Source organism: Elaeis guineensis, chromosome 14 (genome assembly GCF_000442705.2).
Source record: "Elaeis guineensis isolate ETL-2024a chromosome 14, EG11, whole genome shotgun sequence".
Classification (NCBI taxonomy): domain Eukaryota; kingdom Viridiplantae; phylum Streptophyta; class Magnoliopsida; order Arecales; family Arecaceae; genus Elaeis; species Elaeis guineensis.
Window position 1 is genome coordinate 64,541,890 of NC_026006.2, and position 68,846 is coordinate 64,610,735.

The 68,846-nt window shown below is 43.6% G+C and overlaps 2 protein-coding genes and 2 pseudogenes across 2 annotated transcripts; 2 read left to right on the top strand and 2 right to left on the bottom strand.

The window, feature by feature from the left end:
- Window positions 1-4,852: 4,852 nt before the first annotated feature.
- Window positions 4,853-8,593, top strand: LOC105057127 (ethylene-responsive transcription factor ABI4-like; annotated as a pseudogene).
- A 4,442-nt stretch (window positions 8,594-13,035) lies between these two features.
- Window positions 13,036-15,786, top strand: LOC105057126 (zinc transporter 6). Its single transcript, XM_010939602.4, has 2 exons — window positions 13,036-13,888; window positions 15,407-15,786. Exons 1-2 carry the CDS (start codon window positions 13,151-13,153, stop codon window positions 15,719-15,721), a joined length of 1,053 nt encoding a protein of 350 aa, XP_010937904.1. The 5' UTR covers window positions 13,036-13,150; the 3' UTR covers window positions 15,722-15,786.
- A 14,800-nt stretch (window positions 15,787-30,586) lies between these two features.
- On the bottom strand, window positions 30,587-34,411 carry LOC105057125 (receptor-like protein 49). The gene has a single exon (XM_019854659.3). The coding sequence runs from the start codon at window positions 34,130-34,132 to the stop codon at window positions 30,710-30,712; it is 3,423 nt and encodes a 1,140-aa protein (XP_019710218.1). The 5' UTR covers window positions 34,133-34,411; the 3' UTR covers window positions 30,587-30,709.
- Window positions 34,412-49,494: 15,083 nt separating this feature from the next.
- Window positions 49,495-52,930, bottom strand: LOC105057123 (receptor-like protein 6; annotated as a pseudogene).
- Window positions 52,931-68,846: the final 15,916 nt, after the last annotated feature.

Sequence of the window (68,846 nt, forward strand, 5' to 3'; positions counted from 1 at the left end):
GTGCAATATATTGGCTCTAACTTTAGAGACATTCACCGAAATTAGGGAATAAACTTAAGTTGCATGTGGTGCATTGCCAGCCAGTGGTAATCTACATTATTCACAATCTGGATAGATTATTAATAATATTGATTACTACGTTTGGTACGCACAGATAATGTTACAGTAAAATTATTGAGAATCTTGATTGACATGTTTAGTATGACAATCAGATTACTGATAATGTAACATCAAATTTTTAAAATATCTTTAAATCAAATTTATTAAAAATCACATCTCATGTATAAAATTTTTAATTTTTAAAAATAAAAAAATAAAAAATTTTTATATATTATAATATATAATATATATTATATTATATATAATATATTAATATTAATAATAATATTATTTTTTTCTTCCTTCTCTATCCCCTGCACGCCCCCGGCCCCCCAGTCGTTTGCTTTCGGCCCTCCGGTAGTCGCGTCTCCGACACTGCCTTCGGCCCTCTGGCCATTTGCGCCATCTCCTGCATTGTCTTCTGGCCCCCGGTGAATCTGCATCTCATGCCCTCCGCAGCCGTCTCCATCGTCGTCTTCACCCACCTACGTCGCTGCCCTCACCCGCGCCGTCGATCCCTCGCACCCCACCCCCTGTGGCTATCCAGCACGACACCGGCGGCGGCGACTGACGTCGCTTGATCCTCATCGAGTCTGATCTTCCTCGTCCTCACATCAGACAAAAAAAAAAGGAGAGAAAGGGGCCGCCGGCTCCTCCATGTCGTGTCCTCCATGCAGTGACTGTAGGCCGCCGGTCGGAGAGGCGGCTGCGATTCCAATGGCAATATCTGGGCAGTCAGCGGTGTCGGATGCGGCTCGTCGATGGCTCGATTGACCAAACAAATAAAAAAAAGGGGGAGGAGGGGTCGTCGAATCCCTCCTTGACCAGTGTTTTCGCCTTGCTTCCCGATGGCTACTGATGGCTAGCTGTTGGGAGACGGCGATGGCCTGTCGATTCATCGATTTTGGGATTGCTGTCGGTAGAATTTTGTGGAGGAGGGCACTGACACTGATTTTGGCCTCCCCTCTTTTCCCTATCCATCGTGAGAAAGAAGATCTTCTTGATTTTTTAGGATATTTTATCCAAAAAAATTATTACAAGATTATCAAATATATAATAATCTGGATAGTCATTTTTTTCTTTGGTAATCCGGTAATCTGGATTATTAATTTAAAAAGCATATCAAATATGATAATTTGTTGGGGCTTTTTTAAATTGCTAGCAATCTGGATAGATTGCCGGCTTATAGTTAACATCCAATAATTTAGGGAATATAGATCACCATCAGCTGTAGCTGTCTTGACCTTCCAAAATAGCTCTATTCGGTGTAAATTAGGGTGATGCAATATGTTTCCGCTACTTTGAGTTGTCTCTGGACCACATCTTTTGGAAGTAACATTGTAGTTGAGCAAAGTCTGGATTTATTGCCCTGATTTAGGAGTACTAGAGTAAATTATAGTGTATCCGGGGTCGCAATTTGGGTATATTGGTTCAAGTTATGGGCTACTTGGACCCAACCAATAAATAGACAAGAAAATCATATCCACCTATAATTTGAAAGACTGTAAAAAAAAAAATTTGTTTAAATCAATTTTAAATCTCCCCACTGAAGTCTGGAAGACTTGATGTGAGCAATTTTGCATAAAACACCCTAACCTTGTGGATATTCTTTGTAATATGTTGCTCACGACTCGCGGTAAGACTTCCGCATTTGTTTGAACCTAATATTACCACGTAGGTGGTTTGCATGGTACAAGTCGGTTTGGTAATTCAAGATTTGTTACCAATCAAAAATCCAATTGGATTAGAAAATATGCTATAAAAATGAAAAATATAATATGATTTTATAGTTGGCAGGTGGAATCTAATATCATTGCAATATTTGGGTAAGAAAAATCAAAAGCCTTTCATCAATAAAGAAGACATACAGATAAAGGAATGAAGGTCATATGCTTAGAGTTTTATATAGGACTTGCATTTTTGAGAGATTTACAGTAGTCTCCCGCTAGCACGACTCATATTATGGAATCCCGTTCTCCACAGCCTACCAACACCAAAATATTGGAACATATTTCAAACTGACATATGATTTTGGATTGAGTTAGATCAAGACTAATTAGGTAGGGTAGGTTCATATCATATATAATTACAGTCTACCTACGTTGTAGTTTGGGTTGGACCTGGATTCCATTGAGTTGGGAGTTTCATTATAGGGTACACCTCCAAAGGAAACCCAGAGCCTTCTCTGGAAATTCAGCTTTGGTTAAGCTGGCTTGGGTTCCTTGACAAATCCACTTGAGCCGAATTAGATTTGAAATTGCATCCACATTGCTAACCTTTACCAGGCCCGAGTTAAAACCTAATCCAAACCATCTGGGTGGATTGGATTTAACCCGGGTCAAGTTATATTATTAGGTTATTGTTGTTGCTTGCATTAATAACAAGTTTAGTTGTTAGGCTCTTATTGCAATTATCTCTATCAATGCTAGGTATGCATGATGTGAGAAAGAAATAACATGAAGATATTGCTCTAGATTCATTATATCTCATCATTTAGATTCTCTATAAATAACTCTTAAATTTCTTACCGGCGCATTTATCTTCTTTAATTCTCATCTTTGAAGAAAAAGATGTCACGGTGAGGATGGAGGAGAGAGGGAGGACAACGGAGCGGGGAAGAGAGAGAGAGGGCAGGTGGCCGCGGTGCCCAATCCTTGCTAGAAATTTTTTCCCCTTTTTTTTTTTTTGAAAAAAAGGATTTCTCGAGGTTTTTTCTGATCGTATAGGATTGGGCCTGTGACCCTCGCGATCTCCATCTCCATGTCCGACTCCCTCTCATCGTTCCCTCGGCCCACTCTCTCTACTTATCGCCGTGATTTGGCCCAATTTTCGGCCTCGTAAGCCCTAAGTTGACCTAATCGCGCTAAGCCATGTGCTACGACCACTAGCGTAAGATTAACATGAATCTTTTTACACAGGACCCCCTAGCATTTTTATGTATTAAATAGTCTGCCATTTAAGTATGTGGCATTCAGTCTAAGTATTCAATGATGAATTTGAACGTGTGTAGCAAAACCACCTTGGACATAGTCCAGGCTAGCTTGATTTTTCTAACTCAGCTGGCATATAATATAATTCAAGCCTGCAAACCACTAGACAACATGTTTTAGTGAAATGTTCACTATTATCAAATATATGCCGACCATGCATGCAGGTCTTAGAGAGAAACAAGAATTATGTTAAAATGTTCTTAAATTGTTGAAATTTGAGAATAATAATAACTATAAACCTCATAATACTGGTGAGTTATCAGTTTGGCTGCATTTTGTTCTGCAATGACAAAAAGTAACATACCTATCTAGCAGCAGTAATGAAGAATGCTTTTTCGAGGCCGAATGCTTACTTTATTCCAAAGCTAAATGCAGCCTTAGAGTAGAGTTAGTTTATAAGGATAGCTTTGCCGGTTATTTGCCATGGATAAAATCCTTTGAAGGGCAGACAAGCTCTAGCCGGTTTATCTACCTGAAACTGTGCAGAGGTTTCATGAACAAAACATGAAAGCATGCTTGACTAAATGCATTTCTGTTAATCTAGGAGATGCTAATGGATGTCTTTTAATGCACGTAGTTAGTCCAAATGATTTATTTGGAAAATGTTGGTTGTTTTGATAGCAACTACAATCAATCCTTTTTGTCTAGAAATATAAAAATTTTATGGCTATATATATATATATATATATATATATATATATATATATATCTTGCTCTCTTCTCTACTTTTACCAAATTGTTATTGATCTCATCTAGCACATAGGTTGGCCTATATTTCATTTTAATTTCACAGATCATATTTTACTTGGCATGTTCTCGTTGCATATAGATACACCTTTCTTCGCATATGTGATGAAAATGAAACGAAAGCATCTATATATTCCACTATTTCACAAATTTATCCTTGAAAATAAAGAGAGATATCAAATGTTCATATCTGTTTTAACAACAAAGAAGTAATTAACTAGAGTCAAACATGTTCTATGCATATGAGAGATGGTTCATAAATCCCTATACCACAGGAACAGAAAACTGAAGGGTGTTCAAGAAAAAAGTTTCAGAAATATAAGAAATGGAAGCATTTTTATATAGATAGAGATATGCATGCGAAAGTGCTAATGCTAATAAATCTCAACCTATAACACATTAATCCCGTAATAGCATCAAGACCATTGGCAAGTACTTCCTCTTGAACCCAGACGTTTATAGTGCATGTCACGTTTACATGCATCCAAAAAATATCGTGCTAGAAAATGTTTGCTGTGTCAGCGTCCAAAAATATCTCTGCTAGGAAATGTTTTTGCTGTGTCTGCGTCCTAAAATATCGTGCTAGAAAACGTTTGCTTGCGTCTCCGCTGCACCATTCCCAGCTGCCAAACTTTATCCATTCATAACAGCATACGGCGAGCCGAGAGACGGTTTCCCGTTGGCGATGCAGGCGTCCAAAATTCTCAATTCTCGACAGAGATCAAGCTGAGATCCAAGAAGCCCATTCCCTGTCGGCAAAATCCACCACGCATCCTCTCATATTACGGCGGGCCGAGAATTTTTTTTTTTTTCCACACAGTCTATACCATGGATTTTAAAAGCAGTCGATCTCCTCATCATATCCCCTACCAGTTAACGCAGAGTCGGTGCGTGAGAGAAGGAAACGCCAATGCCCAGGCAAAGAGGAGACGGATGGGTATAGCACGTTTGAGCGTAGTCCCAAGGTAACTAATTATGGCCAAGAAAGCACCTAAATTCTGCTGTCGCTTTCAAAGAAGACAACCTCGCTTATTCCCGAGGCTCCTCTTCGCTCACCTCCCTAACATCACTCTCAGCCGAATCACTCTCTCATGCACGCGCCCTCTCGTCTTCTCCATTCTACCCAGATCCCCCCAGCCAACAATATGACTGCTACCGAAAAAAAAAGTACCACTGATACGGACTCTTGGCTTCTTTGATTACTTCTTTCTTCTCTCTTGCTGTCTTCCAGCCTCGCATGTTTTATTACTTTACTAGACTGCAATGAAAGCAGGTTAGAGTCCACATACCACTCTGGAAGAAGAGCGAGGGGAGACCCAAACAAATTTGTTTGTAGATGTGGGTGTACGTGTATATATATATACTTTCCAACCAAGCAATAGTGCAGGTTCGAAGAATCCAAAACTGGCGAGCCCCTACAAGCTACTAGTACCAATATATCTGTGGTGCTGCTATTCTTTAATATCTCTCTCTTTCTCTCTCACTCATCAGCCATGCCATAAAGACTGACCCCCAGAGGAGTACTTTTCCTGTGCGTCTTTCCATTAGTTTAATGCGGGATATATGACCACCGCCCTTCCGCCCCATAGAGAACAGGTAAAGAATCCCACCACCCTTCCGCCCCTCACCTCCCATCCCATCCTAACAAGACCTTTCCTCCTTCCCATCACCCGAGACTGCCGTCGCCCTGCGCCCAACCACCTCCCACCACTCTTCTTTTCTTTCGGGTATTTCCGGAAATGGATGGTGGGCAGCCTCCTCATCCCATAGAACAGTACTCTTCTTCCATTACCGGTAGCCCCAGCAGCACCACCACCAGTAGCTCCGCCGCGGCAGCCGAAGCCTCCGGCGGCGGCGGAGGGAGTTCGAACAGCAGCATCAGCGGCAGGAAGTGCAAGGGAAAGGGAGGACCGGACAACGGGAAGTTCCGATACCGGGGGGTTCGGCAGCGGAGCTGGGGGAAGTGGGTCGCGGAGATTCGGGAACCGAGGAAGCGGACGAGGAAGTGGCTCGGGACGTTCTCCACCGCCGAGGATGCAGCCAGGGCCTACGACCGTGCGGCGCTGGTTCTCTATGGTCCTCGCGCACAGCTCAATCTCCAGCCCTCCTCCGCCGCCGCGACCGGCAGTGGATCTTCCTCCTCCTCCTCGTCCTCGACCTCCTCGACGTCCACCCTTCGTCCTCTTCTCCCCCGTCCCTCGGGCTTCCCCTTCCCTCTCCTCCCTTCCTCCTCCTCTCCCTATGCTTTCCCTCCCGTAATGTACTCCAACCCAACGGAGAGTACCATCATCTCCCATGGGCCAATCACCAGCTGCGGCGGTGGCTATCACTGCATGCCAATCGAGCAGGAACCGGTGATACCGGCCCCTGCGCCTGGGCCGAGCCACGTCGTGGCGGCCGATAGTGGTGTATACGAGGACATCAGCTCCCTCGCCGGGTCGGTGAGATCGAGCCTGTCGCTCTCCAACCAGCCCGTGGCACCGGTGGAGACCGCGACATCAATGCCGCTCGTGTCATCGCCGGTGTGGAATTATGATGATTATGCTGAAGCAGCTTCTTCCTTGTGGGATGATGGCGATCCCTTCTTCTTTGATCTATGATGAACGAGAATAACAAAATATCTCTGCTAATAGGATTAATGCAGGGAGAATTAGGGTTTCTGCTATGCATGCATGCTTTGGAAGTATTCTTAAACTGTATCATCATCTCTGGTGGATTGTCTAATTTTTTTATTTATTAAATTTTTTGTACTTTGAGACTTGAAGTACTTTACTACTTGTTTTGTATTGCGAGAAAAAAAAAAATTGAGAGTTCCAACCTTCTAGTGAGTTTATGATGAAGAAAGCGAGCGAGCGAGCGAGCAACCAGCAACCCAAGTGATGAGGAGGAGACTGCACCAGATGACATAGGATTAAGAGGGCATGCAAGAGCTGCAGTTTGGATCGTAGTTATATATGTATGGACTATGAAGAGAACATAATATACTGCCTCTTATGGTTTCTACTGCCTGGTCTCAGAGATTTAGCTATATAGTGATGTTGGGACTGCCCCTTGGATTTGGTCATCTTGGGTCCAGATAAAAGGTACCACTGCTACTTCCATATATCTCAAATTTGATTTTTCTTGCAGCCCTTGTTATTCTTATCATTCTGGATGTTACTCTCCTTCCTAGGATTGCAGGCTTATTTGGATGTTATTTCGACGGTTTTGAAGTGATTGCATTTCTACTGTTTTCCTAATTAACTTCTATAATGAATCTTGATAAGCCAAAATAAAGACTTTGTGGAGGAATTTGCTGTCCACCATCATAAATACAACATGCTAATATTTCAAGTGATATCTCAGAGATTGTTGGGAATATGAAGATGCAACTGAACTATATATGCTGTGGTTCAGATTAACATTTTTGACAGTGAATTTGATGATGTTACATGCATGCTTTTCTCATTGCCCTATTAAAATTTGTAGGGAAGTTTGGAACTTGTCGCTAGTTTGCATGAATAGTTGCATTTGCCCTTTAATTTTTGAGAGGATGCCGCTTTCCTAAACTGATAAGATCGTCTATCAAGTAAAGTAGTTAGTGGGTAACAGCCATGACCTTTACCATCAAAGGTTGTTGGTTAACTGAAAGCGCTTTGTAAGAGAACAAAGCAGCCGACACTAGGTCAAGATCTTGGTTTGTTTTAAATGTAATTAATCAAATGTACAGTCTTGGACTCTGATATTTATAATATGCTCTAGAAGAGCTGGAAGGCTGCTCTTGGATGGTAAATATTCCAATGTAGACATGTCAAGAAATGAGGTGACTACATCTTTACTATATATCACAAGGCAATAATGACATGTTTCCAGACCTCGAGTTCAATAGTCTCTGTGATTTGATGAGTTCCACTCCAAGCTATTCGTGTGCTTGTTTATTTGATCAAAATGACAAGGAAATAATGTCTAAATGAAGTGGTTATTCACTTTGATAAAGGATAGTATTGAGGAGGGAAAGTTAAATATAGTTTATCCTCAAGAAAAATGATGTCCAGTTGTTTGGGATGGTTTAATACAAATTTGGAGGGCCTTCAAATATCTTCATGGGAGGGTTCCTTTGTTCTGGAAACTCAGTCAAGTACATCAATGTTGCCTGATACCTAAAATTATATGTCACGCACCTTAAAAGCTCCACGCAATCTTCATTGTGATGGTGGTAATATTTCTTCTTTTGACAAATTTACTGGTCACTATTTCACTGTTAGTGTCTTTATTACATTTGCCTCTATTTTTTTAATCTTTTTAATTTTATATTTAAATTGTATCCTGCATGGCTATTAATCCATATAAATGTTTGTGATCACCAGTAATGTTTTCTAAAACGTATTTTTTGTCACTTGTTTATGTCTGTTTTTCCATAATTTGAAAAGAAGTCTATTGATCCATAAAATGTTGTAATCTGCAGAAAATCTTAAGCATGTTTTATTACTTAATCAACTTATTGGACGAATCAGAGTTTTATTCATGAAAAGGTGAGCATAATTAACAAGGAGTTGCAGGTGCATGTATATCAAGTAGGATTTTCTTCAAAAGAGGGCATCGGCAGCAAGCCTGGAGCACAACAGTGGAGTCGGTATGGAACACAAAGAAAATTTGAAATGTATAAAACATGCTAGGCAACGAGAAGAACCACTTGAGGGAGTTTAGATTGTGAAGACTTTATCAAAAAAATGAGACATTTTGGTGATCATAATACATGTTAAGCTTTTTCGTGGGTTTCTTCTTTCTGCCATTCAACGGTTCACTGCAAGTAATTATTTCTAGTCTTATTATATGAAACTGAATTATTTGAAAATACAATGAATTGATCAAAAATTTCTTTAGATATGAATGATTCTTGTAGCATGGATGAATTCGTATGGTTTTTCCTTTAATATATATATGTTGGTTTTAATTCTTGGTCATGCTTCAGTAGCTAGTTCACTAGGCAACTAAAGGCTTTGTTTTCTTCCGTTTCCCCTTGATAAAACAATTGAATAATGTTGCCTTCGGTAGCATTAAGTTAGGAAATCTAATTTTTTCGGAGTTAAACATGTCTGTTTAAACAACTGTCTTGTGATAATTCATAACATGACTTTCTGATATTTCTTCAAATAACAGCTCTTGTAATTTACGATTCTTCCATTCTTCGCATTCATGGCATGCACAGCTCATGGTTCTGCTAGTTTCGTTAGTTCATACCAACTAATCTTTTCATCAACGTCACATACAGATGTATTATTGTATTATTATTTTTTGTGACATTTTAATTTTAAAGATCCATCGAAAACGTTTTAGTTCTAAAGTAGTCATTTCCTCAAAAAAGTTCCGTAGTAGTGTCAAGACAATAATGTCTCTAGTTTTTTTTTCGTTAATATTTTAGTGGTGTTTTTTTGTTTCATGACATTTATCTTTTATAAACTTTTATTTTATTTTTTTTTTGAGAAATTTTGTACACTTTTATGAGTATTTACTTATAATTCTTGCCGCATGAGAAAAAAGTTGCTTTGGTTTAATGCTTGTTATCATAGTACCTGTTTCTCACATGATACCTGAAGGCCTTTCTCTTGTTGTCCTTGGCTCGGATTGTTAATATCGGAATATGATAATGCGTTTTTAATATACCTTTTATCACTTATAATATGATTGCAGGGAACTTTAAAAAAGGGGAGTTTAGATATTATTTTTGGAACAAAAAAATGCTTCTAGTTTCTGTCTTTACCTCACCTGTTTTCCCTCTATATTTCTCCATGTTGTTGCTATTTGAGCTTTCATACTAAGCAGTGGATAGTTCTCTATGTTGCCCCTTGTGCTATGTCAGCTAATGCATTGATGCCTCTGGTTGTTGAGACTTCCAATCTTTCAATTTGCAATACTAATTGGCCTCAATTCTCTGATCATTTAGACTCCTGAGGTGTGTCGATCTGTTGCTTATGCACAGATTGTTGCTTGTTGTGTTCGATGTTTACTCTATTTTTCGAAACTTATCACAATCTTCCTTCTGGAGAGAGGGAGACAGGGTTTGCCATTAGATGGGCTCGGCCATCAAACCCCTTCTCTTTTGGTCGAATTGTATGAGGAAGAGAAGGTAAAAAGGTCTGGTTTTAGGTTGGGTCGAATCTACATTCTGACTAAAGCTTTGTGTTTGGGCTGTGGGCTGAACTTTTTTGGGCTCCCTGGTGGCTTCAACGGAAGTGAAATAGCACTGGGCCGGGCTTGTTGTTTGTTCGGAATTGCATCCATGACATCATATTGGGCTCAGAAAAGAATGGTCAACATTGGTAACCCATTTCAAATGAACAAATGGAAGTCTTATACCGAGGCTCGGACCTCTTTAGCTGCTTAGAAACTAATCTGTGCTTGTGCTTCGGATGGTGAACAAATTCACATCATTGAGGATACCCGGCTAGGAAGCACGCCTATAAATCAAACCACTGTTCCTCTCAGTGTTGATCGTTGTCATGACATTTTGAGCTGTGAAGGGGATGTTGACAAAATGAAATCTTCCCTGTTGATTACAGAGCATTGCCATTGCAAAGAACAGCTGGCCAGTCCCTCCGGTGTGGGACTATTTGCCTTCACAAGATCAGAGCTCTAGACACCTAGAAAGTTATGGAATTTTAAAAATATGCATCAACATTTGCTACAAACAAAGAAATTAAAAAATAAAAAATAAATAAAACTGCGCGAAAAGCAAATAATATTGCAAAATAAATGATAGGGAACTAAACAAAGGAAGATAAATTGCAAACCAAGATTGATAAATCTTATATATAATTTACTATGGTCATTTTCAAATTTTGTTTTTATTTTGGAAACATCATATTGTGGAATCGTGATAGATTGATGAATCAAAGGTAGTTAGTTCTAAATTAGCCTTGGAAATTAAATATGGGAATTTTTTTTTTAATAATCTAGTTTTCTTGGCTAGAGAGATCCACAAACAAGAATACATGGGAAAAAGGAGAGTCGAGGCGCGAGTCCTTGGGCTGGAAGCAAAAATTGTTGGGTTGGGGAGAGAGATGGGTGGTCCAAACTAGGGCTTTGGAATGGTTTGTGAAGTCATGAGCATAGCCACTGCATGAACGAGCTGGGCTTGGTGCGAGAAATTGCTTTGAGGAAGCGAGAAAGAGGGGAAAAAAGTAATTATATGGGACAGAAACATCTGGAAATGAGTAATTAGCTGATCAGATGGAAATTCTTGCCGGATTCCTTGCATTAGATTCTCCCAACCCAACGCTTGGCATAAGTAGACCCTAGAGCCTCTGTTGTATTCCATGATTGTGACAGCAAAAAGAATTAATTATGTATATCAGAAAAAGAAAAATTAATTGCGCACCAAATAAGTAAAGGAGTCCGAGTCGGTTGTCTTCCTCTCTCTCTCTCTCTCCCGTCAGGCAAGCAAGAATAAATAAGTTATTACTGCAAGTTTAGGCACTGATATTGATCGCCCATAGATATGAAGTTTAGATCCAAATGAAGTATATTTCCTTCTTCACAAACTTGCAACGGAAGTCTATTCTCACCGGAGGTAGCGGTGGGGATTTTACGATGTCTATGTTCGTCGAAATTTGAAAGCAGAACAGAAGAAGAGAAAAAAAGAGAGAATTGTGAGACAGTAAGCATTGTTCTCTGTGTTTGCTCGTTTACTTATCTAAAGATGCTCTTGTTGCTTTTATATTTTGACAGAGCTGTAAATTGTTATGTTTGAAGCCAATATGCTATTATGACTTAATTTGATAGGTCGTTAGATCTTAATCTATCAAGCCATTAAGATATGAAATTCGCCCATTAACCTACAAATCATAATTGTTAGTTGTAAGCATCAGTTGTGGATGATGTCTTTGTTCTATAAATTATCGAGAGATTTCAACAAGTTGATTTTACCATTGAGTTGGTTGGTAGCTTAAGATCATAAAGCACTGGAATGTTTCTCGATGTGAATCCAAGGATAATCGAATAAATATGAGTTCATAATCCTGTGGGCGGCATTATCCGATATCCAGATCAATTCTAGAAGAGCTAAGATTAGCTATTATGAAACCAAATTCTATCTAGTGAGAAGCTCAATCATCGTTTGGGATCGCAGACTTGCTACTATTTTTTTTTGAGCTAGAGCATCAATATGATTTATGTCACTTTGGTCCTAGACTGAGATACTCTGGTTAATAGAAGTGGCTTACTCAATGACTCACACCCAACAGAAATAAATCAAGTTTTCTCAAGATTTTTCTTTTCCAAGAGATTTAATTTTTTTTTTCCATCTTTCTTCTCCCACCTTTCTAAGAGCTCGGATTAAGGTTTTGTAGGTGGATTCTGCAAATAAATTTATTGTAATGGTAAAAACCCTTTTCAAAATTTTCAGTAATTAATTTATTAATAAAAAAATTTAATTAGTTTGTAGAAAAAATTATTTTATATTTAATTATAGATTTCAGATAAAAGATGAAACTTTTATTCAAGAAGGAGGGGGATGGAAAGTAATTTTTTTTTATAATACTAAGTTTTTCATATTTCATGAAACTGGAAAGTCATATGAAAAAAGAGAAATTTATCTTTTTATGGAATGAAAATTATGATAATTTTTAAAAAAAATATCCTTAAATCATCATAATCTTCTTAATTATTATTTTTAATAATTAATTTTAAATTATTAAAAATATATTATTAAAAATTACCATATTATAAAAAGTTGTAATGGTTTTATTATAAAAATATGTTAACAATTATCTAAAATTGTCATAGTATAACATGGGAGAACTTCCGAAAAGGTACCGGTCTGGATCATCAATTTTTTCTGCTTGAATCCGTGTCATCAATTTGCAATATACTGATTCACTGTTTCCCCGCAATCCATTTCTAATTGTCCTGCATATAAACCAATCATCCATCAATAACATATCTTCCCCTTTAGCCAAAACCATCTCATCACCACACAATCGTTTCATCAAACGGCTTCGAGGCATTAAAGTCAATGAACCCCAAGACTTCCACGTATATTACCAATTTCCCATAAATAATCCTCGCATAAACAAACATCTTTCCTTAATCCCACCTTATCGTTCCACTGTAGTCTATAGTGGCCACTCTCCCTCCCTCACAAAATCTTGTCCCTTCTTGCTATAATAAATGCATGAATCCTTTGGGCCCCGCCTCAACTAGAAAACAGACCTGCTGACCGACCCCTATTTCCTCCTCCACGGCTCCGCTCCCCCTCTTCCTTTTCTCTCTCTCCCACGGCCCGAATAACCAACCTATTCTAGGGATTAGATCGGAATAAGGGTCGGAATAGAGGGATGACGGGGTGCGGGTTCGGGGATCCGAATGGCCGGGAGCAGTGGTGCCGCGACGGCGTGGCCGCGGCCCACCTCAAGTGGGTCTCGATCGGGATAATTTTATTCACGAGCGCGGTGGGGATATCCTCGCCGGTGATGCTGGCCCGCCTCTTCGAGGGGAAGCCCGCCTACGCGAACTCGCTCCTTCTCATCAAGTGCTTCGCCGCCGGGGTCATCCTCTCGACCTCGCTCGTGCACGTCCTCCCCGACGCCTTCGACGCCCTCGCGGACTGCCAACTCGCCTCCCGTCACCCGTGGCGCGACTTCCCCTTCTCCGGCTTCGTCGCCCTCCTCGGCGCCCTCCTTGCCCTCCTCGTCGACATCTCCGCCACCTCCCACGCCTCCGCCGCCGCCGCCAAGCCGCAGTACACCCCGATCGATCTCGAGGAGTTGGGAGGAAAGGGCGGCGGAAAATTACGGCCGGAGGCGGCGGCGGCCGTGGTGGCGATGAGCGGATGCCACGGCCACCATGGGGACCGCCAAGATTTGGATGACCATGGGAACGAGGAGGAGAGACTGGCGAAGCTGAAGCAGAGGATGGTGTCACAGGTCTTGGAGATTGGGATTATATTCCACTCGGTGATTATTGGGATCACGATGGGGATGTCTCAGAACCAGTGCTCTATTCGGCCGCTTGTTGTTGCGCTCGCCTTCCACCAGATCTTCGAAGGGATGGGCCTCGGTGGATGCATCGCCCAGGTACAATAGCGAAACCCTAATTTTGGCACTGAAACTGGAAAACACTGTCACCATCACTAACTCTATCCATTATTATTTCTTGGATTTCTTGTCAACATTGGATTTTTCTCATAAAAATGTGTTCTTGTTGAGTTCAATCATGGGTGCGCCTGGTGTAGTGCTGGGCTTTTGAGGTATCTTACCATCAGCTGATGGGTTGGAATGATACTGCGGGAGTTTGGTAAGAATGGGTTTTTCGCAATTTAATCAAGTCCACGGATGATATTAGATGATTGTGATGCTGCTGCGTGTTGGTAGGATGTGGAAGAGGAACCATTCACAAATCATCGAGTTGAAATTTTTAATCCTTAATTCTGTTGTTAGTGATTATTTATTATATGGCATTGCAGCACTCAAAAAAAAAAAGAGCTTTTATAAATATTATATGCATCAATCTTTGTAATTTATGTTGAGGTGCATAATTTTAAACTAGGCTGTCTGGGGTCTACAAAAGTTCTCTCACTCGACGATGTGTAAAAATAATGGCTCAAAAACGCAAAATTTTATTTTACCTTGGAATCCAGTGCGAAAGCTTTTGCAATGACCAACCACACCTCTGCTATATGTATACTCCACTGTGGCAATGGAGGGAAGCTTTGTCTTAGGTGCCTTTAGATATCAGCTCATCCAAAAAATGTTTTTTTTTTTCTAGTAGATACATAAAGTAATTAACTGGGTGAATGTAGGGGGTTACTCTGATTGATTGGAACGACCAGCCTTCTCCATTGTATATATCCTTGTTTCTTAACCAGGATATGGATGATTACTTGGGAACATTTTGGTGCAGTGTCTAATTGGTATGACCAAGTAAATATTTTCCTTCTCGGTTCTGTGACTTCTGTTGGTGGAATCCTTCTACCCTTTTTTATTCTTAGGGGACATAAAATAGAGAGTGAAGACAGTCGTCTTCAGTCACGTCATTGCACACTAATCCTTTCCCCAGTTTCCCATGCCACCATGTTGCCAACTTCTTGCTTGCTTTACACATCACATTCTTTCTTTCTTTTCTTTTCTTTTCTTTTTTTCTACTTTCCTTCTTCCATCAAAGCCACAGATCCGCTATAATAAAATATAGAACTTGAATTGGAATCTACGTGTCTGCAACCACGTTAGAAAGTCGTGTTACAGTATCAGTAGACTTCTTTATTCACCTTTTTGTGATATAAGCTTTCATACCATTTATGCTTTATTGATACTGACCAGTTGACAGGGCTATATGATTCTTTTATGTGGTTAATCTTTCAAGTCCTAGTAGATTAATTTCTTTATGGACTTCTTATACTCCATACTCTTTTTTTTTTTTTTTTTTTTATGGAATTCTTATATTCCATACTCATTAGGGCATCTAGGTGCATATTGTTCTTAGTAGCATGCCTAAAGCCTAAAAAAATAGTGGGACAGAGTTTTTTTTTTATTGGTTTTCTTCATAAAATTTCATTTAGCTGAAAAACTGATTCAGATGGTTATTGATGATGGCAGGCTGGTTTTGGCTTCTGGACAGTCGGGTATATGTGCATAATGTTCTCAGTGACTACACCAATGGGGATAGTGCTAGGAATGATGGTGTTCTACATGACGGGATACGACGATAGCAGCCCCAATGCTCTCATCTTGGAAGGCTTGTTGGGATCTCTCTCTTCCGGAATTCTTGTATACATGGCTCTGGTGGATCTCATAGCTGTAGATTTCTTCCAGAACAAAACAATGTCCTCGAGTCCTCGATTGAAGGCGGCTTGTTACATTGCTTTAGTGCTAGGATCTGCTTCAATGTCTGTACTTGCACTTTGGGCATAGAGCTTGAGTTTGTAATTTCACCATATTATTAGAATTGGAAATGCAAAATATATAATTTTATATCAGATGGTGTGATTTTCAAAATTATTGACAAAGACCATCTATTGCACGGATCATGCTGCTAAGCGAGGACTAATGTTATCCAGTGGGATATTTTGAAGTTGTCAATATGGTTGCATTTTATGTTCATCTTTCCTTTCCTACTCTAATTTCCAATTGGAGATAATTATTTCTGGATGATTTGAAATGTTAGGAGCACTGAAAAATACCAAAGTGAAGGCTGAGCAGAGAAGCTTCTGTTGCTTTGTGGTCGAAGTGGTCATAATTAAAGTTAATCGCATGATCTGTAGAGTGGAGTAGGGTCTTCTGGTGGTGCTGTGGGCAGCTTTTTTAAAGAAACCTTCTTTTTTCTTTTTTTTTTAAATGATAAGGGAGGCTGAAAACAATTACAACCTGACTATTATTGGGAATTAAAGATATTTACAAATACATCGGTCTGAACGTTTGGAGAGAGACATGATAGGTGGCAAGGTTTTAAATTTTCTGAGCTGGGGCTATCATGGTTTCCAATCGAATGAAATGCGTTGCTGTCTATTATGTCCCAACACTTAGGAGATATTTCAAAACATATCAAATGAGGTGCTGATAATCTTGTCTTGACATATTAGATGTTATTTGTTACAACTAAGAGTTCATGACTTGATACGTAAGATATTGTCCGTTCTAGTATATGGGTCTCACGGTTTTGTCCCTCTACATTTTAATCCAAAAGATGTTGCGTATAGAAAAAGATAGTCTCTTTCCATATAAGCTGGAGTCATATTTGACTCATAACAAATGTGTAACTAATGATGTCCTCTTTCTTTATTATCACCACACCACCCTCTAATCAAGAAAGAGTTTGTATACGAGCAGAAGGCACATCATAGTTACAGGCTTGGGATCTACATGAACCATCAATGTTGTAGCCAAGGACTCATGGCGCAGCACGTAAGACATTGTCTACTCTGATCCATGGGCCTCACTATTTTTCATCTAAATTCTAATCCAGAAGACAGCTTCATGTGGTGAAGGGTGGTCTATTCTCATATAAGTTAGAATCCCTTTTGACTCACAATCAATGTGAGACTAATGATGCCTCCTTTCTTATTATTAACATAGTCCCGTCAATGAAGGAGGACTTTGGCTTATATGAGAAGGGACCACTCTTTCTTATATGAGGTATATCTTGGATTAGAATCTAAAAGATAAAAAAAGAAGATCCATAGGTCAAAACAGACAATATCTTATATGCCAGGCCATAAGCCCTTGGTCATAATATTGGTGGCTTATGCATATCCCGAGCCTGCGACTGTAATATGCCTCCCACCTGTACATATTCTCCCTTGATTGGGGGGGGAGGGGGAGGGGGGCTATAGTGATAATAAGGAAAGAGGGCATTATTAGTTCTATATTGGTTACGAGTTAAGGAAGAATATGACTTATATAGGAAAGGACCACCTTCCTTGTGTGAGATGCCTTTTGGATTAAAAGTCGGAGAGAAAAAATCACAAAGCCCATGGATCAGAGCAAACAATATCTCATATGCAAGTCATAAGTCTTTGGCCATAATATTGGTGACCCACAAAGACTCTCCCTTCAGCAGCATGGGCCGCCAATATTATGGCCAATGGCTCATGGCCTAACATGTGAGATATTATCCATATTGGCTCATGGATCTTACGATTTTATCCATCTGAATTCTATTTCAAAATGTGTCTCACATAGGAAAAGATGGTCCCTTTTCATATAAGTCAGAGTCTTTCTTGACTCATAACTAATATAGGACTAATGGTGCCCTCCTTTCTTATTATCTCTACAACACCCTAAATCAAAGGAGAGTCTATGTATGGATTGTAGGTGCATTACAATGGCAAGCTGGGGTCCTACATGGGCTACCAATGTTCCGGCCAAGGACTCATGGCCTGGCACATGAGATATTGTATGTTTTGGCCTAAGGGCCACTTAGATTTGTCTCTCTAAATTTTAATCCAAAAGGCATCCCAAGTGGGGAAGGATGGTCCCTTCCTGTATGAGCTAGAGTCCTCCTTGACCAGGAGAGACTGTGTTGATAATAATAGGGCATCATTAGTCCCATGTTGGTTGTGAATCAACAAAGACTCTGGCTTATATAGGAAGCAATCATCTTTCCTCCGTGAAGCTCTTTTAGGATTAGAATCCAAAAAGACAAAATCGTGAGGCCCATAGGCCAGAGTGGATAATACCTCACTTGCCAGGTCCTGAACTATTGGCCATAACATTGGTAGCTTATGTAGGTCTCGAGCTTGGAACTGTGATGCACATCCCACTCGCAAACATACTTTCTCTTAATTTGGAGGAGGAGAACATTGTAGTGATAATAAGGAAGGAGGACACTATTAGTCCCATATTAGTTGTGAGTCATGGAGGATTTTCGCTTATACAGGAAGAGACTACTCTTTCTCATGTGAGGTGTCTCTTGGATTAGAATCCAGAGAGGCAAAACTATGAGGCCTAGGAGCCAAAGCAGTCAATATCTCGTATGCTAGGTCATGAGCCCTTCGTTGCAATATTGGTGGCCTATGTAAGTCTGAAGCCTGCGATTGTAATGCACCTTCCACCTGTATACAGACTCTCTCTTGACTTGAGAGGATGTGCTGATAATAAGGAAAGAGGGTTGTGAGTCAAGAAGGACTGTGGCTTTTACGGTAAAAGAACACCCTTTCTACATAAGGCATCTTTTGGTTTAGAATCTAGAAGAACAAAAGTATGAGGCTCATAGATCAGAATGGACAATACCTCACATATTGGGTCATGGGTAGCAACAGTATCCTATCTTGATACCCCCTTTGATGTTCCATTAGAACTAGAATTCTTGATGGCAGGAACAAATGCCTCAAATAACTTGTGAAAAAGAAAAGCTCAAGAAAAAGAAGGCAAGATGAAGCTGGTGCATAAAGAAGACAACTTGTAAAGGATCTAACAAGACTAGAAGAAGGAAAGAAAAAGAAAAAATGATGTCTTTCTGTGGGTAATGAGTTATCTTGTGGGTAAAAAAGATCAGATCTCTTGATGGGTTGTGTTGGTGCAAAAATCTGCTTGCGCCGGAGAAGCTGGAGTCGGAGAAGCCGCGGTCGCCGCCGGGACCTGCAAGAGAAGTCTAAACCGGAGGTGGGGTTGCTCCGGCAAGACCCTCCGACGCTCAAGTCAGTTCTCTGCCTCAACAAGAATGGAGTGCTCGAACGGAGAATTTAGCAGAGTTTTAAGATAAGAAATGAGCTTAGAGAATAACGTATCTGGGTCCCCCTTTTATAGGTGGAGGAGGCAACAGATTGATGGCGACGTTTGTAACCGTCTGGTCGTGGGCCCCCTATGGTCAGGGGAATTTATTACGAAGGGTAATGGGGTAGACTCGTGGCTATTGTCATAGCCTGCCACGTATGGCCTGTTGCAGGTAGTGGAGCGGCGTCCGTTGCTGCTAGTTGTCAGCGAGTAGTGGAATCGTGCAGCACCTGCCGCAGGGAGCGGAGCAGAATCGTGGCCGTTGACACAGCCTGTCAGGGAGTAATGGGCCCGCCGTAGGGGGTGATGGAGCCGCGTGGGATCCGCTACAGGAAGTGGAACAGGATCATGGTTGTTATTGTGATCTGTCAGGGGGCGCGGATCTGTTGGTCGAGGCTCGGCAGTGGTCGGAGTCCGGCCTCTGTAGAAGTCTGGGAGGGGTCCTCCTTTCGGTTGGGGTCGTGGGTGGAGTCCGGCTCCCGTAGGAGTCCGGACGGAGCTTACCTGCAGTGGATACTGAAAGCGGAACCCGGCTCCCGTAGGAGTTCGGACGGAGCCCTCTGCAATCACAGTTAAAGATGAAGTCCGGCTCCCGTAGGAGTCCGGACGGAGCTTACCAGCAGCTGATACTGAAGGCGGAGCCCGGCTCCCGTAGGAGTCCGGGCAGAGCTGAGCTGCTGTCGAAGTCGAAGTCGAAGGCGGAGCCCGGCTCCCGTAGGAGCCCGGACGGAACCGTGCTGATGTCGGCGGCGGAGCCCGGCTCCCGTAGGAGCCCGAGCGGAGCCGAGCTGCTGCTGATGTCGAAGGCGGAGCCCGACTCCCGTAGGAGCCCGGGCGGAGCCGAGCTGCTGCTGATGTCGAAGGCGGAGCCCGGCTCCCGTAGGAGCTCGGGCGGAGCTGTGCTGAAGTTGGCGGCGGAGCTCGGCTCCCGTAGGAGTCCGGGTGGAGCTGAGCCGTTGTCGTTGCCGGTGGTGGAGCCCGGCTCCTGTAGGAGTCCGGGCGGAGTCGTTCTGCAGCCGATGTTGGAGGCGGAGCCCGGCTCCCGTAGGAGTCCGGGCGGAGCCGTTCTGCAGCCGATGTTGGAGGCGGAGCCCGGCTCCCGTAGGAGTCCGGGCGGAGCCGTTCTGTTCCGTCGTCGATTCCGCTGGTTTCGGCTGTGGGTATTCTATACCCAACACTAGTCCCCCTACTTCCGAGTTTGAATTTCAAACGAAGGAAGTACAGAGAGAGAGATGGGTACAGCCGGAACCGTCCCTTCGAATCCTGCGCACTGCCGCCTCCAGATATTTTGGTATTTAATGTGTGTACGCCAGAGCCCACTTTTCGGTGAAGGTGACCTGAAGGGTTTTTTCGGAACCCCCGTTGAAACGCGATCCCAAGCGCCGTGCCACGAGAATTTGCGAGCGGTTACCCTCGATAGCAATGAAGGGGATAAGCGCGACACGCGGCACACACCAGCTGGCCCAGGAACGCTCGCCGCCATAACTGCGCTAGGATCCGTCGGCTATTTAAACCCCTCAGTCCTTTCACGGCTTCATCTTGGCGCTTTTCTTTCGCCTGAGAGTCTTGCCTCTCTCACACCAGTCCTTGCCCCCCCCCAATTCTTCTCTGAGGGTTTCCACACCATGTCCTCTACTCTGGAGGCTGTCCTTGAGGGGATCTTTAGGGCTTGGAGGAAGGTGAGGAGGAGAACGGCGGCCGGTGAGACTCTCCGTCGTTTTGAAGGGGGCCCGAGGAAGAATTCCTTCAACAATGGAGGTTTAGTAACGGGGGCTATCGGTGAAGTTATTCTGCCTGCGAATTTCGGAGTAGCAAGGCGGGGTGATACCGGTCAAGAGGGCAGAGCTGCCGTCATAAGCCATGACGGGATCCTTGACGCCGTCGGGGCCGAGGGATCGGAGGCGGTCGGCATCGATGGCGAGGCAGTGGAACTTGTTGCGGGGACGATGGAAGTAGCGCATGCCGACCTTGCCGGAGCAATTTGGGTGGCGGCTGTTGTGGGGCGCTCGGAGATGAGGCACATCTCTGGCGTCGCTACCGCTTCCGAGGTGACTCTGGTTCTTCTTGAAACAGGTCTTCGCTACTGCCGCCGTTGCCCTTACCGCCTCCGGAGATCTATCCCACCCCTTTCCCGCTAGGGTTGGGACTTCGGAAACAGAATGAGGCGAGATGGGGCGAGAGCTGTTACACGCACTGGAGAACGCGACTGAGAAGGATAGAGACGGAGAGAGGAGTTCGTAGCTCGGAGCGGCCTCCGGTTCGTCCTGCCCGAACCGTGCTTGCGAGACTCGTAATGACGTGTATCTTCTTTTTCTCTTTTTTTTTTTTTTCTGACCCACCGGGTCCTGTAACGTATACTCTTGTTAAATGAAAAAGAGATTTTGTTACCTCGTCTGCATCTCGCATTAAATAGTTACCCGTCGAATTTCTTCATTTTCCTTTCCTTCTCTTCGTCTGTATAACGTCGTCCCAAGGTCGTCGGCGACCTCTTCAGTTCATGTGGGGTTGTCGTTTGCCGAGCTACTTTTTCGGTTCTCACGTCGTTCGAAGATACCCGATTGTCATTCCATCGACGGCTGCAGGTTCGCTTGGGGCCCTTCGAGCCCGAAGTCCCTCCTAGGGCTTGAATTTGGGGATTCAAGCTTCCGTTGCCTTCGGGCACTGTTTGCTTTCCTTTTTGCTTGGGTTTTTTCTCTGTTGAAGTCGGAGCTGAGTCCGGCTCCCTTGGGAGTCCGAGCGGAGAAGTCCTCCTGAAGTTGGAGTAGCTTGGTTCTCGTAGGGGCCAGGGCAAAGCTTTCGTTTTCCTGCAATCAAAGTCCTAGGCAAAGTCCGGCTTCCGTAGAAGTCCGGGCGGGGTTGTCCTGTAGCTGATGTCGGCGATGGAGCCCGGCTCCTGTAGGAGCCCGGGTGAAATCTTTTTTATCGTTGGAACCCGGCTCCTGTAGGAGCCCGGATGAAGTTTTCTTTGTCGCTGGGACCCGGCTCTCGTAGGAGTCCAGGTGGAGCCTTCTTTGTCGCTAGAACCCGGCTCTCGTAGGAGTCCGGGTGGAGCCTTCTTTGTCGCTGGAACCCGGCTCTCGTAGGAGTCCGGGTGGAGCCTTCTTTGTCGCTGGAATCCGGCTCTCGTAGGAGTCCGGGTGGAGCCTTCTTTGTCGTTAGGACCCGGCTCCCGTAGGAGTCCGGGTGGAGCTTTCTTTGTCGCTGGGACCCGGCTCCCGTAGGAGTCCGGGTGGAGCCTTCTTTGTCGCTGGAACCCGGCTCTCGTAGGAGTCCGGGTGGAGCCTTCTTTGTCGTTAGGACCCGGCTCCCGTAGGAGTCCGGGTGGAGCCTTCTTTGTCGCTGGGACCCGGCTCCCGTAGGAGTCCGAACCTTTCGTTTTGCTCGGGCCGGCGTGAGGTCCTCCTCGCATTATCAGCCTGGCTTGCGGGGGCGCTTTAGGGCGCTGTGGGGTCTCCCCCCCATCCGGTCTAGAAGAACCGGGTCTCCGAGTTTGCTCAAGTTAGGGCGAGGTTCTCCTCCTGTCCCTAACAGGGCTACGGGGGCACATTAGGGCGTTGTAAGGCCTCTCCCCCCATCCGGTCTAAAAGAACCGGACCTTCGACTTTGCTCAAGTTAGGACGAGGTTCTCCTCCTGTCCCTAACAGGGCTGTGGGGGCACATATGGGCGTTGCGAGGCCTCTCCCCCCATCCGGTCTAAAAGAATCGGGCCTTCGACTTTGCTCAACTTAGGGCGAGGTTCTCCTCCTGTCCCTAACAGGGCTGTGGGGGCACATATGGGCGTTGCGAGGCCTCTCCCCCCATCCAGTCTAAAAGAACCGGGCCTTCGACTTTGCTCAAGTTAGGGCGAGGTTCTCCTCCTGTCCCTAACAGGGCTGTGGGGGCACATATGGGCGTTGCGAGGCCTCTCCCCCCATCCGATCTAAAAGAACCGGGCCTTCGACTTTAAGAGGTTGCCCTCTTGTCTTTGATACAGTTTGCTTGAATTGTCCCAAGACATATGGGCACGCATTTTTGGATTAGGACGAAATTACTGGTAGTACATCCGTAAGTTTTCTGAGTTCCATGGTCGCGGGAGGTCGGCTCCTCCGAGCTCCTTAAGATAATAAGTTCCAGGCCGGACTACTTCCTTGACCTCGTAAGGTCCCTCCCAGTTTGGGGCAAGTTTCCCCTGGCCCTGTGGTTGCGAGACAGCAGCTCGTCGGAGCACTAGATCTCCTGCTTTAAATGCCTTGTTCTTGACCCGGGCGTTGTAATATCGGACAACTTTCTGTCTGTAGGCTGCCATTCGAACCTGAGCAATCTCCCGCCTTTCTTCCAGCAGGTCGAGGTTGGCTCTGAGACTTTGTGCGTTTTGGGGTTCGTCGAATGCCACGACTCGTGCCGACAGGAGTTTAAGCTCGATCGGGATGACGGCTTCCGTACCAAAGGCTAAAGCAAAGGGAGTCTCCCCTGTAGGCAACCTCTGGGTAGTTCGGTACGCCCATAGCACATGATAAAGCTCGTCCGCCCAAGTTTCTTTCGCTCTTTCAAGCCTTGTCTTAATTCCCTGCAAAAGGGTTCTGTTAGTTACCTCAGCTTCGCCGTTTGCCTGAGGATGGGCCACTGATGTGAAGTTGTGGGAGATGTTTAGATCTTCACAGAATTCAGCGAATCTGGCTCCTGCGAATTACCGTCCATTATCAGTGATTAGGGTTCTAGGCAAACCGAACCTGCATACGATTGATTTTCAGATGAAATCCTGCACTTTCGCTTCTGTGATTTTTGCTAGTGGCTCGGCCTCGACCCATTTGGTGAAGTAGTCGATCGCTACAAGGAGAAACTTCCTTTGACCGGACGCCATGGGAAAGGGGCCTAGAATGTCCATCCCCCACTGTGCAAAAGGCCATGGGGCACTCAAGGGCGTGAGCTCGGTAGCGGGTTGTCTCTGGACGTTGGCGTATCTCTGGCATCGATCGTATTTCTTGACATATTCGATCGAATCACGATGCATTGTTGGCCAGTAGTATCCTTGGCGGAGTAACTTGTGGGATAAAGATCTGGCTCCTAGATGGTTTCCGCAAGCTCCCTCGTGTACTTCTCATAAAGCGTAGTTAGCTTCTGAGGGCCGGAGACACCTTAGGAGGGGCAAGGAGTATGATCTTCTGTACAATTTGTCCTCATAAAGGATGTACCGGGAGGCTTGATTTCGGAGCTTCCGGGCCTCTTTCGCGTCCTGGGGGAGAACCCCATCTTTAAGATAGATTGTCAGTGGATCGACCCAGCTGGGCTCGTGGTCGATCTCCATTACGGGCCGCGGTTCTTCCGTACTCGGATGTTTTAAAACTTCAAAGAGGACGCCTTTGGGCAATTTGGCCGGAGCCGATGTCGCCAGTTTGGAGAGAAGATCGGCTCTGATATTCTCCGACCTTGGAATTTGCCTGATGTCGAAACTGCTAAAGGCGGGGGTGAACTCCTTCACTTTCTCAAGATATTTGGCCATACTGTCCTCCCGTGCTTCATAGCTTCCGCTGACTTGCCCCACCACAAGTTGGGAATCGCTGTGCACCCGGAGTCGACCTATTCCAAGCTCTTTGGCGACCCTTAATCCTGCAATCAGAGCTTCATATTCCGCTCCATTGTTTGTCGCGGGGAACTCGAAACGCAGAGCGTACTCCGCGATGACTCTCTCCGGACTAACCAAGATTAGTCCTGCACCTGCGCCTGCCATGTTGGAAGATCCGTCCACATAGAGGGTCCAAAAGCAATCGGAGGGGCTGGCTTCTTCGTTGGGGGAGTTCGGTCGAGCCTTCAGGTCGTCAACTTTGCTTCGCTCAGGTTCGGCCTCCTCGGGGATGGTGCACTCTACTATGAAATCTGCCAATATTTGGGCCTTTATTGCTGGTCTAGGTTTGTAGTTGATGTCGAATTCTGTGAGCTCGATTGCCCATTTTGTCATTCTCCCAGAGGTATCAGCTCGGTGCAAAACCGCCTTGATCGGTTGATCGGTGAGTAGTGTCACCGTGTGCCCTTGAAAGTAAGGTCGGAGTCTCCGAGCTGCAATCAACAAGGCGTAGGTCAGTTTTTCTAATTTAGTATACCTGGTCTCGGCGTCCCTCAGCGCACGGCTAATGTAGTAGACCGACCGCTGGACTTTCATTTCTTCTTTGACAAGGACCGCTGCGAGGGCTATGGGAGAGACTGCCAGGTACAAAAATAATTCCTCCCCATGTTCGGGCTTCGCCAGCAGTGGAGGTAAGCTAAGGTAGCCTTTTAATTCTTCGAATGCCTGTTGGCATTCAAGGGTCCAACAGAAGTTCTTCGGCTGCTTGAGGGTTTGGAAGAAGGGCAAACATCGTTCGGCCGACCTCGCAACAAAGCGATTAAGAGCTGCAATCCTTCCCGTGAGGCACTGAACCTCCTTGATCGACCTTGGGGCGGTCATCTCTTGGATGGCATGAATTTTCTCTGGATTGGCCTCAATCCCGTGCCCCGATACCATGAACCCTAGGAACTTTCCTGAGGTTACCCCAAAGGCGCATTTGGTCGGGTTCAGCTTCATTCTGTACTTTCGAAGAGCGCCAAAAGTTTCCTCGAGGTCGGCGACATGATCTCCGGAAGACCTGCTTTTTACAACCATGTCGTCTACGTAAACCTCCATGTTTCGGCCGATCTGCTCTTTGAAGATTTTGTTCACCAGTCGTTGATAGGTGGCGTCCGCGTTCTTGAGGCCGAACGGCATGACCCTGTAGCAGTAAAGGCCGCGATTAGTGATGAAAGCTGTCTTTTCTTCATCTTCCGATGCCATTCTAATCTGGTTATAGCCGGAGAACGCATCCATAAAAGTGAGGAGCTCATGGCCCGAGGTGGCGTCCACCAGTTGGTCGATCTTGGGAAGGGGGTAGCTGTCTTTTGGGCAAGCCTTATTCAGCTTTTTGAAGTCGATACACATCCTCTACTTGCCGTTTGCTTTCTTGACCAGAACAACATTGGAGATCCACTCAGGATAATTGACTTCTTTGATAAATCCGGCTTTGAGAAGCTTATCCACTTCCTCGGCTATTGCTTTCTGCCTCTCCGGGGCATGACTCCAGATTTTTTCTTTCGTCGGCCGATGTTTAGGGTCGACCGCCAGATGATGTTCCATGACTTCTGTGTCGATCCCCGGCATATCCGTCGGGACCCATGCGAAAACGTCCGCATTTCTTCGGAGGAAATCCACAAGACGCGTCCGCACCTCCTCCCCCAGGTTGGAGCCAATTGACACCACATGCTCCGGATTTCCATCATTCAGAGGGATTGGTATTAGATCTTCAATTGGACCGCCCCTCTCTTCAGCGAGGTCATCGCGGGTATCCAATCCATCGACCGGACAGGGGTCCGCTTGATCGCTTCTTTGCAAGGCAATGTTGTAGCAATGCCTGGCCAGTGCTTGGTCTCCCCGGACTTCTCCGATCCCCTGGCTGGTGGGAAACTTCAATTTCAAATGGTAGGTTGAAACAACAGCTCTGAGGGCATTGAGGCCGGGTCGGCCAAGAATTGCATTGTAGGCAGATGGCGCCTTTACCATCAGGAAATTTACTAGAGCTCTGGACTGCTTTGGATGCTGACCCGCGGTCACAGTTAGAGCTATCATTCCTTCCGTCGGAACGGCGTCACCGGTAAACCCTATTAAGGGGGAGCAAATCGGCCTTAGATGACCGCCAAGAGTGGACATTCTTGAAAAGGCGTTGTAGAACAAGATGTCGGTCGAACTCCCGTTGTCGACGAGAATGCGACGGACGTCGTAATTTGCTATGTTCAAGGAAATCACGACCGCGTCGTTATGAGGGAATTGGACTCCCTGGGCGTCTTCTTCAGTGAAGGCTATGGGCTCTTCAACTTTTTGCCGCTTGAGGGACGCGGCTGGTGTGATGACTGCCTCCCGCCGGGATTCCCCCGAGATGACGTTGACGGAATCCGGCGGAGACCGGTCATCCGGCCACCCTTTATCGGCGACCATAGCCGGAGGTAGTTGTGCAGAGACCTCGCGAGAGGGTATCAGATGGGGGAAGGAAGATTGGGCGCCGGAAAGGACGGCCGGAAGCGGGTCCGTTGAGCGCTCCTTCAAGAACAAGGGTGCTGCGAAGGCACAGTCCCTTCCTCTAGCGCCAATCCTGTTGGTGCAAAAATCTGCTTGCGTCGGAGAAGCTGGAGTCGGGGAAGCCGCGGTCGCCGCCGGGACCTGTAAGGGAAGTCTAAACCGGAGATGGGGTTGCTCCGGCAAGATCCTCCGACGCTCAAGTCAGTTCTCTGCCTCAACAAGAATGGAGTGCTCGAACGAAGAATTTAGCAGAGTTTTGAGATAAGAAATGAGCTTAGAGAATAACGTATCTGGGTCCCCCTTTTATAGGCGGAGGAGGCAATGGATTGATGGCGACGTTTGTAACCGTCTGGTCGTGGGCCGCCCATGGTTAGGAGAATTTATTGCGAAGGGTAGTGGGGTAGACTCGTGGCTATTGTCATAGCCTGCCACATATGGCCTGTTGCAGGTAGTGGAGCGGCGTCCGTTGCTGCTAGTTGTCAGCGAGTAGTGGAATCGTGCAGCACCTGCCGCAGGGAGCGGAGCAGAATCGTGGCCGTTGACACAGCCTGTCAGGGAGTAATGGGCCCGCCGCAGGGGGTGATGGAGCCGCGCGGGATCCGGTACAGGAAGTGGAACAGGATCATGGTTGTTATTGTGATCTGCCAGGGGGCGCGGATCTGTTGGTCGAAGCTCGGCAGTGGTCGGAGTCCGGCCTCTGTAGAAGTCCGGGAGGGGTCCTCCTTTCGGTTGGGGTCGTGGGTGGAGTCCGGCTCCCGTAGGAGTCCGGACGGAGCTTACCTGCAGTGGATACTGAAAGCGGAACCCGGCTCCCGTAGGAGTTCGGGCGGAGCCCTCTGCAATCACAGTTAAAGATGAAGTCCGGCTTCCGTAGGAGTACGGACGGAGCTTACCAGCAGCTGATACTGAAGGCGGAGCCCGGCTCCCGTAGGAGCCCGGGCGGAACCGTGCTGATGTCGGCGGCGGAGCCCGGCTCCCGTAGGAGCCCGGGCGGAGCCGAGCTGCTGCTGATGTCGAAGGCGGAGCCCGGCTCCCGTAGGAGCCCGGACGGAGCTGTGCTGAAGTCGGCGGCGGAGCTCGGCTCCCGTAGGAGTCCGGACGGAGCTGAGCCGTTGTCGTTGCCGGTGGTGGAGCCCGGCTCCTGTAGGAGTCCGGGCGGAGCCGTTCTGCAGCCGATGTTGGAGGCGGAGCCCGGCTCCCGTAGGAGTCCGGGCGGAGCCGTTCTGCAGCCGATGTTGGAGGCGGAGCCCGGCTCCCGTAGGAGTCCGGGCGGAGCCGTTCTGTTCCGTCGTCGATTCCGCTGGTTTCGGCTGTGGGTATTCTATACCCAACAGATTGGATATGATATCTATGTTCGTGCAATTCTGATGTGTTCGATATGCTAAATTTTATAATACAACAAAATCTTCATGCGGAAACCAACTAAATAAATTTGGTGGAAAGGAAGCCACTGCTAACGCTCCAATCCACCCACATTTGATTAAGGCACTCAAATGTTATCTCTCTTCAGCAACATATTGAGATTAAAAAACCCAATTGAAAAAATGTATAAATTTGTTTCTCAACAAGAAATGACCGTTAAAGGTCATAATTTGAGTAAAGTTATACCAAAATTGGTAAAAATAAGTTCATACTACTTCCTTGGATGCATTGGAAGAAACATAAGTTCCAAGAAAGGATCTCTTGAATTTTCACTGATGATTAAAAATCACGAAATAGGACTTTGTAACCATTTGTTAAAGCCCAAACAAACTCATGCTCACAATCTGGTCGCCTACAGGCGTTAATCAAGCTCTGCCCAACGTAAGACCAACCCATAGGCCGCTTGTCAAGTGGGACCTCATGACCTGTGTCAGCTAAATGCACTCCTAGCCAAACCCAGACTGGTTGAGGAGGGACTGAGGGGAGGGAAGGCAGCACGGATAAGGGGAGGAGGATGGGAGAATAGTTCCCTTTTGAAGTCGCAAAATATTTAGTGCTCAATTATGGTTTAGGATTATTAGTGAGATAAGGAATAAATAGAACATCGCTGATATGGATCAAATTGTAATAATAATAATAATAATAATAATAATAATAATAATAATAATAATAATAATAATAATAATAATAATAATAATTATTATTATTATTATTATTATTATTATTATTATTATTATTATTATTTATATCTTCTTTTGAAATAAAGATTTTGTAGCATCAAAATATTGAGGTTGTATTCAATTTGTAGACCTATATATCCTTAGATCTTGGTCCAAGGATGCGCAGCCATATCACAAATGCGCTGACTACATTTAATCCAATTCCATCTATGTATCTTTGAATGAATCTTATGGCAATAATGAAACTTCTTGAAAGTCAAGGAATCTAGATTTATACTATTCGAATCATCTTCTTTCAATTATCCTCTTTCCGGTTGCTCAAATGTTGATGGCAGACCTGCATATATACCATTTGCTTCTAGACTTGTCAGGTAATTCTCTAACATGCCTGTCCCTGTGTAGCCAGAAAAGTTTCATTGTCAACATATATATATATATATATATATATATATATATATATATATATATATATATATATATATACAAATGTCACAATTTGTAGGGTTAGGACCACTCTAGCCCTTTTCATAAGGGTCTTGAAAAATATCCTGCTTTGTTGCTCAACCGATCCCACAAACTTCTATCTTATTGCACTTTTTTCTATAAAGAATCAGTGCATCTACCGTTGTGTATATATATATATATATATATATATACAAATGTCACAATTTGTAGGGTTAGGACCACTCTAGCCCTTTTCATAAGGGTCTTGAAAAATATCCTGCTTTGTTGCTCAACCGATCCCACAAACTTCTATCTTATTGCACTTTTTTCTATAAAGAATCAGTGCATCTACCGTTGTGTAGAAGGCTTGAGCCATGACATCAGCCCAGCGTGGCAAGAGCTCTATCGAGTGCGGTGGACACCGTCAAACGTGACAACTCCCACTAGCCCAACCACTCCATGGAAAGTTCGGGTTCGGGTTCGGGTCAAGGGCCACTAAGCTGCCTTAAAGACCAAGTATTGGGATGACTTGAAACGGCTACATGCACACAGATCGCGTTTTACAATTGTTTATTTCAAATACCTGTACTCCATTAGAATCTCAACCAATCCTTTGGTTCTGCTTTCCAACGACCAAAGAGTAAAGAGAAACCCGGCCTGATACGGCCAGCCTTGCCGTTTGGCCGCGGTTTGACAATCGTCGGTAACTTAAAAGAGAGAACTTCGTGGGTTCTAAGGACATGCCGTTGGTCAAAAAATATGATGAGGAAAGGCAGGAGATAAACGGAAGGGTTGGAACTTGGAAGCTTCCCAGAGTTTTAAGAAACACTTCCCACGCGACCTCTTCTGGTTTTAGTCAATAAAGAGAACCATTGGTCACAAGTCGGCGAGCTGCTCATAAGTCAACAAAATTCAGGTCTGAAGAGCTTAGCTGGTACAAAGAAAAAGCGCAAAAGGGGGTGAAAAGAAAACTAGGATTCTTCAAACGAATCCATCCTCCATCCTTTTAAATACGCAGATTACAGCTATTTTATATATGACTGCTGTTATATACAAAACAAAGAAAAAAAAAAAAAAAAAACTCTATTCTTCTATTCGAAGACAAGAGCATTCCACATGACGGATTATGACTCGACCGCCAACAAAATGTAATTTAGTACAGAAGACGCAGAACCTTCTGCCCTCCTCTTCCATCTCCATGGAGTCATCGACCATGTCCTCATCCCCCACCTTACAATCACCAAGGGTGTCACAATGACATTTCGGTATAATGGCCCAAAGCAGTTTATCAACAAGCTTGTTGTACCACCTCCTCCCCTTGGTCCACACCATAAGAGGCCCCACTACCATTGCCAATCCCCCTCCAAATCCCAATCCTGTGAATATGAATTGCCAGTTTAGATCTAACTTGGAGGACTCTGCAGAAGGGTCCACAGGTGTTGAATTACATTGTTTTGATAATGGAAACCCACATAATCCTTCATTCCCTATAAACGAAGTGTTCGTAAATGTAGAGAACTGACTACCCTGTGGTATTTTTCCCGATAAATTGTTGTATGAGAGGTTCAAAGAAGAAAGGAAAGTGAGAGAAGTCAGTTGCTGGGGAATTTCGCCTGAGAGGTCGTTTGAAGAGAGATCCAAAGACTCGAGCTGGAGCACGTTCCCAAGCTGAGGAGGGATTCCACCTATAAGAGCATTGTGCGACATGTTTAACACCACCAGTGAATGGAGTTCCCCAATCTCCCCCGGGATGCTGCCTTCGAAGTGATTACTTGAGAAATCAATGGATGTGAAGATCGTCAGGATCTTCACTAGCGTCATCTCCAGCCCTTTGAATATGACTGTGACACTGTTCTGATAGTAGGATGATTTGCTCCACTCCAGGTACCTATAATCCACAGTAGAGCGATTAAAATCTGAATTAGCCTTCATGGCTTTTAGACTCTTAAAGCATTCCGAGGGTAAGCTGCCGGTGAAGTTGTTGGAAGACAGATCAAATATTTGCAGCATCTCAAATGTGTAATTACTTCCATCGTTTCCTGGAGGAGGCCCAACATGGCCACCGAATTCATTGGATCTCAGAACAAGGACGCGCAGCGTAGAAATTTTCCCCAGCCAGTATGGAAAGGGGCCGACAAAGTGGTTGTTTCCAAGGTCCAAAACCTCCAGCATGCTGCAGTTGGCCAAGGATCTGGGTAAATGCCCGTTCAACTGGTTACCATTGAGATTTATTGTCCGCAGAGCACAATTTCCGTTAAAATTCTGAGGCAAGGTTCCATCAAACTGGTTCCCTCTCAAATTCAGTATGCCCAAATGATTGCTACCTTCTGTAAGGCATGATGAGATCGAACCACTCAAATTGTTGTTTGAAAGATCAAGGACTTGAAGATAGCTTGCATTACAAATGGAAGGAGGGATTTCTCCTGTGAGTCTGTTATTAGATAGTGAAAGGAAGATGGTGAAGCTAATATATGCACTGAAATTGGATGGAATAGAAGACGTGAAGGAGTTGTTCGAGTAATCCAAAACAATGGTGTTCGGTGGAGGGAGAGGAAGGGGTCCTTGAAGCATGTTGGCTTGAAGATCAAGGATCATTGAACTGATATTGGAAAGATCGGGTGGAGGTCCTTCCACGCTGGTAAACATGTTAAAAGAAAGATTCAAGTAATTGAAAGTGTAGTTCCCAATAATCCATATCCACCTGGGTATACTGCCACCAATTCTGTTCATCGAGAGGTCCAGGGTACTGACTCCATTCTGATATCTCAAAAAACCAGGAAGCCTGTTCAGATTGCAAGATACCAGTCTCAATGTGCTGATATTGGGGAAAGAAACCCACGAAGAATTATCATCTCCATCTATTACTGACAGCATATTATTTGAGAGATCCAGATACGAGAGATTCCTCAAGTTCCCGATCGAGGCTAGCCCCACTGTACCACTGAAGTTGTTTGATGCAAGAGAGAGAATTTTTAGCCTTGAGAGCCGAAAGACTGACTTTGGAATTGGTCCCTGCAGCTTGTTGTTGCTCAAATCAACAGATGACAGCGTGGAAGAAGGATTTGAAAACTCTTCGAGAAGACCCGAGAACTGGTTCTGGCTAAGTCGCAAAATCTGTAAGGATGGTAGAGAAAACATCGACACAGGAATCGTACCAGAGTGTGAGTTATTTGCTAGATCAATTATTGTAAGATTGGGAAGCATTCGGTTGCCAAGAGAGGAAGCTATCGATCCAGTCAGCATATTATCCGAAAGTACTACGTCCGAAATGCTTCGCCATCGAACCATTGAAGGTAGCTCACCACTGAGATTATTGAATGAGAGGTCCAAATGGACCAGCTGGGTGAGGTTGCTAAAAGAAGAGGGTATGACCCCCGAAAGTCTACAACGCGAAAGCTGCAAGTTTGCCAAAGACTTGAGATTTCCAATAGATCGAGGTAAAGTCCCAGAAAATCTACAACCTGAAAGCTGCAAGTTTGCCAAAGACCGGACATTTCCAATAGAGCCAGGTAAAGTCCCAGAAAAGTTCGTGTTCGACAGAACCAAAGTTTCCAAGGTGCTATTTTCGGGGAACTCAGGCAAATTCCCGGAAAGATCCGTATTGTCCGAGACATCAAGTAATGTCAAATTCCTAAGCTGAAATATCCTTGCCGGAAAAAAGCCTGTTAGCCCACAAGAACTGAGACGAAGCTCGGCTAAAGAAGAAAAATTACCAAAGGACTCCGGCACACTGGAATTAAATTTATTCTGATCAAGGCGAAGTTTCGACAATGACCGAAGCTTGGAGAGCGATGAATCAATTGGACCATAGAGCGAACAGGATACCAAGCTCAGCGCTTGAAGGCCAGGGGTCGAGTCGGACACTGCTCTGCACCACCCGGAACCATCAGAAGAGATGTTGATGCCATCGAGGTAGAGTTCCCTCAAATTCCTAAGGTTTGCAATTAAGGTCCTGAGATCAGGATCACGAAGCTTGAGTGAGGTGGAAGGTTTCTCGTTGAGAAACAATGTAGAGAGGTCGAGAGAGACCAGCTTCGTTAGGCGAGAGATGCCCGACGGTATCTGGCCATAGAAGCCGGCGTTGGAGAGGTTGAGACGAGTGAGATTAGCGAGCTTCTCGAACCTCAACGACGGGAGACTTTGGTTGAACAGATTGTACGCAAGGTTAAGAGAACTCAGGGACGTGAGGTTAAAGAGGATGGTATCGATCGTACCGGATATGAAGCGGTTGCTAAGGTTGAGAGCGGTGACCCGACCCGTAGAAGCCGGGTCGCAGGTAACGCCCTCCCAGTGGTCGCAGCAGTCGGTGCCCGACTTCCAAGATCCGAGGTTGGTGGTGGACTTGCTGGTGGAGAAGCCTTTCTTCAGCCGAAGGAGAACGGATCTCTGTTCCGGGAGGCATTCGGCCGCGGCGGTTAAATCACTTTTGAAGGACGCTAAGGAGGAGAGTAGAAGGAAAGGCGAGAGGATGAGGAGGAGGGAGGGAGGGCGGTGACGATGAGTCATTGCAGAAGAGAACGGGAGATCGAGGAGGGTGGTGGGATGTTTTCAGGAAAAGAGGAATCCATCCACCAAGTGGTGGCCGACCGTTGGTACGGTCGTCGAAAGAAACGCGAAGATAGGGAGAAGGAAGACTACAAGAGAGAGAATCAGAAGGGAACAAGATTAAGAATGGGAGATCGGGGAGCCAGTGGCGATGGGATGATGTGACCAGAGTTACAACTATGGTGCCTGTGGAAGACTTTGGATTTGGGTAGACAATTTTGGCAACTATAATTACCGATCTGGGGTGGATCACGGACAACGTGGGTGTGAAAAGATTGGCCGCAAGCGATGACTCAGTTCCACGCCTCGAATCCGACTAGTGCTCAATTATTTGGGTCTATGACTTTGAGCGGTGGTGACGAAAAAGATAGAAACGTATTCCGGAAGTTTGAAGTTTATCAATAGCTGTCCCATCTTCTGATGAAATGCACCATGGAATAGTGATCGTGAAAATAGATGGACAGTGATGTGTTTATTTGATATCCGAGACCAATGATCAATGGCGTAACTCAAAAGTCAAAAAAAGAATGAAGTGGTCAAATTTAACTAGTATATATGTTGGTCGTTCGCCGAGTCCTCATGATCTCACCATTGGGCACAGCATAGTTTTCCATGTGACCGGTTCAGGCCTCCCCGCTGGAATGGATCTACGGCGAAGACTTTCGGGGTTGCTTGGCGATATTGAAATTGCGGTGAATTGTTTGGTGCCCTTCCACCGAGATTTTTTCAAACGTAATGGTACGAAGGTTTGAATTCTCCTGCAATGGGAAATCCCAAGCTGCAACGCGTCGTTGTAAACTGTTTTCTAAGTTATTTTTTTTCCTTTTTCACCGATGGGTAACCATTTGTAGTGTTTTCTTTTCTTTTTCCCTTTTATTTTTTTAATAAATTTAAGCTCGTGAAAAGAGTAAAGACGCCTTACGTCGCTTTCTATTGCTGGATTATTGGTACGAGACATCCATAAGTTGACAGTATAATATATGATCCTTGTCTTAGAGATTAGAACTCTCGTAGATAAGATTTAAACAGAAAGTATTAATAAAAAAATTACAGCTGTTGGTGCTAAAATTCATTGGTACCAAATTTGCTGGAGTTGCATGTGTAAATCGAACCTTCGAATGGTATATTTGTAAAAAATTTGGATCGAAAAATATTCTGATAAAAATCTTTTAACACTCAAATCAACTAGTAGAACCAACAAATAGAAGCATGAGATTTAAAAAAAATAACATACCTAGGGTCTCCCTTTTTATTTTTTTATAGATGGAGGTCGAAGTCATGATTGACAGGTATATTGGCACGATTATGCGAGACTTGAGACAGATTTTGCGTAATGCGCCAACTGTTCCAAAGATTTTCATATCGTGGAGATCATGATTGTCCTATCTACTCTCTGACAGTTGTTATCTGATTGGTGCTAGCTTTTCAAATTTTGATTTGATCGGTTCAGACCGATCAAAGCTCAGTGTCGGTCGATAATGAGTCAGAACTGTATGTTGGCCGACTGAGAGTTAACACTAAATTATGGACGACCAAAGATTGGTGTTGAGAGCTGTTCGATGAGGGATCGGGCAAAGATTCTGGCCGACCAAAGGTCGGCATTGCATATTCATCGACTAGAGATCGGATGCAAGATGATGGTCGAGATTCTATACTGCTGATAAATCAAGCGAGAGTAAAAGAGAGGCATGCCCCGACTAAGGCTTGACACTAGATACTAGCCGACTCGAGATCGTACTGCACTTTATCCGACTAGAAGTTGTCAAAATTTACAGACGACTAACAATTGGGGGAAAGAAAGCTGTTTGACCAGGAATCGATCATAGGTGCTGGCCGAGTAGCTGTTGGAACTAAGAGTTGGACGACCAGAGGTCGGACCAAGCATTGGCTGATCAGGGGTCGGACCAAGCGCTAACCGACCGATAATCTTTAGTTGAAATTATCGGGCTTGGACGAGCGAATTATAGTCGATTGTTTGTACAGTTGAGATGTACTGGCACAGACTTAATGAACTAGATATCTTTCAATCTCTTCATATTATCCGCCCATTCCAAAATTTTTCCAACACATACCCCTTACTTCCTAGTCCGAGCTCTGGTCGGGCTATGGGAGTACTCACTTGGTATTTAAATGGCGAGGGATATGAAGAGATTTTTCAAACAGATGTCTACGCATAGTTTTTCAGACAAAGATGATGATGATATAATTATGAGCTCGTTTTGAAACCCTACGGTATTGATGTCAAAAAGATGACTCCTCGGTCGAAAGTATTTCAGTTGTTTGGCCGATCAAAGGCATTCCATGTTTGGCCGATCGAAGGCATTCTATATTTAGTCGATTGAAGGCATTCCTCATTTTACCGATTGAAAACATTCCACGTATTACCGATCGAAGGCATTCCACACATTGCCGATCGAAGGTATTCCACGCATTGCCGATCGAAGGTATTCCATGTTTTACCGATGGATGGAGACCTTGAATGCTGCCTGGGCATTTCCTCCCATCTTGGCGATTTATTCTTCTCGATTTGCTATGACTTTCTCTCTACCGTGGAAGAGTTGTTAACTTCTGATACGAACATATCCTCCGTTCGCGTATGCTTCTCTATCTGGCTCAGCATGCCAGCATAGTTGTGAAGATAGATTTTTACCAGAGACTTCTTGAGGTCGTTCTTTTGCAGCCTATTCATTAGGACTGACATTGCGACCGACTGATCAAGGTCACGCATTTCCAATGTAGCCAAGTTGAAATAGTTAATAAAGAATGTATTGTTTCTCCTTCCTTTTGCTTGATGTGTGGATGAAGTTAGACCGTTTCTACTATTGATCGCTACTAATAAAATGACTAGAAAAGGATCGGCTTAGCTGCTCAAAAGAGTGAATCAATCCCGACTTCAAACCAGAACACCAATATCGAGCGGCTCCCTTGAGAGTCGATGGGAAGACCCAACAAAGGATGGTATCTGAGGCCCCCTGAAGGAGTATTTTTACCCTGAAGCTCTCCGGATGTAGGATCGATGGTCCCATCATACATCTCCAACTGAGGGATCTGAAAATGCCGTGGGAGTGGTTCTTGCATTATTTCGAAGTTGAAAGATGGAGCACTGTTAAACTCATCAAGTGATGCAGAGGTGTGGTTGCGGATTGCTTCAATTCGCTGGTCCAACTCTTGGAGCCTTCGCTCGACTTTAGGATCCCGAGCGGCGCGAGTTACTGATTGATGAGGAGACTGATGGTTTGGGTTTGAATCATACCCCGATTGGGGGCTAAGGGAGCATCGCCTTCTTGGATCTGGGCTTTTAGGGTGGTGTTGGTGAGCAGCATGTCTTTTCGAGACTCAAAACTGCTCAAGTGAAGGTGCTGGAACTGTTTTGGTATGAGGTAGTGGTGTCGTAGGCTGAAAGACTGCTGGAGGTGGATTCGGTACAGGTCGTGCCACAGAAGGTGGCGGAAGAACCGTCTGCATCACAGGCGGCGGTGCCTACCCCACAGGAGGTGGTGCAAGAGCAGCTTGGATTGGTTGGACTATCACCATTAGATTTTGAACTTGCTGAAAAAATAGGCTGAAGTGCTCCACTGTGATTGTTGTAGGCAGGGAAGCCGAGACTCCCGACGGAGGTGGCAGGGCCAATTGGTTGGCATGATTCTCCTCTTGCTGCGAGGCTACTGCACCGATATTAAGGGATCATACTTGGCGAGGAGTTGCTGCTCTCTTTGATGGCATGGTGATATTGCCTTAGACTTGTACTCCTCCAATTTAGGATGAACCCTTCCTCTATCACTAATCTGTTGGTGCTAAAATTCATTGACGCCAGACTCGTTGGAGTTGCAGGTGTGAACAGGGACTCCGGAGGGTGTACTTACAAAAAGTTTGGATCGAAAAATATTCCGACGGAGACCCTCCAATGCTCAAGTTAGCTAGTAGAACCAACAGATAGAGGAGCGTAGGGCTTAGAAAAAATTACGTATTTGGGGTCCCTCTTTTTATCTCATTTCATAGACGGAGGTCGAAGCTATGGTTGGCAGGTGGGCTGGCATGATTATGCGAGACTTGAGACAGATTTTGCGTAATATGTTAAATGTTTAAGAGATTTTTACATTATGGAGATCATGGTTGCCTTACCTACTCTCTGACAGTTGTTATCTGATCGGCGTCAGCATTTTGAATTTTGATTTGGTCGGTTCAGGTCGATTAGAGCTCGATGTTGGCTGATGATGAGTCAAAACTGTATGTTGGCCGATGATGAGTCAATACTAAATCATGGATGGTCAAAGGTTGGCACTAAGAGCTGCTCGATGAGGGATCGATCAAAGATACTGACCGACCAAGGGTCGGCATTGCACATTTATCGACTAGGGATTGGATGCAAGACGATGATCGAGATTCCATATTGCTGACAAATTAAGCGAGAGTAAAAGAGAGGCACACCCCGACTAAGAGTTGGCACTAAATACCAGCCGACTCGAGATCGTACTGCACTTTATCTGACTAGAGGTTGTCAAAATTTATAGATGACTAACAGTTGGGGGGAGAGGAAGCTGTTTGATTAGGAATTGGTCCCAAGTGCTGGCTAAGTAGCTGTTGGAACTAAGAGCTGGACGACTAAGGATCAGACCAAGAGCTAGCTGACCAGGGGTCGGACCAAGTGCTAATCGACCAAGGATCAAACAGTCTTTAGTTGAAATTATCGAGCTTGGACGAATGAGTTATGGTCGATTGCTTGTACGTTTGAGATGCACTAGTACATGCTTAATGGGCTGGATATCTTTCAATCTTTTTATATTATCGACCCATTCCAAAATTCTTCCAACAACAGCAGAGGTGGAAAAGCTTGAGCAACTCATGAATTACTTATTTAAAGCAAGTGGCAAGAGAAAAGATTGATAAAAAATCAAAAAAAATAATGGGGCCACCTTTCCAAAGTTTGGCCCATTGCATTTAGATCTCAAAAATTTAAAAGTTTTAATTAACTATCAAAACTTTACCTTCATGACAATATAACCCAGCCATCTATCTTAATCTTGATACTATTAATGGAGTGAGAAAAAAAACTAAAATATCATTGATTCAAAGAGGCTGAATCATATTTTTTTATATGATCTCAAAGCGTTCCGTCCTCTATGATTTATCTACCTGTATAGATCTTAAAGTACAATATCCTCTATTATTGATCTATCTGTACAAATTCTAAAGCGCTTCATACTCTATCATCTATCTGCTTGCATAAATCTCAAAGTACTATATCATTTGTCATTCACCCATGGGCACAAATCTTAAAGCACTTCGTTTGTCATCCATGCACTAGTACAAAAGTCAAAATACTTCATTCTCTATCATTTATATGTCTGCATAGATCTTAAAGCATTTTATCCTTCATCATTGATGCGTGTGAATAGATTTTAAAATACTTCATCCTTTATCATTCATCCATATGCACAAATTCTCAAAGCATTCCATCCCTCTCATTCATCTACCTGCATAGATTTCAAAGAATTCCATATTTGGTCATCTATCCACTTGCATAGATGTCAAAGTACTTCATCCTCTGTTATCCATTCTCATGCATACATATCAAAGAATTTCATCCTTTTGTCATCCATCCATCTACCTAAATCTCAAAGCACTCCATCCTCCATTATTCGTCTACGTGCACAAATCTCAGAGTACACAATCCTCTTTTTGGTCATTTATCTATCAGCACAAATCTCAAAACAGTCCATTTGTCATCATTCACCTGCATATATCTCAAAGCACTTTGTCCTCTATCATCCAACCATCTGCAAAGATCTCAAAGTGCTCCTTCCTCTTTCATTCATCCATCTAAATAGATCTTAAAAAATTCCATCCTTTATTATTCATTTATCTACGTAGATCTCAAAGCACTCTATCTTCTATTATAAATCTATACAAATCTCAAAATATTTTATTCTCTATCATCTATCTGCTTGCATAGATCTCAAATTACTCTATCTTTTATTATTCATCCATTAATATATATTTCAAAGTACTCCATCCTCTGCCATCCATCCATCTATACTAATCTTCAAGTGCTATACCTCTATTACTCACATACATAGATCTCAAAGCAATCCATTTTTTATTATCCATCTGTCTGCATTGATCTCAAAGCAATCAAATATCAAAGCACTTCATCTTCTTTCATTCATCCACTTCCATAAATCTCAAAAAAAATCCATCCTTTATCATCTATCTCCTTGCATAGATCTCAAAACAGTTCGTCCATGTGACTCTCCTTCTCCTCTCTTTCAACTCATATCAAAATAAAAGTCTCTTGCTAAATTAGTGAAAAAGGCAATTCTAAAATTTTGTCAAAGTTTAGTTATCAAATAATACTCATGTGATAATATTTCGTAATAGAGATAGATGATGAGACCATATTGTAATGAGTGTGATTTTCTAGTGTCTAATTAATATTTTTAAAATTTTTAAGGTCAAAATATAAAAAGCTCAAATTTATAAGGATACCTTTATAATTTTTTCTAAAACTAATAGATATTTAGTATTAATGCAATAAAGTACACATGTGAAAGACAAAAGAAAGGCAATGGTGCTAACGAGCCAAGCTAGCTATTGATGATCCGCTTATTTAAAAAATTCACAAAGATTGAAATCTCTCAAGAAATAAATATAATTTAAGTTTATCATAATTTAATAGTTATTTAAAATGTATTGGTTATAGTGATAATTGTTGGGTATAAAATACCTTCAGTCGAAGTTCACAGCAGGATTGATCCTCCCAAGACTCATCCGGCTTTCGACTGCAGATGGTACCTCTCCGAACTTCTCCAACAGCCGGATTTCCACGGTGTTGACTGAACTCCTCCGACGGACGAACTCCCACTGCACCACCCCAAACTCCTTCAACATAAGTTCCCCCAGTCGTCTATCAAGCCGCCCCAAGTGCTCACTAAGCTCTGCCGCCAGCCGACCTCCTACGACCGTCGGCTGCTCCCCAAATCCCTTCCAGACTTCTTCCAGTCAGGTTCAACTCCAACCCGAACTGCCTCGGATCTCACCAATAGCCGAACTTCACCAACGACAGATTTCTACAACTATCGGACTCCTACGGGAGCCGAATCTCGTCTCCAACTCCAGCTACAGGCAGACTCCGTCCGGACTCCTACGGGAGCTGGACTTCGTCCCCAACCTCAACGGCTGGAAGGCTTCACCCGGACTCCCACGGGAGCCGGGCTTCGTCCTCGACCTCGACCACAGGTAGACTCTGTTCGGACTCCTACGGGAGCCGGACCTCGTCCCCAACTTCGATTGCAGGTGGACTTCGACCGTACTCCTACGGGAGCCGAATCTCGTCTCCAACTCCAGCTACAGGCAGACTCCGTCCGGACTCCTATGGGAGCCGGACTTCATCCCCAACCTCAACGGCTGGAAGGCTTCGCCCGGACTCCCACGGGAGCCGGGCTTCGTCCTCGACCTCGACCACAGGTAGACTCTGTCCGGACTCCTACGGGAGCCGGACCTCGTCCCCAACTTCGATTGCAGGTGGACTTCGACCGGACTCCTACGGAAGCCGAATCTCGTCTCCAACTCCAGCTACAGGCAGACTCCATCCGGACTCCTACGGAAGCCGGACTTCGTCCCCAACCTCAACGGCTGGAAGGCTTCGCCCGGACTCCCACGGGAGCCGGGCTTCGTCCTCGACCTCGACCACAGGTAGACTATGTCCGGACTCCTACGGGAGCCGGACCTCGTCCCCAACTTCGATTGCAGGTGGACTTCGACCGGACTCCTACGGGAGCCGAATCTCGTCTCCAACTCCAGCTACAGGCAGACTCCGTCCGGACTCCTACGGGAGCCGGACTTCGTCCCCAACCTCAACGGCTGGAAGGCTTCGCCCGGACTCCCACGGGAGCCGGGCTTCGTCCTCGACCTCGACCACAGGTAGACTCTGTCCGGACTCCTACGGGAGCCGGACCTCGTCCCCAACTTCGATTGTAGGTGGACTTCGACCGGACTCCTACGGGAGCCGAATCTCGTCTCCAACTCCAGCTACAGGCAGACTCCGTCCGGACTCCTACGGGAGCCGGACTTCGTCCCCAACCTCAACGGCTGGAATGCTTCGCCCGGACTCCCACGGGAGCCGGGCTTCATCCTCGACCTCAACCACAGGTAGACTCTGTCCAGACTCCTACGGGAGCCGGACCTCATCCCCAACTTCGATTGCAGGTGGACTTCGACCGGACTCCTACGGGAGCCGAATCTCGTCTCCAACTCCAGCTACAGGCAGACTCCGTTCGGACTCCTACGGGAGCCGGACTTCGTCCCCAACCTCAACGGCTGGAAGGCTTCGCCCAGACTCCCACGGGAGCCGAGCTTCGTCCTCGACCTCGACCACAGGTAGACTCTGTCCGGACTCCTACGGGAGCCGGACCTCGTCCCCAACTTCGATTGCAGGTGGACTTCGATCGGACTCCTACGGGAGCCGAATCTCGTCTCCAACTCCAGCTACTGGCAGACTCCGTCCGGACTCCTACGGGAGCCGGACTTCATCCCCAACCTCAACGGCTGGAAGGCTTCGCCCGAACTCCCACAGGAGCCGGGCTTCGTCCTCGACCTCGACCACAGGTAGACTCTGTCCGGACTCCTATGGGAGCCGGACCTCGTTCCCAACTTCGATTGCAGGTGGACTTCGACCAGACTCCTACGGGAGCCGAATCTCGTCTCCAACTCTAGCTACAGGAAAACTCCGTTCGGACTCCTACGGGAGCCGGATTTCATCCCCAACCTCAACGGCGGGAAGGCTTCGCCCGGACTCCCATGGGAGCCGGGCTTCGTCCTCGACCTCGACCACAGGTAGACTCTGTCCGGACTCCTACGGGAGCCGAATCTCGTCTCCAACTCCAGCTACAGGCAGACTCCGTCCGGACTCCTACGGGAGCCGGACTTCGTCCCCAATCTCAACGGCTGGAAGGCTTCGCCCGGACTCCTACGGGAGCCAGATCTCATCCCCAACCTCAACGGCTGGAAGGCTTCGCCTGGACTCCCACGGGAACCGGGCTTCGTCCTCAACCTCGACTGCTAGTAAGCTTCGTCCGGACTCCTAAGAGAGCTGGACTTTGCCTCTGACTTTAATTGCAGGTAGACTTCGACCGAACTCCTACGGGAGCCGGATCTCGTCTCCAACTCCAGCTATAGGAAGACTTCGCCCGGACTCCTACGGGAGCCGGACCTCGTCTCTGACTCCGGCCACAGGAAGACTTCATCCGGACTCCCGCGGAAGCCGGACTTCGCCCCCGACGCCAATTGCAGGTGGACTCCGCCTGGATTCCCACGGGAGCCGAGCTTCGTCCCCAATTCCGATTGAAAGAAGACTTCATCCGGACTCCTACGGGAGCCGGACTCCGAGCTCCTCTCAGACGGGTGGCCAGCCACCTCTCTCCGCCAGACATTCCAGTCGGACTTCGGCCGACAGGCTTGGGCCCACTGATGGGCCGCAGCAACGGCCACGATACTGCTCCACCTCCTGCGACAGATTTCGTGCGGCTCCATCACTCCCTGGCAGATCGCTATAATGACTACGATTCTGCTCCACTCCCTGCGACGGATACCGCACGATTTCTCCCACCTCCTGGCAAGTCGCGACAACGGGTGCCGTTCCACTACCCGCAACAGACTCCACGTGTCACGTTTCGACGGTGGCCACGATCCCACTCCACTACTCTTTGCAACAAACTCCGCCTGACTCCGGGCAGTCCATTGCCAGACGGTTACAGATGTCACTATCAGTCTACTGCCCCCTTTTCGCCTATAAAAGGGGATCCCAGATACGTTATTCTATAAGCTCTATTTTCTATCCCAAAATTCTGCTAAAATTTTCGTTCGAGCACTCCATTCTTGTTGAGGCAGAGAACTGACTTGAGCATCGGAGGGTCTTGCCGGAGCAATCCCACCTCCTATTTAGACTTCTTTTGTAGGTCCCGACGGCGACCGCGACTCCCTCGACTCTAGCTTCTCCGGTGTAAGCGAATTTTTGCACCAACAATAATTATAAAATAAAAAAACTTTATATCTATAAAAAATAAAAAATTATAATATATATTATTATATATTTTTATTTTTTTTATCTTGAATTTATTGGACTCAAGCTTTAATGAGCTAAATTTAGCTCTAGATCCAACCCCACGTAGTTACTAATTAAACAACTAAACTTTTGAGTAAAACACAAGCTGCTCATGAAGAGCTCGCTTGTTTGACAGCCCCAGAGAAGGGTGTTAGCCTTGCATAGGACATGGTGGGACTCGGAAGAATTGTATTTGATCACCATCACGGGATAAAAGCCGGTGTTCAGTAAAAGTAGGACGATATAACTAGGAAAACTAGACTGGAATTATAAAGTTGGATATAGCCAAATCAAGAAATATGTTGGATGGATGTCTGATCAGGACACCATCTTCTAAGATCTTTTCAGTACCATATGATACAGTAGGAAGAAAAAAAAAATAAAATAAAAAATAATCAAAATACGTAGATCAGCCACAAAAGGACTCGTCTCCATGGGGCATGCAAACTTCACTATGAAAAAAAAATTTTACAAGAGGAGACCTCATCCTCAATCTTTGTACACCTAATTCTCTCTCTGTAGAAGTTTTCCTCTCAAAAGCTCTCTCTCTCTCTTGGAAGACCTCCTGAACTCCTGAAGTACCTGGCGTCCGCTGTCCAAGAGCTCTGCTCCTTCTCTCTCAGCGGCCTCATGCTTTTCTTTTTCTTCTCTTCTCGGGTTCTGCATGGTGCCCTCAGCAAAAACTAAACCACACCCCTTTCCTTTGCGTCACAGGCCCTTTTAAAAGGGTTAAACATGACTTAGATTAGGTTTAGGAGTCCTTAATCAACCCAAATCACGTCCCATACCGTCGAATTAAGATCGGAAGCTCTCTGGGCCCTCCGATCGTGCTCCGGTCCACGAAATAGTATCGTGCATCGCGAGAAACGTGTAGAAAACGCCCACGCAGTCCATAGGTCCAGCCGTGGACCATCCGGTCCATGGTGGACCGGGGTAAAGGGCCCAGGCAAGGTGCCTGGGCCTGGGCCGGCTCGTGCCCGTGCGTGGGGCGGTCCATGATGGACCGGGGTAAAGGGCCCAGGCAGGGCGCCTGGGCCTGGGCCGGCCCGCACTGGTGCGCGGGCTGGGCGGCGGGCCTAGGTCGTGCGTCCCACGTGCCGCCGCCTGTGGCCGCACCGTTGCTGCCCGCCGCCGGCCGCCGGCGGTTCTCCGCCGCCTCGGGTCTCGTATCGACTTCAAAAGCTCGTATCTCCTCCATCCGAGGTCCGTTTCGGGTGATCTTGGTCTTGTTGGACTCCATTTTTCGCTGCAAACCTTGCTGTGGGCTCAATATGGGCTGAATCTCGAGGTGTCAAATTCTAACAATCTCCATCTCGACTCTATATTCAACCTCCTCCAAATTCTGAGAGCTTCTGGATCTCCTCGCCCCCATATCCTGGGGCAATCGCCTGCTGATCATGAATGGGCAAATATGGGAGTCGAGCCAGGCTGCTCGATCCCATCTCCGTCATATGCTGTGCTCCTCCTGACCTGAGACCTGCTTGAGGCATCATCCTGCGGTAATAGGAATCTCACCTTGCGACGTCGCCTCTCGTCCTCCCGAGTCTCTTGTCTCGTGCCCGATCCACCTCCTGGAGCTCCATCTCGCTCTGAGCTCCGTCTGGCTCCCGAAGCTCCACCTCGCACTGGGCTCCCCGCCAGGTAATAATGTCCTCTCCTCTCTTTTTTTCCCTCCAGCACAATCCTATCGCTGCATAGCACCCTCAGGATTCCTCCACCAGCTATCATCTTGTAGCCTCTCGAATCCAGTCTGCTAAGTGAGATAAGATTTCGTCTGAAATCAGGTATGTATCGGACCTCCCCCAATCTCCTCACTGCACCGTCATGTATCCTCCAACTGACCGTCCCAATGCCTCTAATCGCACAGCTCGATCCATCCGGCAGATATACAGTGCCCTCACTGTTCTCCAGGGAGTCAAACTGCTCCTCTCTGCAACCTACATGATAGGGGCATGCAGAATCTAATATTCACTGCTGGGAAGAAGTAGATACATCGTCAGATATCTCCAGGACATCTCCATCTGAATCGCTGTCGGTCGTCGCTACAGCAGCCACCGTCCGATTTTTGAATTGAGGGCAATCTCTGGCTAGATGCCCCAACTCCTCACACTGGTAACACGTGGTTTTGCTCAAGTCCCTTCTGGACTTGGACCGTCCTTGTTGAGATCTTCTGTCGCTCTGTCTACCGCCTCCTGCTCCTCCAGAAGCCACCAAAACTGAGCTACCGTCACCTGAGCTCGAAGCTGGGTTCTCCCTCCTGAGAACCTCGTTCTGGAGTATCGCTACGGTGACCTCGTCTATCTTGATAGTACTCTTCCCCACTAGAAGAACAGTCACTAAAGACTCATATGAAGGGGGAAGCGACGCCAACAAAACCAGCGCCCTGGTCTTCTCCTCAACATTCTCGCCAACGCAGAGGAGGTCGGTGAGGATCTTCTGGAAGTGGCTTAGATGCTCTTGCACGCTTTGTCCCTCAGTCATCCACGGTTGGTAGAACTGCCTCTAGAGGAAAAGAGTATTGGTGAGAGACTTTGCCATGTACAACTCCTCGAGCTTCGACCACAGCACCGTCGGGGAAGTCTCGCTCAGCACATGAATCACCACCTCTCCATCAGGTACATGCGGGTGGTGCTCATTGCCTGCATCTGTAGCCGTTTCCAATCCCGCACCTCCAAGGTGGTCGGCTTCTCATCGCACAAGAGAGCATCAATCAACCCCTGTTGGATGAGCACGTCCTTCATCCTTGTCTGCCACAAGGAGAAATTGCTCTTACCATCAAACTTGTTGATCTCCATCTTGATTGTTCCTGTCTTCTCCATCTTCAGTCTTGCTCACCACTGTTACAATCTACATCCTTGTACCGCCTTACTCTGATACCACTTGTTGGGTGGATGTCTAGCCAGGATACCACCTTCCAAGACCTTTTCAGTACCACGCGATGCAGCAGGAAGAAAGAAGAAATAAAACAAAAAATAATCAAAATACGTGGATCAGCCACAAAAGGGCTCGCCTCCATGGGGCATGCAAACTTCACTATGAAAAAGAAAATTTTACAAGAGAAGACCTCACCCTCAACCCTTGTACACCCAATTTTCTCTCTCTAGAAGTTTTCTTCTCAAAAGCTCTCTCTCTCTTGGAAGACCCCCGAACCCCTGAAGTGCCTGTCATCCGCTGTCCAGAAGCCCTGCTCCTTCTCTCTCAGCGGCCTCACGCCTTTCTTTTTTTTCTCTTCTCGGGTTCCGCGCGGCACCCTCAGCAAAAACCGAACCACTCCCCTTTCCTCTGCATCACAAGCCCTTTTAAAAGGGTTAAACATGACTTAGATTAGGTTTAGGAGTCCTTAATCAATTCAAATCACGTCCCAGACCGTCGGATCAAGATCGGAAGCTCCCTGGGCCCTCCGATCGCGCTCTGGTCCACGGAATAGTGCCGTGGACTGCTAGAAATGTGTGGGAAACACCCACGCGGTCTATAGATCCAGCCGTGGACCGCCCGATCCAAGATGGATCGGGGTAAAGGGCTGCCTGGGCCTGGGCCGGCCCGCGCCCGCGCGCGGGTTGGGCCGCGCGCCCGCCTGGGCTGCGCACCCGACTGGGCCGCCCGCCCACCTGGGCCGTGGGCTTGAGTCGCGCGTCCCGCATGCCGCCGCCTGCGGCCGCACCGTTGCCGCCGGAAGCCAGCCATCGGCGGTCCTCCACCGCCTCGGATCTCGTGCCGACTTCAAAAGCTCGTATCTCCTCCATCCGAGCTCCGTTTCGGATGATCTTGGTCTCGTTAGACTCCGTTTTTCGCCGTGAACCTCGCTGTGGGCTCAATGTGGGCTGAATCTCAAGACGTCAAATCCTAACAGAATGAATAATCCCTAGTCTCTTTCGTGTGGTCCCATCTAGGGATGGAAATAGGCCAGGTGGCCTACGGCCTGGCCTGGCCTGACCTATTTATCTAAATAAGCCAGATATAGGCTTTTAAAAAGGCCTGTTTAAATAAATAGGTCAGGCCTAAAATTCCAAAGCCTGGCCTGAAAGCCTGCAGGCTAGTCTGTATAAATTATATATATATAATTTAATAAAAATTATTATTTTATTAATATATATAATTAATTAATTATTGATCTTACCCATCAATATTCAATTAAGCCAAAATCTGGTCTGACCTGGCCTATTAACATCTCTACTTTTAAATAGATTTTCAGGCTAGGTCAGATTTTTTTATTTTGCAAAACAGGTCAGGTCGAGCCTCATTTTAAGCCCGAACCAGTCCAACAGACCAGGCTCAGGCTAGTATTTTACAATACAGGCCTGGCCTGTTTAAACCAAAGCCTGATCTGGCCTGGCCTATTTTCACCCCTAATCCCATCTTTGCGAGTACTTCATTCTCATATATGACTCCAAGGCAGCAGCTTGACTTGATCATCAGAAAAGGGCGGCCTATAGATAGAAAATTATGATTGCTTCAAACATAAGAATCCAAATTGTGCCATGAAGGCCTCCAAACATGACATACTACAAGCACAAGTTCTACAAATTATGAAAGGAGAATTCGTTTGTTTCATCCACTAACCAACTGAACACCTATGCAGAATGATTACAAGTCATTAATTTATATTTTAATTAGAAAATTGTCTCTAACACAAGGAAAATTAGATTGGCTGTCCAGATTCCTCTCCGCCACCATTTCGTGCTAATTCTCAGCTTGGGATGGATGCTGCTGTTGATCTCCCTAGACTGACACATCAGTGCGGCCACTGCACAAAAGAACCAAATTACCGAAAGATTCAAAGCATGAAAAGGCAACGCCTTTCTTGTTAATTCAACTATTGATACTCATTCATGGGTAAGCCTTCAAACGAAGGGCTAAGCTATCTGTCAATGGGATACTCATTTCACCGTCATCACCCAAACCTCTAGATCGCGCAAAGCACAATTAGCACCGTAAAACCCACTCCAAAATCCAATCCTATCATGACGACAGTAAGAAGATGTTTGGTTGGAAGGAGTGGGGATTTGAAATCGGAATCGAAATAGATGATTCTCATTCCAACCATTTGATTGGAAGAAATTCCGTTCCAATTCTGATTTCGAAATAAAATGAAAATAGCTCAATCTATATAGAACTCAATCCTTACTCTCCTCTATGAATTCAATTTTTTATTTCAATTTCAATTTTGATTTCGATTTTAATTTTGATCATGAATCAAACACTTCGAGAGATTTGACCATTTCAATTTCGATTCCAAATCATTTCGATTCTCATTTCTATTCTGATTTTGATTGCCAAATTTGATCTCCAGAAGCTCCGTCAATGGAGCCTAAAGGAGAATCTGTACTTGAAAAACTACATTGTTGTGAAAGCGGGCTCCCGCATAAACCTTTATTCCCTATAAACGAAGTGTTCGTGAATGTAGAGAGCTGACCACTCTGTGGTATTTTTCCCGATAAATTGTTGTATGAGAGGTTCGAAGAAGAGAGGAAAGTGAGAGAAGCAAGTCGCTGGGGAATCTCGCCTGAGAGGTGGTTTGAAGAGAGATCCAAAGACTCGAGCTGGAGCAGGTTCCCAAGCTGAGGAGGGATTTCACCTGTAAGAGCATTGTGCGACATGTTTAGCACCACCAGTGATTTGAGTTCCCCAATCTCCCTCGGGATGCCACCTTCGAAGCGATTACTTGAGAAATCAATGGATGTGAAGATAGTCAGGATCTTCACTAGCGTCATCTCCAGCCCTTTGCTTGTGACTGTGATACTGTTCTGATAGTTGGATGATTTGCTCCACTCCAGGTACCTATAATCCACCGTATAAAAATCTGAATTAGCCTTCATGTCTTTTAGATTCTTAAAGCATTCCGAGGGTAAGCTGCCGGTGAAGTTGTTGGAAGACAGATCAAATATTTGCAGCATCTCAAATGTGTAATTGCTTCCATCGTTTCCTGGAGGATGTCCAACATGGCCACTGAATTCATTGGATCTCAGAACAAGGACGCGAAGTGTCGAAATTTTCCCCAGCCAGTATGGGAAGGAGTCGACAAAGTGGTTGTTTCCAAGGTCTAGAACCTCTAGCATGCTGCAGTTGGCCAAGGATCTAGGCAACGACCCGCTCAACAGATTACCATTGAGATTTATTGTCCGCAGAGGACAATTTTCGTTAAAATTCTGAGGCAGGGTTCCATGAAACTTGTTCCCTCTCAAATTCAGTATGCCCAAATGACTGCTGCCTTCCAAAAGGCATGATGAGATCGAACCATTCAAATTGTTGTCTGAAAGATCAAGCACTTTGAGATAGCTTGCAGTACAAATGGAAGGAGGGATCTCCCCTGTGAGTCTGTTATTAGACAGTGAAAGGAAGATGGTGAAGCTAAGATATGCACTGAAATTGGATGGGACAGAAGACGTGAAGGAGTTGTTCGAGTAATCCAAAACAATGGTGTTCGGCGGAGGGAGAGGAAGGGGTCCTTGAAGCATGTTGGCTGGAAGATCAAGGATCATTGAACTGAAATTGGAAAGATAAGGTGGAGGTCCTTCCACACTGGTAAACATGTTAAAAGAAAGATTCAAGTACACGAAACTGTACTTCCCAATACTCCATATCCACCTGGGCAATTCTGTTCATCGAGAGGTCCAGGTTACTGACTCCATTCTGATATCTCAAAAAACCAGGAAGCCTGTTCAGATTGCAAGATACCAGTCTCAATATGCTGATATTGGGGAAAGAAACCCACGAAGAATTATCAGCTCCATCTATTATTGACAGCATATTATTTGAGAGATCCAGGTAGGAGAGATTCCTCAAGTTCCCGATCGAGGCCAGCCCCACCGTACCACTGAAGTTGTTTGATGCAAGAGAGAGAATTTTTAGCCTTGAGAGCCGAAAGACTGACTTTGGAATTGGTCCCTGCGGCTCGTTATTGCTCAAATCAACATATGACAACGTGGAAGAAGGATTTGACAACTCTTCCAGATGACCCGAAAACTGGTTCTGCCTAAGTCGCAACTTCTGTAAAGATGGCAGAGAAAACAGCGGCACAGGAATCGTACCAGTGAGTGAGTTATTTGTTAGATCAATTATTGTAAGATTTGGAAGCATTCGGTTGCCAAGAGAGGAAGCTATTGATCCAGTCAGCATATTATTCGAAAGTATTACGTCTAAAATGCTTCGCCATCGCACCATTGAAGGAAGCTTACCACTGAGATTATTGGATGAAAGGTCCAAATGGACCAGCTGGGTGAGATTGTTAAAAGAAGAGGGTTTGACCCCAGAAAGTCTCCAACCCGAAAGCTGCAGTTCTGTCAAAGACTTGAGATTGCCAATAGATCGAGGTAAAGTCCCAGAAAAGTTCGTGTTAGATAGAACCAAACTTTCCAAAATGCTATCTTCGGGGAACTCAGGCAAATTCCAAGAAAGATCCATATTGTCCGACACATCCAGTAACGTCAAATTCCTGAGCCGAAATATCCTTGCCGGAAACAATCCTGTGAGCCCACAAGAACTGAGGCGAAGCTCGGCTAAAGAAGAGAAATTACCAAAGAACTCCGGCACACTGGAATTCAATTTATTCTGATCAAGGCGAAGTTTCGACAATGACCGAAGCTTGGTGAGCGATGAATCAATGGGACCAGAGAGCGAGCAGGATGCCAAGCTCAGCGCTTGAAGGCCAGGGGTCGAGTCGGACACCGCTCTGCACCACTCGGAACCATCAGAAGAGATGTTGATGCCACCGAGGTAGAGTTCCCTCAAATTGCTAAGGTTTGTAATTAAGGTCCTGAGATCAGGATCACGAAGCTTGAGTGAGGTGGAAGGTCCCTCCTCGATAAAGATGGTAGAGAGGTCGAGAGAGACCAGCTTCGCTAGGCGAGAGATGCCCAAAGGTATCTAGCCATGGAAGCCGGCGTTGGACAGATTGAGACGGGTGAGATTAGCGTGCTTCTCGAACCCCGACGACGGGAGACTTTGGTTGAACAGGTTGTACGCAACGTTGAGAGAAGTCAGGGAGGTGAGGTTAAAGAGGATAGAATCAATCCTAACGGTTATGAAGCGGTTGCTGAGGTCGAGAGCGGTGACCCGACCCGTAGAAGCCGGATCGCAGGTAACGCCCTCCCAGAGGTGGCAGCAGTCGGTGCCCGACTTCCAAGATCCGAGCTTTGTGGTAGAGTTGCTGGTGGAGAAGCCTTCCTTCAGCCGGAGGAGGGCGGAGCTCTGGTCCGGGAGGCATTGGGCCACGGCGGTTAACTTAATGGCGGAGAAAGCTGAGGATAGTATAAGGAGAAGGATTAGGCACAACGGTGGACGTGGGAGGAAGAAGGTGGTGAAGTCCATAGCAGTGGCGGAGACTGGAAGAATGGAAGGAAGAGGGAGGAGAGGTAAGGTGGACGGTTTTGGATCAGGAGCATACTGGGACCGTGGACGTAGACACAGAGAGACTATTCCGCCAAGAAGAACGTGGAGATCAGGAAGAGGATGGCGTCATGGCGGTCTGCGGTATCGGGGATGCGGGTTGTCTCTTTCCCGCGAAAGAACGTTCTTTCGTGACGTATGGTATCGGAAGTCTGGCGTTGGAGGACAAATGAAATGCCACGCGCCCACGCCTCATGGACCAGATCAAGAGGAAATAATTGACTTACCTACGATGACCAACTTACGTCATACGGTAATCCCTCTTTGTATCGAAAAATAAGGTAATTTTTCCAAAAATTATGGTCACGTTCCTAGCTTAATTTTTATGCTTACACTTAGACGACGATTTAGTAACCGTGAAATTTATAACTACAGCAGGTGCATCCGGAATGTGGAAAAGGGTACAGCCGTTGGGCCACAATTGGGCTCGATCTTTAGATTCGGCCCATTCCAACCTTGTTCGCCTTGGGTTTCCATGTTGGACCGATCGCTCTACCCAGGAATGTGGTTTTCAGCAGCTCGGCCCGTCTTAGAGTGGCAACCGCTGGCGCCCCGCCATCCACGAAACACTTTCTGCCTCCGGTGTCCAACAACTGTCCACATCTTCCGCCACTCGATCTAAGGTAACTCTCATTTCCCTGTTTTATATTTTTTTTCTCATAAATATGTTTAGTTCGTCTGTGATTTGATCGAATGTAGGTCTTAGTGCGCCGCCCCCGCGCCCCCCCCCTCCTCCTCTATACAAGTATCTGTTGATCTTGTCTTACTGCTTGATCCATCTTTGAGTAAAAGATGGTTAAATATATTAGGTTTATGGTTCATTTGATTAGCCCTAGATTAAGGTGTTTTCTATTTTATCTTTTAATTCTTTTTTGTCCCCAATCTGTCTTTTGATTTTTTTATGAACTGATATTTTTGTTAGATTTAAATTCTCAGTTTGTTGATCTCTGTAGATTTTTGTAGATTTTTGTATGAGCACTGTCCAATCTAGACTTCAGACACTTAAGATACATAGATTAAAAAAAAAGTTTTTTCTAGATTAGAAATTGTGGATCATGTTCGTGTTATAGCCCAAGCCCAAGCCCAAGCCCATGACATCAAGATCCAAGCCCACAAAAAAAAAAAAAAAAAAAAACAGAAAAAAATCGGGAAGAAGACTCCCGATAGGAGTCTTCTTCTCCGGCGAAACCCGAGCGATTTGGGAGTCCTAGGACCTCTCGAAGTCCTAGGACCCTCTATAAAAAGACCTCCCCTCTCCTTAGAAATCAACCATCGGCCCCTTTCCTCTCTCTTTCTCCCTGTTTTTCTCGATCGGAGCCGCGGACACCGTCTTGATTCTCGCCGTGATTGCTCGCCGGTGGGGTCACCGGAGGCCGAGGTGAGTCTTCCTCTCCTTCCTCTCTTCCTTCCTTTTCCTCCCATATCCTTGAGCGTGACGGCCGGCGACGAGTGTCGCCGATTTTCAGTCGGAAAAGAGACCCTGTTTTGGGCCTCTTTTTTCTTGGATTTTTCGGCGCCGGCGATCGCAATCGACCGCCGGCCATGCTCCTCCGTAACCGGGGGAGCAGCCTCCCTCTGTCGCCGGCCTCCGTCACGGCGGCCGCGGCCTGAAGGGCCCGGCAATAGGAGGGGACGCCGGTCCCCTGTTCCGACGCGGGAAGAGTCGAGAAGAAAAAAGAAGAAAAAGAAGAAAAGAAGAAAAAGAAGAAAAAAAAAGAAGAAAAAAAAAAAGAAAAGAAAAAGAAGAAAAAAAAAAAGAAAAAAAAAGGAGGAGAGAGAAACTCTCTTTGCTCTCTCTCTCTCTTTTAGATTTTTAAGATTTATGGAATTAAAAAATAATAATAATAATAATAATAATAATAATAAAATAAATAAATAAATAAATAAATATAATTAGGGTGTCCATGGATTAGTCCAAAAATCCTGGATGCTGTCGTCAAGTTGATCCTTATGGGACATTAGATTTTAATAATTTTAGTTATTTTTAATTCGATAAAATTTTGATTAAAAACATGATATTTGACGTATCAGGTTCAAAGAAGGATTTTCGAGATTCCTAGAATTTCTAGTTTGATTTTTTTTTTGAGGTAAGTAGTATTTATTTTTATTGAATTTATCTGGTAAATTATAAAATTTTGAATTAAATAAATTTATGCATGCATGTGATTGAAATTATTTATTGAAATAATTGTTGAAATTATTTATGATTGAAGTTATTTGTTGAACAATTATTATGATGATATATGATCTCAAAGAATGATATGATTGATTTGACTCGAATATCATTTATTTATATTATTTTTGAAAATAATATATGAATTGGAAGACAATATGAAATTGACAATCTGACTGTGCTGAGGACCCCGCCAATGGGGGCATATACATTGGCAATTGACTGTCCTAAGGGTTTATGTCGCCAACGAGACCAGCGACATGTCATCAGAGAGACCAGCGACAAACCGCCAGCGAGACTAGCGGTTCCAAAGGACTTAGCTGTCAGATGATTCGCAGCCCACCGCAAGCAGATACGCAGTATTATGACCCTGCCACAGGGATAATGTGGTCATAGTCATGGTTGGTAAGAAGAACTTAAGAAATTGATGAATTTAAGATGAAAAGCATAATTAGAAATTATGATGAATTGACTTTTATATATGATTAATAGTATGATTATGATCTCATCAAATTACATATTGATTTTGTTATATCAGTAAATCGATATGTATAGAAATAATTGCCTGATTTATTCAGTTAAGGTATACACTGCTTACTGGGCTATTTAGCTCATGATGAGTTTTATGTTTTTCTTACAGATCCAGAAAATTAGCGTGATGCGGGATTTCGGTTGGGAGAGCGATTAGAGATGGAGTTAGCTCATTGATTTAGGATTTTCTCAGAATTGATTCAAGACTTTTAGTTTTGTTTTTAGTGTTGACTTTGTTAAACAGTTATTTTCTTTTGAACACTGAGTTTTGATTTGTTATTTGAACTAAGATTTGATTATTAAATATTAAAAAATTTATTTAACTGTTTGTGAAGATATTATGATGAGATGCCTTGCATGCTTATGGAAAAAGTATTCTATAAGTATGCGGCGGTTGCCATGACCCTCGATTCAAATCTCAGGTCAGGAGCGTGACAATTAATATAGTATCAGAGCATAAGTAGATAGATAGAGACATGTAGAATAGAGTGAGCGAGTGATGGGTAGACATTAGAAAATTGAAAGGTTAGTTATGATGATTATGATTTGACTTGTCACAAGTAAGTTATAACCTTATTAAGGATAAGTTATTATCTTAAATCTATCATAGATCAATATGCCTCCACGACGAGCGAGGAATACTCAAGGAGCGGTAGGAGGGACATCAAATCCACTTGGCGATAATACTCCCCAATTAAACAGCGACACAACTCAGCAGGAGGAAATCCATGATCCTACCGAAAATACTCCGACAGTACAGGAAGAGCCGAACATGACTCAACTAATGCAAACTCTGATCGGAGTAGTTCAAACACAGCAACAGTTACTTCAACAACAACATGCACAGTTATGCCAGCAATTTCCACCAATACCTGGACATGGAGAACATCCGATGCAGAGAAACAATATCGTCGAATTTAAGAAGCTAGCTCCTCCAGCCTTCAAAGGGACCATCGAGCCACTGGAAGCAGATAACTGGATTATGAAAATGGAGAAGACTTTCACTACCGAAAATACTCCGACAGTACAGGAGGAGCCGAACATGACTCAACTAATGCAAACTCTGATCGGAGTAGTTCAAACACAGCAACAGTTACTTCAACAACAACATGCACAGTTATGCCAGCAATTTCCATCAATATCTGGACATGGAGAACATCCGATGCAGAGAAACAATATCGTCGAATTTAAGAAGCTAGCTCCTCCAGCCTTCAAAGGGACCATCGAGCCACTGGAAGCAGATAACTGGATTATGAAAATGGAGAAGACTTTCACCGTGCAAGAATGCCACGATGAAGAGAAGATCCACTATACAGTATATCTATTACAAGACGAGGCATACAACTGGTGGCGTATACTGAAACAAAAATATGAGCACGATAGGATACCACTCACTTGGGAGAGTTTCCGAGGTGAATTCTTTGACAAGTACTTCCCCCGAAGTATCAGAATACAGAAGGAGCAGGAGTTCATTCACCTGAAACAGAGAAACAGATCCGTTGTAGAATATGAAGCTAAATTTGCGGAATTAGCCAAGTTTGTTCCAAGATTAGTTGAGATTGAGCAAGACAGAGTACACAAATTTGAAATAGGACTGAAGATAGAAATCAGAAAATAGATTGTACCCTATGAGCTAACTACCTATGCCTCAGTTGTGAACAAAGCTCTAATAATTGAGAGAGAAGTTAATGAAGCTCATGCGGAGCGAGAACGAAATCAGAAGAAGAGAAATAGGTTTAGTGGAACTCAAGGGCAAAATCAAAACAATAAGGGTCCAGCAAAGAAGCTAGCAATTGATAAGAATCATGAGAATGAGGCAGCTAGATGTTCGAGATACGGTCGAAGAGAGCATGAGTCTTCTAATTGCCCATGGAATACTGGTTCGTATTTTAGATATTGACAGAAAGGACACAAGATTGCAGATTGCCCCCAGATGGATGAAAATAGATCAACACAAGCAAAGGACGGAGGTCAAAGGCCGAAAACTCAAGGAAGGATCTATGCACTCACACAACAGGATGCTCAGACCTCCAATGCTGTGGTGACAAGTATCATTCCTGTATCTGATATTCATGCTTCAGTTTTGTTTGATTCTGGTGCTACACACTCCTTTATATCCACTACTTTTATTAGACAACATGATATAGGTTGTGAACCCATGAAAACCAAATTATATGTTGAGATACCAGTAGGTGGTATTTTGAGTACCGAAAGTGTGTGCAAGTCATGTAGTATCAAGATAGAAGAAAGAAAATTACCGACAGATTTGGTGGTCCTGGATATGCATGATTTCGATATCATTCTAGGAATGGATGGCTGGCTACTTATCATGCCTCTGTGGATTGTCATGGAAAGAGAGTGAACTTTCACATACCGGAAGAATTAACTTTTAGTTTTGATGAAAGTACAGGAACCACCCCTCCACGTATTATTTCATTTATGCAAGCTAGACAGATGATAAAAAAGGGATGTAGAGGTTATCTAGTATCAATAAAGAATAAAGAACATGATGAATTGAAGTTACAGGATATTCCTATCGTAAATGAATTTTTGGATGTATTCATTGATGATTTAGTCGGACTACCACCAAATAGAGAAATTGAATTTACTATTGAGTTGGCACCCAATACCAGTCCGATTTCTAAAGCCCCTTACAGAATGGCCCCTATGGAGTTAAAGGAGTTAAAAGATCAATTACAGGATTTATTGGATAAAGGTTTTATAAGGCCTAGTGTATCTCCTTGGGGAGCTCCAGTCTTATTTGTGAAGAAGAAAGATGGTAGTATGAGACTTTGTATCGACTATAGAGAGTTGAATAAAAATACTATCAGAAATAAGTATCCTCTACCTCGAATCGATGTTTTGTTTGATCAGTTGCAAGGTGCACAAGTCTTTTTTAAAATTGATCTTCGTTCAGGATATTATCAGTTAAAAATCAAAACAGAGGACATACCAAAGACTGTATTTAGAACTTGTTATGGACATTATAAATTTCTAGTAATGCCTTTTGGGTTAACCAATGCTCCAGCAGCCTTTATGGATTTAATGAACAGAATATTCAGATCCTATCTTGATAAGTTTGTTGTCGTATTTATTGACGATATCTTGATATATTCGAGAAGTAAATTGGAGCATGAAGAACATTTACGGTGTGTACTACAAATATTGAGGAAAGAAAAGCTTTATGCCAAATTTAAGAAGTGTGAATTTTGGTTGGACAAAATAGTCTTTTTAGGACACATCGTATCTAAGGATAGAATTTCTGTGGATCCAACAAAAGTGGAAGCTGTGATGCAGTGGAACAGACCTACAAATATTTTTGAGATTCGAAGTTTTCTGGGAATGGCAGGATATTACAGACGATTTGTAGAAGGATTCTCCCGCATAGCAGCACCTTTGACTCGTCTTACTCAAAAAGGGGTTAAATTCGAGTGGACTGAAGATTGTGAACAGAGTTTTCAAGAATTAAAACAACGATTAGTTTCAACCCCTATCCTCACTATACCAACAGGAGATGAAGGTTTCACAATATATAGTGATGCATCTAAAAAGGGACTCGGCTGTGTATTGATGCAACATGGTAAGGTAGTAGCCTATGCCTCAAGATAATTGAAACCATATGAACAGAATTATCCGACACATGATTTGAAATTAGCTGCAGTAATTTTTGTCCTAAAAATTTGGAGACATCACTTATACGGTGCGCAGTGTGAAGTGTTTACTGATCATAAGAGTTTGAAGTACATTTTTACGCAGAAAGAATTAAACATGAGACAGAGAAGGTGGTTAGAACTGTTGAAGGATTATGATTTAACAATCTATTATCATCCGGAAAAAGCTAATGTCGTTGCTGATGCCCTTAGTAGAAAATCTGTGAAAAATTTGACAGTTTTAATTACACATCAAAGCCAATTATTGAAGGATATAAGAAAACTGGAATTAGACATCCGAATATATGACCCAACAGTACGATTAGCCAACATGAGGGTTCAGCCAACACTCATTGAAAGAATTATAGTTGCCCAGAATGATGATCCACAACTAATGAAAATAAAAAATTCAGTGGAAGCTGGTGTTCAATCTGAATTCAAGATACATGAAGACGGTTCGTTAAGGTTTGAAAATAGGATTTGCGTACCCAATGATTCAGCACTCAAGCATAAAATACTTCAGGAGACACATCAGACCGGTTATACAGTTCATCCGGGAGGTACTAAGATGTATAGAGACTTGAAAAAAATATACTGGTAGAATAATATGAAGAGAGAGATCGCTCAATTCGTGGCTCAATGTTTGATGTGTCAACAAGTTAAAGCTGAACATCAGAGACCGGCGGGACTACTTCAACCTCTTGATATTCCAGTTTGGAAGTGGGAACATATCACTATAGATTTTGTAACTGGACTACCGAAGACTTTCAGTAAAAATGATGCAGCCTGGGTGATTGTGGATCGATTGACAAAGTCTGCACACTTTCTACCAATTAGAGTTGGATGTACCTTGGAAAGACTAGCAGGGTTATATATGAAAGAAATTGTAAGGCTACATGAAATTTCAGTGACCATCGTATCGGATCGAGACACCAGATTTGTATCACAGTTTTGGAAGAGCTTACACAAGGCATTAGGAACAAAATTGAATTTCAGTACTGCTTTTCATCCACAGACTGATGGTCAGTCAGAGAGAACTATTCAGATCTTAGAAGATATGTTGAGAACCTGTATTTTGGATATGAAAAGTTCATGGGATGAGCATCTACCTTTGATTGAGTTCGCTTACAATAACAGTTATCAGGCTAGCATTGGTATGGCACCTAACGAAGCTTTATATGGTAGAAGATGTCGATCACCGATTCACTGGGATGATGTTGGTGAGCGAAGAATATTGGATCCCGAACTTGTTCAACAAGCAGTCGAGAAGATTCAATTAATTAAAGAACGACTTCGGGCAGCACAAAGCAAACAGAAAAGTTATGCAGATAACAGGAGATGAAAATTAGAATTTCAAGTCGGTGACCATGTGTTTCTCAAAGTATCTCCTTCAAAAGGAATCTCAAGATTTGGCATTCGTGGCAAATTGAATCCTAGATATGTGGGTCCGTTTGAGATTTTGGAAAGAATTGGTGAGGTGGCTTATCGACTTGCCTTACCTCCTTCACTTGCAGGAGTACATAATATTTTTCATGTTTCTATGTTAAAGAAATATTTACCAGACCCAAGTCACATCGTGGAACTTGAACCAGTACAAGCCAGAAAAGATCTATCATATGAAGAATATCCGATACGGATCGTAGACCGTAAAGAACAGATGCTGAGACGTCGCAACATTCCTTATGTCAAGGTACAGTGGAGTCGACATTCAGAAAGAGAAGCTACTTGGGAGCTAGAGGAAGAAATGAAGCAAAAATATCCCCAGCTCTTCGAGACTACAGGTATAAAAAATTTCGAAGATGAAATTTCTTTTTAGGGGTGAAGAATGTTATAGCCCAAGCCCAAGCCCATGACATCAAGATCCAAGCCCACAAAAAAAAAAAAAAACAGAGGAAAATCGGGAAGAAGACTCCCGATAGGAGTCTTCTTCTCCGGCGAAACTCGAGCGATTTGGGAGTCCTAAGACCTCTCGAAGTCCTAGGATCCTCTATAAAAAGACCTCCCCTCTCCTTAGAAATCAACCATCGGCCCCTTTCCTCTCTCTTTCTTCCTGTTTTTCTCGATCGGAGCCACGGACACCGTCTTGATTCTCGCCGTGATTGCTCGCCGGTGGGGTCACCGGAGGCTGAGGTGAGTCTTCCTCTCCTTCCTCTCTTCCTTCCCTTTCCTCCCATACCCTTGAGCGTGACGGTCGGCGACGAGTGTCGCCGATTTTCGGTCGGGAAAGAGACCCTGTTTTGGGCCTCTTTTTCCTTGGATTTTCCGACGCCGGCGATCGCAATCGACCGCCGACCATGCTCCTCCGTAACCGGGGGAGCAGCCTCCCTCTGCCATCGGCTTCTGCCGTGGCGACCGCGGCTTGAAGGGCCCGGCAAAAGGAGGGGACGCCGGTCCCCTGTTCCGGCGCGGGAAGAGCCGAGAAGAAAAAAGAAGAAAAAGAAGAAAAGAAGAAAAAGAAGAAAAAGAAGAAAAAAAAGAAGAAAAAGAAGAAAAAGAAAAGAAAAAAAAGGGAGAGAGAAACTCTCTTTGCTCTCTCTCTCTTTTAGATTTTTAGGATTTATGGAATTAAAAAAATAATAATAATAATTAAAAAAATAAATAAATATAATTAGGGTGTCCATGGATTAGTCCAAAAATTCTGGATGCTGTCGTCAAGTTGATCCTTATGGGACATTAGATTTTAACAATTTTAGTTATTTTTAATTCGATAAAATTTTGATTAAAAATATGATATTTGACGTATCAGGTTCAGAGAAGGATTTTCGAGATTCCTAGAATTTCTAGTTGGATTTTTCTTTTGAGGTAAGTAGTGTTTACTTTTATTGAATTTATCTGGTAAATTATAAAATTTTGAATTAAATAAATTTATGCATGCATGTGATTGAAATTATTTATTGAAATAATTATTGAAATTATTTATGATTGAAGTTATTTGTTGAACAATTATTATGATGATATATGATCTCAAAGAATGATATGATTGATTTGACTCGAATATTATTTATTTATATTATTTTTGAAAATAATATATGAATTGGAAGATAATATAAAATTGACAATCTGACTGTGTTGAGGACCCCGCCAATGGAGGCATATACGTTGGCAATTGACTGTCCTGAGGGTTTATGTCGCCAGCGAGACCAGCGACATGTCGCCAGAGAGACCAGCGACAAACCGCCAGCAAGACCAGCGGTTCCAAAGGACTTGGCTGCCAGATGATTCGCAGCCCACCGTAAGTAGATACGCGGTATTATGACCCTGCCACAGGGATAATGTGGTCATAGTCATGGTTGGTAAGAAGAACTTAAGAAATTGATGAATTTAAGATGAAAAGCATAATTGAAAATTACGATGAATTGACTTTTATATATGATTGATAGTATGATTATGATCTCATGAAATTACATATTGATTTTGTTATATCAGTAAATCGATATGTATAGAAATAATTGCCTGATTTATTCAGTTAAGGTATACACTACTTACTGGGCTATTTAGCTCATGATGAGTTTTATGTTTTTCTTATAGATCCAGAAAATTAGCGTGATGCGGGATTTCGGTTGGGAGAGCGATTAGAGATGGAGTTAGCTCATTGATTTAGGATTTTCTCAGAATTGATTCAAAACTTTTAGTTTTGTTTTTAGCGTTGACTTTGTCAGACAGTTATTTTCTTTTGAACACTGAGTTTTGATTTGTTATTTGAACTAAGGTTTGATTATTAAATATTGAAAAATTTATTTAACTGTTTGTGAAGATATTATGATGAGATGCCTTGCATGCTTATGAGAAAAGTATTCTATAAGTATGCGGCGATTGCCATGACCCTCGATTCAAATCTCGGATCGGAGGCGTGACGGTTCGTTTATTTGGTATTTGTCGATCAATTTTTGACCATAAGCTTTAAAGTTCTTATATTTTGGTTAGTTGGGTTTTTTATTATCTAGTCTCGATAAAAGAATATTGTCCATATGATTGAAAGTTCACGAAGTTGTAATTATCCTGCTAGCAATACCTGTTGAAATATTGGAATATATTCTTAAATCATTCGAGAACATGCTGTTGACTTGACTCTTCATGCAATACTTCAACACCCAAAATGTTCTCAAATGATACAAAGTTCATGTAATTTGAAAAAAAAAAAAAAAAAAAAGATCATTTATGATTTGTTCTTATAATGCTCATATATTATAAATCAGTGATGTTATCTGTTTTTGATGATTATGGTGATGTTGCTATCGTTTGTTGTTCTTGCCCATTCCATCTAAATTTTGGCACTTCACCTATGGCCATCTAAATTTCTTGCCTTGCTGGTTATTAGCAGTATATATTGATTTGTCAGACCTTGAGTTGTAGATAATGATAATCTCATTCATATGCATTAGATCTCTCGCTTTACATGACCATTCTCTTCTGAGTATGTTTTTTCTGATTAGCTATGTGCATTCATCAGTTCTGTTACACACTAGTTTTTGCATCCTTATCCTTCTTCTTCTCTCTCTCTCTCTCTCTCTCTCTCTCTCTCTCTGAGGTGTCAGTTTTAGGGGGGGGTGCATGTGTGTTAGTGTTGGGAAGTTGTTGTACTGGTGCTGCAATATGTTATCACTGTTTGCTGGATATGTTTCTTATCATCTCAATATTAACTACGATTATTTCATTATTCTATTCATGTAATTGCATGTGTTAATCTATTTGGGAAACAGATTGTGATTTTGACTTGGACAACATTTAGACTGCATAATTGCCCGCCTTAGGTTTATTAATCTTGTAGCCTAGGGTTGAAAATTATGGCCTTCCTATATAAGCATCTGTTTTCCTTTTTCCTCCTGTTTCATTCACATCACACCTAAGGACGTGGTTTTGATAGTAAGCAGGTTGTTTATTGGTCCCTTATGCATTTAAGGAACTATTGTTATAACGATAAGAACATTACATATTCATTGTCATTTTTTTAATATGTGGTCAACAAAAATTTATTGCTATATATCTTAAGCCCACACACCTCCACTTTCATTTATTATGGTGCATAAAAATTTCCCCTCATACAATTTTCACATTTTAAATTAATGCAATCTCTTTTTTGCCACACTATTTGCCTATTTTCCATTGTCTGGTGCAGTGGGTCCTCCACTTGTTCTTATTTCATGTTGATTGCAGGTCCTTGGATGTTACCTCTAAGCAGGAATCATCAGCTACCAACAATTGGCCCACAGGGCTGGCATCCCTTAAGAAAAAACCGGACAACTGAGCTCAAGATGTATGTTGAGTATAAGGATCGGGCTACTTTTGGGTCACTTAAGCATCTGCAATGTCATCACAATCTAGTTCAATTCTTTCCACCACATTTTCATTAGCTAGTTCCGGTACTATTTTCAGATCTTGTATTTTTATCTGAGGAATACAAGGGAAAGAAATGTTTAGATTTGGAGGCATCATATAAACAGGCTTGCTGGTATTCAGAAAAGGAATAACAGCATGGTTCTTTGCCGTTGTCAGAGCTTAGTTATCATCTCATTCAAATCAACAAATTCCAGCAAGAATTAGAGGTGGGGTTCAAATCTTGCAGAAATCTCACTGGTATGTGGTTCTCAATGGGTTCCATCATTTTACTGTTACTAGTTTGGTCCCCAGCTGCCTGCAGGTCAAATTTTTTTCACAAGCTTGCAATAAAAGAGAGGTGCTTGATGTCAAAGTTCATAACTTAGTTTACTTACATTTTTTGTGCAGAGTCTTGGTTGAGCCGTCTTCAAAAACACTATTAGAGTATTTTAACCCTGTGTGCAAGTGAAGGTTGGTTGCTGCTGACAATTACCATCGGTCGTACTAATATGTACCCAATGTACCATATTATACCAATATCGAACCATCTTGTACTTGATATACCGACATGGTGCAAAAATATAGAATCTACTGCTGAGATTGCGAATCTTGCTAATAACTGTGCGTATTTTGAAACAGAGATATCCTTTGATGCACTACAGTAAAAATAATAAAAGATGGTACTATAAAAGATATTTTATGATATTAATAAGTATCGAAAATAAGCTCTATGATGCTTCAAAAAGTATCGCGAAAGCGTCGCCTATGTAAGAGTGGAGACGAAAAGCGCCGATGCTTTTTAAAAGCGTCGCAATATTTTTTAACGACGCTTTAAAGCAACGTAAAATTAAATTTTACCAATACTTTTTAGCGTCGTTAATGACAATGCGTCCTCCACTCTACCAAGATGCTTTTCGAAACGTCGGCAGTTAAGTCACTAGCGACGCCTATAAGCGTCGTTAATCAGTCTATTAATGATGCTTATAAGCATCATTAATTTTTTTAACAGAAAAAAATATATATATAGATTTTATATACAAAAAAAAAATACATACATTCCCGTACAAAATTATATCAATTATTCAAACATAAATCTGTACAATCACCACCATTCACACCAAAAACAAACTTCAATAGCAAATTTAATTAAATCAAAAGACATTGTTTTATATAAATAAAAATAAAGTACTAATCATCCATTATAATCAAGAGTTCAACCTAACTAAAAGCATACAGAAAATATAAGACCACAATAAAAATAGAATGATGTCAATCTGCAGGCGGATGATCGTCGCTGTCTCCACGTGACGTGCCACCGTCTCGACGGGTGCCTAATGTGCCAGGAGCCTACAAGAAACATATGAAAAGCTTGATTTGCATATCTATAAATAAAAATATATAGATCATTAAATTAATATAAAAATATATATTTAATAATATGTGTTTACCTGAGATGGGCCATACATCTCTAATAAAGATGTACGCCGATCAATCTATCCCCTCATGGCCTACATCTCGGCACGGCTCTGTCGCATCTCCTCCATCTCAGCAGCACGATTCTGTCTAATCTCCTGTATCTCCACCTCGAGTCTACGGACGCGTGAATCCTAAGCATCTACTGCAGCATGCTGCGTATATCTACTAACCTCAGATAAATGAGTGGGGGTGACTCCTACTCCATAACCCCTCACTAGACTGTAGCGCTCTGGTCCCATCAACTCTGTGAACACCTCGGCCTCGATACGACTCTGTTGCATAGATGCTGCGGACTCATCGTCACGCTCCGCAATAAGAGATGTAGCCCTCTTCTGTATTTATTTTGAAAATAAGAATTATACATTAATAGCTAATAAAATTAAATTAAAATCATTGTAAAAAATAGAATATTAATAATACCGTACATATAAATCTCTCGACTCATCTCGAACAAAAGTACCATCCTGAATAGTATGAGTCATCCGATAAAACTCCACTTTATCGGGTTCCCTCCCATGCTCATCCACCTACATAAATAATTTTAATTTTAAGCAAACAGTTATAACAATTTAAAAAAATATATGAGTATCATGATACAGACATGGTCCACGATACATAATGATATTAGTTTTATAAATGTTTCAACATAAAAATTAGAAGTTAATTATGAAAGTTTAAGAAACATACAAACTCCTATCGGAGTCGTGCATAACTCTTCGACCCCGATGTATGAGGAACAGACTGAGCTGCTCGTGCAGCTCTACCAATAGCAGAATAAGTCTGTAAAATAAAGTAAAGAACTTGTTATATGTATAATATATAATATACAATATAAATTAATATTTTTATAAAATATTTAAAAAAAATATAATGAGCAGATAATATACCTGTGCCCCCTCGAAAAACCAATAATGAACCAACTCCATCCACTGATGAGGGGGTACATCAAGAGGACAATTCCTAGCAACCTCCTCCTTTGTCATACCCTGTCTCATATAGTCCCTCTTCAATTGTGCTCTATATTCTTTCCATTTGCGGTTGAGAGACTTCATTACAAAATCATGAGTGGATGGAGGGAGAACAAACTTGCTCTATAAAAAAAAAATTAAATAAAATAAATTATATAAGTGATTAACAATTAATATACAATATGAACATCAATTCATTACCTCTATAACTCGGAGGAGTTCAACTTTGTACGTTGGAAGCATGTCATTCCATTTTGCATAGCCCAACGGACATAGCTGAGGCCTCCGAGCAACAGTCCCCAAAAATGAAGTCAATAAGCAGGCAACTTTCTTAATTGGCTGACCTAGTTGATTGCACTCCACAACAATTCTCTCACCCTCACGCATCTGCCACACATCTCGTACTACTGTGGGTCTGCGTTTGGGGCGTACTCTCCTAGATCCATCTGCAAAAAATACATAAAAGTAACGATATCATAAATATACATAAAATGAAATAAAAATAAAATTACATGAAAGACAATATATACCCCGCACGTGTATCTCATCATCTGGCTGATGAATAGGAGGATCGTGCTGTACTGATATGAAGAAGGACAGGGCTCGGAATGCTTTGCAGCTGAACTGGCCTCAGGCTGCTGTGCTGAAGAAGACGTATTGGCCTCTGTCTGTAAAAACTGGAATTGCACACTAGCATATCGTCCCCTACGACGCATGATGTCACCTAGCATTTATATAAATAAAAGGTAGAATCAGTTAATATATGGAGTAAAATAATATAATAATTAATGTAAATTATATACATCATAAATAATTATTACCAGTAACAATTAAGCAGTAGCTTTTCCTTCAAATTCTGTCCTAACCAACGTCGTCGTAGCATTTAAATCATGAGCTGGCACAAAATTGTAGGGCATACATTGTGTATAAGTATCATCGTCATCATCCTCCACTTGGTTTCCCATATCATATAAGTCTCTAGGTTTTGTTTTGATGACAGTAAATCAATCTTTATCTTTTGCGTCTTTTACATAAAATACTTGACGAGCTTGAGATGAAAAAATAAATAGGTCATCCTTCAATAACACACCAGTGTGTATCAACTTTGAAAAATTTACAAGTGTAAATCCATTTGCATCTTGTTTCAAACCCCTTGGTGAGTTTATGTCTACCCAATCACATCTAAACAATACTACTTTAAATTTTTCATAATAATCCAACTCATAGATATCTTTAAGTGCACTATAATATGATTTTCCATCCGCTTCCACCATAATACCGCTATTCTGTATTTTTCTAAATTTCTCCCGTTCTCTAGTATGAAATTTAAATCCATTAATTATGAAACCGTTATATCTATTCACAATCTTGTTAGGTCCTCGAGCAAGAGCTATTAGTTCATCTGAATTATTTCTCTCCATCATCTTTGATACCTAAAAAAAATAATATGAAGTACTGTTGAGTTATTTGATATTAAATATGTATCAAAAATTAATGTATCCCATAATTAAATATAAATCACACCTGATTCGAAAGCCACATATGGAATAACTCGACCAACCATCGCTGTTCAATCCTTGCATTAGGACGAATGTTATGATTGGCTCGTCTCTGATAAATTAAAAATTTACTGTATAAAATATAAATATATTATTTAGAACATTATATCTAATATAAAATTTAAATCTTGATGTCATGCCTTAAATATACTAACCTGCGATGGTCAGATATTATGTCACTATGAAGTAACACATAACGATGTGCTTGTGCTAAAGATTTTTGATTAAGTACAATATTTTCAGCTCTTCCCAAGAATTTTTCAGCAGTTGAGAATTTATACAGTTCTGTATTCTCCACAAAGTCATTATGCCGTTGAGGTCGGCTACAAATAATCTCTACACCTTGAAGATATCTTGAACAAAATGTCAAATATTAATCAGCAATATATCTTTCAGCAATCGAGCCCTCGGGATAGGCTCTATTTCTCAAAGTCAGTCTAGCCATCAAAAGCTAAGACATCACAATTAAATCTAAAAATAATTAACAAAAATAATTAAAATATTATCTAAATCCTCTA

Bases quoted from the DNA above. Each gene is read 5' to 3' on its own strand.
- LOC105057125 (XM_019854659.3), bottom strand. From the start codon at position 34,132: ATGACTCATCGTCACCGCCCTCCCTCCCTCCTCCTCATCCTCTCGCCT.
- LOC105057126 (XM_010939602.4), top strand. From the start codon at position 13,151: ATGACGGGGTGCGGGTTCGGGGATCCGAATGGCCGGGAGCAGTGGTGC. The intron at 13,889-15,406 runs GTACAATAGCGA...TGATGATGGCAG, and splicing joins TCGGTGGATGCATCGCCCAG to GCTGGTTTTGGCTTCTGGAC.